Source organism: Gossypium arboreum, chromosome 12 (assembly GCF_025698485.1).
Source record: "Gossypium arboreum isolate Shixiya-1 chromosome 12, ASM2569848v2, whole genome shotgun sequence".
Classification (NCBI taxonomy): domain Eukaryota; kingdom Viridiplantae; phylum Streptophyta; class Magnoliopsida; order Malvales; family Malvaceae; genus Gossypium; species Gossypium arboreum.
The window spans coordinates 23287051-23359139 of NC_069081.1; the positions used below are offsets into that span (position 1 = coordinate 23287051).

Here is a 72089-nt window from a genome sequence, read left to right on the forward strand (position 1 = left end):
TTAAATGATTAATTAACAAGGTTAAAATGGTAATTTATAAAATAAGTTAAGTAAAACAATTAAAAAAACAAAGTTATCATCTTCCTTGTTTGTTTTATCTGCTGAAATTAAGAAGGAAGGAACTCCAAATTTGCATTTGAAGGTTTGGCTAGGTCTTTTTGTGCATGTAAGTTATTTTTGACCCGATTTTTAATGATTTCTATGTTCTTGTGATCGTTGCAACTAGGTCTAGCTAGCCTAGGGACTATTTTGCAAAATTGCTAAAGATTTTGAATGACTCCATTGATGAATACATGTGTGTTTCGATGTTTGATGATAGATTATGAATATTCGTTGTGAATTATACAAACTTTATAAAGTGATTTTTAGTGAAAATGAAAATTAGGGATAAAATTGTAAAATGTGGAAACCTTGTGGTTAAAATGTAAAATAAATGAAAAATATGAGCTGTTAGGGACCTAATTGAAACTTCGCTAGCATGGGTTGTGATTGAATTGCTTGAAATTGTGTTTCTATGAAATAAGGACTAAATTATAAAAGTGGTGAAACAATAGGGGCAAATGTGTAAAAGTTCTTTAAAGTGAATTTTGGACTAAATTGAATAGTGAGATAATTAAATAAGCTAGTTTTGATTACATATAGATCAAGAAAAGTGAAACTCGGATCTAGATCGGGGGAAAAACAAAGTTCTCGACTAATCGATCAGTTTAGTTATTTTTGCATCTGAGGTAAGTTCATATGTAATAAACATTGTTATAATTATACCTTAAATGCTTTGATATTGTATAAATTGTGTATACTAGACTACAGTCGTGTTTGACGATGATCTACTTAATTGGGTACTTAGTGTGCGAAATTGAGATAGCTTATGTTACATATATTTGCACTTAGTATGCGAGACTGAGATAGCTTTGATTATATATATACATTGGCACTTAATGTGCGAAATTAATATAGCTACGGCTATTTATTTGGAACTAAGTGTGCGAGGTTCCCGAGTATCCAAAAATATTCCGAATGGTTTAACGGATATGTCAAAAATGTGAAGGAGTATGAGTTAAATACGGGAAGGTACATGTATGTACATGAACCGAGTAATACACTGAAAGGATGAAAAATTAAGGAAATTATATCTAAATTGATGGATGCAAATGTGGTAGGTTAGTGATATATTATGAGATATGTTATGTTCTTGGCTTAATTTGAGTTTATGTGATGAGTTGATATAAATGCTATACGAACTTACTAAGCTATAAAGCTTACTATTTGTATTTCTTTGTGTTTTATAGTGTTTTCAAAGCTAGCTTAGATTTGGGGACCATGGGAGATCGCTTCACACTATCCATTTATCACTTGGTACCTTTGAAATTAAGATCTATCACTTGGTACCTTTGAAATTAAGTTTTGCGTCATATGGCATGTATAGGGATTTTGGTCATATTGGTTATGTTTTGGTTATGATTTTGGCCATTTGAATTGGCTTGTAAATGTCTAAGGTTTGGTTTGTATATTTGGCCATGTGAGTTGGCTTATTTTGGTTGATTTTGGTTATGTTTATATGTATACAAATGACCTATGTTGTGTGATTGAGGTTGGATTCATGATGCTTGTTGTTAATAGGTAGTTTGAATGTCAATTGGTTGATAATTGAGAAGTTATGTGCTTGTGAATTGGTGAATGATGATGCATGTTTGGAAAGGTTTAATTAGTTGATTTGAATATGTGAAGTTGGTATGATTTGAATGAGTAAAATATGAAATTATAAGCATGTTAGTTGTTAGTATTGAAATGGTATGTTTTAGCCTTCATTGTGGTTGAATTGGATGCTCACATATACTATGAATAAGTACCATTTGAATTGTATAGGTGTGCGAAAATTGGGGTGGCAAGATGGCTTGGTAAATAGCCTATATTTGTCCACAAAGGTAGAGACACGAGCGTGTGTCTCAACCGTGTGTGACACACGGTCAGGTTACATGGTTATGTGTCCCCTGGTGATGACTTAGAAACCAAGTCAGTATGCTCTACACGGCCTCACACACGGGCGTGTGACATGGTTGTGTGGCATAAGTTAGTATACCCTACAGGATTGGTACAGCTTAGCACACGGCCTAGCACACAGGCATGTATGGCCATATTTAGGGCACATGGGCTAGCCACACAGGCGTGTGTGTTGGCCGTGTGACCCAAGTCAGAGAGCTACACTGGGTCGGACACGGGCTGGGACACAATCATGTGCTCCCATTTTGAATGTTCACAAAGCCTGTGATACGGGCGTGTCTATTGGCCGTGTGAGACACATGGCCAGGCCATACAGAAGTGTGTCCCCTATTTTGATAAAATTTATTAAGTGTTCAAAAAGTTTCTAAAGTTATCGGTTTAGTCCCGAACCTCTCCTAAAGCATGTTTAGATCCTCATAAGCTCATATTAAGGACATTATAATTGAGATTGAATGATGTTTGTATGAATTGTGAAAATGTAGGCGAAGTGACTGTATAATTGTTTTATAAGTCTGATAATGCTCTGTAGCCCTATTCTGGCGTTGAATACTAGTGAAGGGTGTTACAGGTGGAACTTCCCAGTTCGAGACATCGGGGATTACTGGAAATTCATTTCCCCAAATACACAATGTGCGTTGCAATGTGTAGATCTCATCTATGAATTGTTCAACATTTAAGTTTGCTCCCGCACATACTGCATGAACATACGCACACGGATATCGAAAAGTCTGAAATATCCTGCACTCAGAACGTTTGTTTCGCAAATCAACTGTGTACAACCTAGGCGGAAGACCTAAGTGACAGCCGATGTACTCTTGAACTCGAAAAGTCTCCAAGCCGCGTGAATACAATTCTGCGTTCATCGTTTGTGCCCTTTGACTATTTACCGTCATGGCCTTTTGGATGGCCTCAATGTATACGTACACGGCCTCGATCTGCTTCGCTTGTCTCAGCCTCATCCTTGGCATCAATGTGGCCAACCTATAGAATGTTGCTGAGAAAACAACATAAATTGGCAGATGACATGTGTGCCTCAAGACGGAGTTAACCGCTTCTACGAGGTTGGTCGTCATCTGGCCATACCGAAACCCCTTATTTTAACTTTGAGTCCATTGTCAGTTCTCCATGCTACCCAACCATGTCTGGAGATCTATTGGTAAAGATGACATCTGAGATTCAAGCCTTGCGAACCTTAGCCTGAATCTCCGTGGTTCTAACTTATGAGCTGCGTATGCAATTTGGAATAAGCATTTTAAAAAATTACAAACTGATAAAATTTGAAAAGGAATTTTTGAAATAAATACTAACAATATTTTTTACCCATATTCACGAGTTCTTTTTTCCATTCTTTATTCTTATAATCTCTGTGGAAGTTTTCCGCGATGTGCCGGATGCAATAAATAGACCTTCACAGAACCTTTGATTGCCTTATCACAGCAAGTAGTCCCTTCGATCTGTCGATATAAGACAAATGTTGTCTTGTTTGAAAACGTACCTCTGCAAATTTTTGAGAAAAAAATTCCAAGACTCGAAGCACTCATGCTCGATGATGGCGAAAGCGATCAGAAGTACATTTCGATTGTCGTATTGTGCAACAACAATTAAGAGTATTTGCGTGTATTTTTCGTACAACCAAGTTCCGTCCACCTGTACCATCGACTTGCAGTGAGGGAAGACCCTAACATATGGCTCAAATGTCCAAAACAATATATGAAAAACTCATTTCCTTGGTTGTATCTCGTCATCTGGGCCTTTATACGGTAATGTTTGCAAATCAGTCACTGTCCTCGACACATACTCCCGCATCGCAACTACCCACCCTTGAAGCTAGTTGTTTGACGCATCCCAGTCACCATACAACTCCCGCATCGCCATTTGCTTCGTCTATTATGTCTTCTAGTATGACACTTTATACTTGAATCGAGCTTGAATGTTCGCAATAAGGAATGACACCTAAATGGTGGGTGACTCTTTCACCAAAGGGATGATGTAGTTGTATATGGTTTTTGCATCTAACTTTCTATGATCTTTCGACATACGAGCAGACGTGCATGTGTGTGGACCTTTTATTTTCCTTATTGTCCACATCTGAGTTTGTTGCATTAACGCGATTCAAACACACTAGTTACACCCACTTAAGGCTTTTTAACATTCTCTAACGTACAAAGACTACATCGACTTCGTTACATTATAGTCCACACCTAATTTCAAGCTGTATTGTTTTATTGCATGTAAACAGTCTTTCTTATTATCGAATTTTTGTCCTATGAACAACTCTTCACCATCGAATTCTTTATCAAGTAGGCAAATCGGGACTATGTTTGTATATTCCACGAACTCAAGTGCAAAAGCTGCATCAAGATCTACGTTGGCCATAAAGGACTTTAGATTATTCCTTATAACTATATCAGGGCCCGTGTTCTCGGCCGAATGCGGGTTTACATTTTCACCCTCCACTGGGCCCTTATCGTCTATCTCTTCAAGGATGTCATCCAAACTGAAATCATTGTTAGGATAGCGGTGGGGTTGATCTTCATTATCAAACCCTTTATCACCATCTTCTATGATGGACAACACCTATTGATGAATCTCTAGACAAGTAAACGAGTTTGAGATGTTATACGAACATCCACTGGTGTTTGGATTTTTAGGAGTTGGCAGTGACCCTCCACAACCCAATTGATCTTCCCAGTAAATGTTAAGATCAAAATCAATTCCAGAATGCTGACTTGATAGAATTACAACTTGACTGGGATCCAGTTCAACTATCTCCTCGAACAACTCAACCGGGCTGGGATTATCCATCTTAGGGGGCAATAAATTGCTATGCTTGTCCCTAGAACATCATCATCTTCAAGCTCCATTTCTGAGAACTTGAGCGGATCTGTTGAAATTGAAAATTTGTAAAATAGTCTCAACATTTGCTTCCTGCAACGGGTAGCTATCTTTGTACTGATCTTTCATTTTAAATCCACCAGTGAAACACGCTTGTTGAATCTCATTCCAATTTTTTCCGACTTTGAAAGACACAACCTTCTTCAGTTGTATTTATCATTTCTACACGAAATGAACATAAACAAACAAAATCTGGGAACTCATCTTCAAAAATTTTTGCTAAAAAACTAATATTTTTAATCTTGATTTTCAACTAGTAAACCAAAGAAAAAGGAAACAAAAACTCAAATGGAAGACAAAACACCTATAAATATATATGATAAAGTTGGTGCCAGCCATCAATGTCCCAAAATAAAAAAATATTTTTAATCTAATAAAGTTGATGCCAGCCATAAGTGTCTAAAAAAAAATTCAGGACTCGAAAAATGTGGTGCCGACCATTAGTGTTCGAAAACAAAAAAAAAATCTCAAAATTCGAAAAAAGTGTTGGTGCAGACCATATATTGGCCAGAACCCAAAACATTTTTTTTATTATACTTTGGCGCAGACCATTAGATGGCCAGAACCCAATTTTTTTTTCAAATACTGGTATTTGAGTATACAAGTATGATACGGTTTAAAAAAATACCCTGATACTTGCCATCGATGTCCCAAAATTATTTTTTTAAAGCCTGACACAATGATCAGGCAATCATAAGGTCAAAATACAAGGGGATGCCGGTCATTGAGTTCCTATAACCTAAATTTATTACTCATTTCAGGTTATTTGGGTGAATATATGTTTTTGGACCAGGGTCATTTTTATAAATATTAATTTTTTTGGGTTAGATGGGTAAAATACCCGAATTTAAATGATGATTGTGTACTCGCTTAGGAACAAGGACAGGACTACTCACTTTGCCTATAATCTCCCAACTGGACGCGACATCAAACCCTAACTTTATGTCCCAAACTGACCCTCACTATTGCCTTTGGATATGCCCTAAAATTCTTGTGAACACATTCTTTCATCAATTCTAATTTTATAACATTTGAGTCAAACATGATTATTTTGCAACAACAATTTCTTGTGTATATTTATTTTTAGTTTATAATCTAACAAATTAGTTTCAATCTTGTTTGTTTGTTAACTTTATGTATGGTAAAAGCATCAAGCAGGTTCTTACATTAATAATTAGATTATACTTTATTTCACTACAATAAAATAGACCAATCGTGACACTTTTGAGCCGACACTTTCCTAAGTGTCGAGATAGACTTGTCTATATACGCTTTGGCCAACTCTTGTGTAAGGGTGGGGATATGCATGCCTAAGACAACGTTTAAAAAAGAGTTGATTTTACCCAACACTATGCCGACATTTGTTATACCTTTCCCAACTATATGAAAAGTGTTGCCCAACACTATGTTGACTTTTTAAAAAGAGTTGGGAAAATATAACCTATCCTAACATTTTTTATGTGTTAACAAATATTTTATCTAATCCAAGCAGTAATAGGCCCATTTCGCCCGAGCCCATTAGAATAAAAAATAGAAATTAAAAACCAAAAAAAAACACACAAACAAAAAAATCCAAATATCAATGTCCTTTTACAAATTTTACCAGCCCAAATATAATTTCAACCCAAATTCTAAAATCCCTAACCCATGACCCAATAATCCTAAACCCAAACCCGAGGCCCAAAACACCAAGAGAGAGTGCACCAGAGGAGGGCACCAGAAGCTTCTGGAATCGGTCAGAAAGTTGAGGCTCCCACGACTGAATCCTTGTACGGCCTCCTTCGCACGTTTCCTTTGTACGGTCGGGTCTGCATAGGAATACACCAGAAGAATTGCTAACAGAATACAACAAATAAATGTATTTTTTATTTATTTTTCACTTCAAAAAATCAGGCTATAAGAAGCCATTGATTTCATCCCTGTATTTTTACGCACACAGAATAGATACCTACGCATAGTATACACTTACGCACGCATACTAAATACGAGAGAAAGTATTTCAAAAGCAGATTTATAAAGGTGATTTTCATTTCGTTGAATCGTTTCATTTTCCTATTCAATATTTCGATATTGTATTTCAAAATAAAAAGTAAAGCGAAAGAAGAGATCTTACTTTGCAAATTCGCCATGGATCTTCTTTGTTTCGTTGAAATCGAAAACAGGGGAGAGATCTTAAGGCTGCAAATTGATTTAATGACTCAAATGCTCCTCTTGTTGGCGGCACCTGCTAGATGAAACCCTAAAGGATTGGGCTGATAGCATATATTTTAATTGGAAAGATTAGCTGCGTTTTGGGGAAGGAATGGGAAAAGGAAGGTTAAATGGCCTGTTATTGAAATGGCGCCATTTCAAGGGGGGGATAGGGTCTGCGTGTCAGCCTGTTTAGAGACCCGGATCCACCCTCTTGCGCATGAAATGGTTTATTTGTGTAGCAGGCCCCTCCCCTTTGCGCCGCATTGTGATTAAATCCTTCTTGTAACTGTTTTGTTTCGGTTTTCTCTTAAATTTTCCCCATAATTTGTATAATCTTGCATTTTAATCCATGCCTTCACGCAGTGTTTCAGGATCAGGGACAATTTCGAACATGGTCCCTGTGAGTTCAAGCGTGTTATATATGAGTCCTTATTTTATTATTAATAGTTTATTTATTTATGCAAATTATCCTTTTATTTTACTTTGATTTTCATTGAGTAAATTGTTAGACTTATGCTATAGTTTTAAATTTGGTTTTACTTACTCGTGCATTTTGAATTACTTTATTGATGTATATAGATTTATTCTTTATTTTTTTTATCATTTATATTATTTGTAATGTTCATATTAATTGTATCATTTGTATTATTGGTTATTTATTTGTTGTAATTTGGGTAATTGTGTTTCTACTTGTTGCATACAATTTTATGTAATGTTGTAATTTGCATCATATATACAGTTAATTTTTTTTTCTTCACCTATTTATGTTATATATGTAATTGTTGGTTAAAATAAAATCATATGTTTTCTACATTATTTAAATTCTAACTATCGTATACAAAAACATTGGTATGTATTAAATTTAACTACATTTACTAAATATTAGTATTTTATACATATAATTTTTAGCAAATTTATATATAATTGCAGTTTTTTTTAAGTTATTTGTCGTATATATATAATTTATGCTAATTTTAAGTTAATTTTATAATTCATATTTTTTATTCCATATTATTTTAATATTCAATTATTTCAACAATGTCTTCATGTGTACATTACTCATATTAAATTATTTTTACTATAGTACATGTTATTTTCATATAACTTTATGTAAATATTTTTCTATGTATATATTTTCTTTTAAAGTTATTTATGTGTATAATATATTTCTTTTAAGAACCATATTTTAAATCATATAACTTATTTATTGTATATACTCTCATATTATCCTTATGTATGCATTATTTATGTGTTCCATCAATTCAAATCGTTTTGCTACATGTAAAATTATGTTATATATTATTTGTTTTAAAATTTCCTTTCTATATATAGTTTTATAAATATACATCACTAAATTTATGTATTTTGTAAATATTAGTTTTACCTTTTGTCTATGAACTTGTTTTTTTTCTTAAAACTTTTATATATATATAATTTATATACATATTTTTTTCATACATTATTAACTTTATTTTGGTACAAATAATTATTCCCAAATTTACTAGTATAGACATATTTTATGAATTTATTATGTATATTATGTTATATCATGTATTGTTAATACATTATTTAAGTTATCATGTGAATTATCAATTTTGAATGAATTTGTGTTTTAAATATTTCATATATAATTTGATTTGAACTTTTTATTTTATAACAACTATTTCAATAAACATGTATCCCAAGTTTTTCAACTTATATATATATATATATATATATATATATATATATATATATTATGTGATCATCAATTCATCATTATGTTGAAAATGTCTTATATTGATTTCAATTCCATTTTGTTTCATACATATTTTTGTGCATCATTTTATTTTGTGTCATGTTAATTATCGTGTATATTATTTTTGTATTAATTATTCACTATCCATGCTTAAAGAATTTTGATTATATTATACTTAGAATGATTGTATATAATTGTTAGATGTATTAGGTGAGGTTTATTGTACTTTGTGTATATTATTTCAAATTCATTAACCCCTTTTTATATATATATGTCTTGATGCATTAAGTATTTCATCTATTTTAAAACTAATAAACGTGTTTTTAAGCAAATTTGTAATTTTCTTTATCATTGAAAAATTCTGAAATAAGGCAATATCTAATATTTGGGGAATTCAGAAAATCATGCTCAATCGTACTGGGTATGACTTTTCCGGTGAACCAAATATTTGGATAACCTTTTATAATTTTAATGTATGAGTTTTCAAAAGTCAAAAATTAATCACGTTTTTAAAGGTATAAAGGATAGTATCCAATCGTGCTGAGTATGATACTGCATGTCTTTAAAACAAGAGATTTTTGACTACTAATTTGAACTATTCAAGCATTTTAAAAAAAAAATCATACTTTGAATTTTTTTTTTCTTTTAAGACCTTTTGGTATAAGGACAGCATCAAATCAATTTAATACCAATTTTTGGGCATCATGAGGGTGCTAACCCTTCCTCATGCGTAACCGACTCCCGGACCCATTTCATTTGATTTTACATGAATTAAAATTATTTTTCATTGAATAAAGTATTTTAGTAGGTGGCCCAATCACACCTAAATTAAAAAATTGGTGGCGACTCCACATTTTTATTTTCAAAATCGATCCCCATTGTTTTTAAAATAAAAAGGGTTTCGACAAAAGCTTTTTTGTGTTACATTTGTAATTTATCCCAACCTTTTTAAACTATGTTGTTTTAGATTTTCCTAGATTTCTATTTTTTTTTTCCTTTCTTCATCAGCCTATATCTTTTAGAATACGTCATCACATTATTATGATTAAAATATACTTTAGGTCCTTGCACTCTTCAACCATTGTCTACTTTTATTTTAAGGAATTGATTCATATACTTTTCAAATTTAAAAATAAAATTTAATTATTAACACTGTTAAAATTATTATATTAAATTCAGTATCATTACAACATTATTTTTCTTATTGCATGATTATCAAAGTGAGTATTTGCATATTTCAAACTGTCAAACTAATGAATTTAGCGGAAGAAATTTAACCAGATACACCATTGAAACATTATTTTAAAATATGAAATGTGAAAAAAATTAAATTCCAAATCTATAAAAAGTAAAACAACTTATAACAAAATTTAATCTAAATGTTGAAATAAAGGGTTACAATAGCAGTCTCATCCCGTATGGCAAAAATAAATCCACTTTTTCCATTACCTTTAAAATTTGATGCGATGTTGAACAGTAATACTTTTGGTTTTTTTATTAATATTTTACAATAATTTTATATAACAATTATAATTATTAAGTTAAAAAACTTCTCTAATAATGTATTAAATATTTTTCCCATAAAATAAATGTATTAGCATAAAATATTTAGGCATTTTGTGAATAATATCTAGGCATTTTAGTTAAACTAAAAGATAAAAACAATCAAAAGTTCAACTTCTATTAGTAATTTCTTTCACGCTTTAATTATGGTTTAAAATTTTACTATTATAGTTCTAATTAAAATAATTTATATTAATTTAATTTTATTAAAAGATTAAATAATATTGCTTCATATTAATTACGTAAAATAAAAATTATTATTTAATTGAAAACAATTAAAATCTTTTTAATGATAATAAATATTATTACAGTATTTTTATATAAAATCTTTAAATAAAGAATTAAAAATAACTGAGCAACCAACAATCAAATTCAGGATTTATAACCATTTCATCTATATTACATTCAATAAACAATTTTTATAAATAATTTCTTCTCTCATCTACACATAATCTAGCTTAATTTAGGTTTAAATAAATAGTCATCCTTAAACTATAGAGTTTTTCCTTTTTCTTTCTTTTCTCTTCCTTCCTTTTTTTTTCATTCGTCTCCTTCCTCTTCTCTTTTCTCCACTTCCTAAGCACTTACCCCTTCAAACCCTAACTCTATCCCCTTTCTTACAATTCCGACGCAAAAATCGATCAAAAATCTCGTGGGGGAAACCGATCTAGCCATGAACGTTGCAGATTCTAGGGGCCAAGCCCTTTCTCTGCTCACTGTTGTGCTCAACCATTCTCAACCATTATGAATTGTTTATGTCTAGCAAACTGATTTGTTTTTACCTTTTTTCCCTGGATGTCTATGAAGATTCCTCAAGTGCTTCCACAAGTCAAGCTGAAAAGGAGGAAGTGGATTCCCGCTCGATTTATGTTGGTAACGTGAGGTTTATCAAGCTGAAAAACAATTTTTATTTTCTATAATTTCAAGTCTAAAATTTTTAAGGCTTATAAAATTTTGAGAATGGTAGTACAAAATTCAGTACATTGGGTTACTTGCAAGAATTTTCAAACTCATTTGTTTACTTCTGTACATTGGGTTAATATATTAACTTGCTTCCTATATATGTTATTAAATATGTTTAATTGCCTTTTAACTAAGATTCAAAAGATTGTAGTCTTCAAATGTGCATTTGAAAAATATATTCAACCTTTATTTTAATTTTAATTTTTTATTTTTAGTTGTATTTAAAGCACCATTTCTATCATTATTTACTATAAATGTTTATGAAAATATATTAATATTGAAATAATAAAAATAGAAAAAATTACCTTAGACGTGTCTATCCTAACCTTTTTAAGGATGCCTTAGACAAGGCTTATCTCAACTTTTTTAAGGTTACCTTAGACGAGTCTATTCTAATCTTTTTTAAAGGTTACTTTAGACAAGGTTTATCCCAACCTTTTTAAGGTTATTGTGAAAAATAAAATAGAATAAAATAAATAAAAATAAAGAACACATAAATTTTACGTGGAAACCCTTTCGGGAAAAAAAACCACAGCAGAGGAGAAGAAAATTCACTATGTCGAAAAATTTTTACTCAAATACAAGAGGAATAGACTATGTCTATTTATAGGCTTGCAAAGCCATATTCTAGTAGGATTGAAACACCTTATCCTAATCAATATAAAATAGATGGAGTTTAATAAGGTTTAAAACCTTATTCTAAAATAAAATAAAAGAAGTCTAGTTCTATATGGATTTTACTTTTATTTTATTTTCCATCGTATTTTATTTAAATAAGAATTTGGGTCACTTAATTCTAACAATCTCCACCTTGACACAAATTCTCAATGAACAAGTTCTTCATCGCGAACTTTCAATAAACAAGTTCTTCACCTCTTCCAAAAACCCTTAAGGGTTTAACTTCAACAATGCACACCAACCAAGTCTAAGCAATGCTCAAACTTGGTTATAGGAAGTGACTTAGTCATCATATCTGCAGGATTTTCATGAGTGCTAATTTTGCTCACAACAATATCACCACGAGCAATAATATCACGAACAAAATGATACCGAATATCAATGTGTTTTGTTCTCTCATGAAACATTTGATCTTTTGTAAGAAAGATGGCACTGATTGTCACAAAATATTGTCTTGATTTGAAGGTCTTCATTGAGTTCACTAAATAGTCCCTTCAACCAAATAGCTTCTTTATAAGCCTCAAGAATCGCCATGTACTCGACTTCGTTGGTAGACAAAGCAATCGTAGTTTGCAAAGTGGCTTTCAACTAATTGCACAACCTCCGATTGTAAAGACGTAACTTGTGAGAGATCTTCTTCTATCAAGGTCTCCAGCAAAATCAGCATCAACATACCCTATAACTCCATCTTTAGTTCTTCCAAAGCGTAAGCAAACATTAGTAGTGCCTCGTAAGTATCTTAAAATCCATCGAATCGCTTTCGGTGTTCTTTACGAGATTCGCCATGTATCGCTAACTGACCGATCGCATATGATAAACGGACGTGAACAAACCATAGCATACATGAGAGATCCTCATCGCACTAGAGTATGGAACATGTGACATGTACTCAATCTCATTATCGATTGAGGAGATAAGGCCGATGAAAGTCCGAAATGGTCGCTAAAGGAGTACTAACAGCTTAGCACTCTGCATATTGAACTGCAAAGAACTTTCTCAATGTACCCTTCCGACTTAGGTACAATTTACTTGCTTTTCTATCTCGAGAATCTCCATACCAAGTATCTTCTTTCTTGGTCCTAAATCTTTCATCTCAAATTCTTCACTTAGTTGGGCTTTAACCTTTCTTATCTCTCTTTTATCTTTTGTCGCTATCAACATGTCATCAACATAAAGAAGTAGATACACAAAAGAACCATCACATTTTTCTTAAAGTAGACACAACTGTCAAAACTACTTCTTTTGAAATCATGAGAAGTCATAAAGGAATCAAACCTCTTGTACCCCTGTCTTGGTGACTGTTTCAAACCGTAAAGGGACTTTTTCAACAAGCAAACATAGTCCTCTTTTTCGAGACTATAAAACCCTCGGTTGTTGCATGTAAATATCTTCCTCAAGTTCTCCATGCAAAATGCGGTTTTACATCTAAGCGCTCAAGCTCCAAATCATGCATGGCCACAATACCAAGCAAAGCTCGAATCGAACTATGCTTAACAACCTGGAGAGAACACATGTGAAGTCCACTCGGAATTTGATGTAACCCTTTGCAACAAGCCTTGCTTTATATCCGGTTCTTCAACTCCTGAGTCCCTTCTTTCTTTTAAACACCCATTTACAACGAATGACCTTTTTACCTTTAGGAAGTTTTACAAGATCCCATGTTCTGCTTTTTGTGGAGTGATTCCATCTCCTCTTGCATAGCAAACATCCACTTTTCTCGAGTCTTCACTGACTAATCGCCTCGAATAATTAAATGGCTCTTGATTCGCATCTATATCTTCACCACATTTAAAGCATAAGCAACTAGATCAACCTCGGCATACTTCTTTGGAGGTTTAATTTCTCTTCTTGTCCTGTTTTTGGCGATAGAGTATTGCGGTGAAGAAGCAACTCTATTCTCAATTTTGTCTTGGCTTGAGGAGTTGATTCGTATTAACTGATGCTCCACCGCTTTTGGTTTTCTTTATTGGAAGAGTCTTTAAGAGATAAGTTAGGTAGCATAGCAGTTTCATCAAAAACAACATCTCTGCTAATCACAACTTTTCTATTTTCAGGACACCATAACTTATAGCCTTTTACACCACTTTATAACCAAGAAAAACGCATTTAATGGATCTCGGTTCCAATTTTCCATTATCAACATGAGCATACGCAGGACACCCAAAAATCTTTAAATCGTAATAATTAGCGGGATTACGGACCATACCTCTTGTGAGTCTTTTCTCAATGGCAACGGATGGAGATCGGTTGATCAAAAACATGCGAGAGGTCGTCGCCAAAATGACTTGGTAAGTTGGCATTTGACAACATACATCGAACCTTCTCCATGATCGTTCTGTTCATTCGCTCGCAACGCCGCTTTTTGTGGAGTATGACGAATCGTCAAGTGTCTCATGATCCTTCCGACTTGCACAATCTATTAAACTCATCGAATGTAACTCTAAGCCATTCTGCATGCGGAGGTATTTTATCTGCTTTTCCGTCTGCTTTTCAATCATAATTTTCCAAGACTTAAATGTGGAAAACACATCGCTTTTCGCTTCGGAAGAACGCCCAAACTTTTCGGAAAAATCATCAATAAAGGTTAGCATATAATTAGCTCCACCTCTCGAAGGCACTCGGACGGCCCCCAGATCGAATGGATATACTCCAACGCTTCCTTCGTGTTATGGATTCCTCTAGTGAATCGAACTCTCTTTTGCTTCCCAAAACACAGTGCTCACGAAATTCAGTTTGCAAATTCCTTGCCCATTAAGAAGTCCTCTTTGCTTAATTTCGCCATGCCATTCTCACTCATATGCCCTAGGCGATATGCCAAAGTTTAGTAATATCATCATCGACAAGGAAGAGGAAGCGGCAATTGCATCACCAATATGAGAGAACCTCATAAAACATATAACTTGGCAATCTTTCTTTGCCCTTTCATCACAACAAAGGACCCTTTGAAATCTTTAAAACCCCACTTTCATTTGTGTATCATGCCCTTTTGAATCAAGAGTACTCAACGAAATTAAATTTCTTTTCAATTCGGAACATGCTGCACGTCACTAAGTGTTCGACAACTCCATCAAACATCTTAACTTTAATTGTTCCAACACCGCGATTTTACATGAAGCATTATTTCCCATCAAAACAACACCTTGAGATCATTGTTTCATAAGTTGTAAACCAATCCCGATTGGGACTCATGTGGAAGGTGCAACTGAATCAAGTATCCACTCTCGCCACTTTAGAATCATTGATGAAGCAACTAGAAGTTCACCATCACGTAGTCTTCTACAACATCACTTCACGGAATTTTCCGTTGTTTTCCTTTTGATTCGCAGCCTCCCTTTTAATCTTATTTTGTAGCTTATAGCACTCAGATTTAATGTGCCCTTTCTTCTTGCAGAAGTTGCAAGTTTTACCTCTATTTGAAGATTTCGATCTACCCTTAGATTTACCACGAGGATTCCGTTCCTGTGTTCTACCACGATCATCATCAACATTCCGGTCTTGTCTCCCACGAACAATGAGACCCTCTCCCTGAGAGTTGGGTTTAACCACAAGATGCTTCATCTTATCATACGAGGTTAAAGAATCATAAACCTCATCAACTGTGAGAGACTCGCGGCTATATAAAATCGTGTCTCTAAAGGTTGAATAAGACGGGGGCAACGAACAAAGTAGAATCAACCCTAGATCTTCCTTATCATACTGAACCTCCATGGCCTCCAAGTTTGAGAGAATTTCTTTAAACACCTGTTAAGTGTTCGTGTATCTGACGCACCTTCCTCCAAACGATGAGCATAAAGACGCCGCTTCATCGCAACTTGCTTGTTAGAGTTTTCGACATACATATTTGTTCTAGCCTCTTCCATAATGCAATGGCAGTTTTCTCTTTCATCACATCCCGCAAAATTTCGTTGGACAAATGCGATGTAATTGTGTTAATGCCTTTCGATCCTTACGCTTCTTCTTCATCATCGTTAATGTCAAAGGCATCTTATCTATCCCTAGCAGGCATCCTCTAGATCCATCTGTGCAAGAAGCGCTTGCATCTTAATTTGCCACAACGCAAATCGGTGTTGCGATCCAACAATGAATTTCATACTTCAAAGACGCCATTACCGTGATCGAGATGAATAACCCTAAGCTCGATACCAATTTGTGAAAAATAAAATAGAATAAAATAAATAAAAATAAAGAACACATAAATTTTACGTGGAAACCCTTTCGGAAAAAAAAATCACAGGCAGAGGAGAAGAAAATTCACTATGTCGAAAAATTTTTACTCAAATACAAGAGGAATAGACTATGTCTATTTATAGGCTTGCAAAGCCATATTCTAGTAGGATTGAAACACCTTATCTAATCAATATAAAATAGATGGAGTTTAATAAGGTTTAAAACCTTATTCTAAAATAAAATAAAAGAAGTCTAGTTCTATATGGATTTTACTTTTATTTTATTTTCCATCGTATTTTATTTAAATAAGAATTTGGGTCACTTAATTCTAACAGTTATCTTAGACGGGTCTATCCCAACCTTTTTAAAGTTTCCTTAGACGAGTCTATCCCAACCTTTTGTAAATGTCAGCATTGATTAGGTTTTTGCCACTCCTTCAATAAAGGTCGGCTTATGTTGAATTATGCTGACGTTTTTTCAAAAGCGTCGCGGAATCTATGCCAATTGCGCTATAGACGACGTTTTCAGAAACGTCGGGAGAAGCATTGTGATGACCGATGCCAACCTTTTTTCGCCGTCTAAAGTAAAAAAAAAAAAAAGTTGTCACGATAGGCTTGTTTTGTTGTAGTTTTTCTTGTATTAAGAAATTGGTAAATTAATCTATGTACATTAGTTTAAAGAGTTAATTGACCATTTATGTTAAAAATTTCTTCTATTTGTATTGTTAAAAACTAGCGTGACTAACGAAATAACCAAACAATGATATGTGGTGTGTCAAGTATACTTGATACATGCACAGATGAGATGGAATTTATTAAATTATATTCATTGAAGCTGCAATTTTTAAGTTTGGAAACTTAGTCAACTTGCAACGACTTTTTTGATAGGATTCAGACATTTCAAATGTCTACATAGTGTTTGTAAATCTATTTCTTATCTTCGAAATGCAATGTAAATCACTTAATTCTGAGTTCGGGAGCTGAAGTTATGATTGTTTTAATGAAGACTGTGCAAGCTAAATTTTTGGACGGAATTATTGCAGAAGTTACGAGTTTCGGCTTTTAATTTGAGTTTAAATCATATTGGGTTTAATTTTTAGGCTTAATTTTTTATTATATATTAACCAATATTGTACCCATTAAGTTTTGTTATTTTATTATTTATTTATTCTGAAATTTGGATTTTTTTAGGAGTTTTATGTCAACAAGAAAATTTAGTAAAATTGATTTTTATTTAGATTAATTAGAGTTTCAGTAGACTTGAGAATTTTATTTGGATGTACTTAGCTAGCTTATATAAAGACCTATTCATTGTACAAAATCAATTCATTCAACAACTTTTCTCCTTGAGTTAATAAAACTCTATTTGAGTTTGTGTTTCAAGAATTTTTCTTGAGTTTTCTTTTAGAAGAGTTTTAACAATGTTTTCATATTGTGGGGGTCATTTTCAAGTTTTTTCACTGCAGCAAATGCCTTATCACAAACGCCGCTAAAGAACATGACCTTTAACGGTGTTTTTAGCACAAACGCCGCTAGCTTTGGCAGATTTGTAACATTCAATTTTCATCTATATACAACCCTTCCTGTAGCATGAAATCCAACCAAAAACATCAAATCTAAATGATACTTCAAATTCAACGAAATATATATGATATAAATTGATAACTGAAGTATAATTCAAAATATTCTTACAATAATGTTAAAAGTTACAATGTTAAAAATATTCTTACAGCAAGAAAATGTCTAAGATGGCGGATTTTGCGACTGTTGAAACATTTTCATCATATTTTGAAGCTGTAGCTAGAGTACGTCATACTTTTTGCTCTACTTTGCTTCCCTCTATAACACCCCCTAACCCCAAACTGTCACCGGAACAGAGTTACGAGGCATTACCACACATATCAAACAACTTACTAATAATTCATAATTAATATAACATTCATAGTATAATTTAATAATTAAGTCCCTATATTGGATTCTCGAAGCCCAAAACATGTATTAAAAGTAGAAAGAGACTTGTTCAAGTATTCAAAAATTTTTTGTAATTTTTTTTTACAAAAAATTTAACAGTATTTCTGCTTATTTTTACCTAAAACCCCCTGCAAATTCAAACAAAAAACAAACCAATACCAATGTTTCAACCAAAGAATTTTACATCTTAAACACTACTAGATCATGCTTAAATCTTAATCTATCCATCGATTTATTACTTAAATTTTAAAGTGTTAACATAGAAGGAACTAATTCATATCTTTCATTTCATTTCAAAATTTAATACCAAATTTACTATTTTATAACTTTAAACTTACTTATCATCCAAAATTTCATAACTATCTAATTACAACAAGATCATTTAACATATATATATATATATATATATATATATATATATACATGACTTATGTACAACCACCTAGTACATGCCACTTAAACAAAAAGAAGAAATATATCACCAAAATTTTCTTGTTGGAGTCGGGATCTTTCGGATCTTTGAATCGGATCTTGAACTCTAATGACCGCATACGAAACAATCGTACTGTTGAGTATTTCATACTCAAGTGGTATTACTATAAACCAAACTATTTAACATTAATAAATTACAACATCAACCATAAGCTTTATAAATCATTTAAACTAATTATACATAATTATATATCACTTTATAAATCTTAAATTCATATTTCATTTTTTTCATACTAATTCAATTCATAATTTAATTCATACATTCTTTCTCGTACTTTTAGTAGTGCCGAATCAATCAATCTCATTTTCAAATTTTCATTTCAATTATTTACCCTATTAACAAGGTTCGGGCTCTGATAGATACGCAGATTCCACCCAACACACCAGAATATCCAACCCAAACACACCCAGAATAATATAAATCCTCCATAACACACTAGTATAATATAGCCTCCTAAACACACCAGTATATTATATCCTCCCTAACACACCAATAAGGCATTAAATGCCTCTTCGGTTAAACCGAAGCATATAATAACAGTATAATCTTCTCGGCCGAGCTACAAATCTCCTCATCACACCACAATCCTATGGCATGCCATTTGTATTCAATCTAGTCCTACAAGTTAATAGGGTATTATTTTACTTTTCCAATTTCGAATTCATTTCCACAACAATTTCAAATATTCAATCAATTCAAAACATCTATTATCTCAATTCACATATAATTCAATATTCACACATATTCTTACTCAATTTCAAATATTATTACTTACCTTATCTTAGATGTCCCATGACTACAAATTCAATATAACATTTAATAAATAGTTTGAGTTATAGTAATACAAACCCGGAATACGCGTTTACTCCTCAACGATCTTCCTCAACGATCTTTTCTTTTCCTTTGGATGTTGATGCCTTGTTTTCCTTGTTAGCTACGAAAATAATAATAACAATTTACATTATTAATTACAACATTAATTTAATAATTAATTGAATTTTTATTCAATTTATTCCTAATTCCAATTTAATCCTAATTAACTCTTTTATTTGTTTAACTTAATTTATACTTCATTTCTACCCAATTTCCTTCCATATTCACCCTAACAGTCTAATGTTCATTATAAAACCCTAATTTAAAATTTCTTTCAATTTAATTTCCTAAAACACAAAACTTATAACTTCTTTTACAATATAATCCCTTTTTCAATTCTAACTTAAAATTCATTCAATTAAATTCCTAATTCTTCTTTTTGTTCAACATAACCCATGCTTAAAACCCTAAGAACTTCCAAAACCTTAATTTAATTTCAATAAAACTTTGTTTTAAAGCTTCTAAAACATCAAAATTAAGAGAAAATGACTAAATTTAACTTACCAATTAAACTTGAAGCTTTAAAATCCCAATTTTCCCTTTTTCTTCCCCTGTTTTTGTTTTGTTCTCTGATCTTTTCTGTTCTTCTTTCTTTTATTTTCTTTTATTCTATTTACTTATTTCTTTTAGTTATTTTATATTACTTTAATATTAAGTAAACAAATTATTTTATAACAAATGTACCAATATTTTTATTACAATTGCCATTATTCAATTTGTTTATTATAAAAATATCTTATAATTTAATTATTATCATTTACTTATTATATAAGAAATTATATATATATTTTACACATGTACCAATAATAATTATGCACTTGTCTTATTTCATAATATAATATCAATTTAATAATTATTAATATATAAATATCTTTTACTTATTATTTAAGAAAATATACAAATATATATATTTTTTACATGTGTATAAATACACATATCACACATGTGGCACAAATTTTAATTTATTTATAATCAAATAGAAATAATAATAATAATAATAATAACAATAATAATAATTAATAAAATCTAAGAAAAATCTTAGATTTTTCTATCCATTTTGTCGCCTCAATTATTACAAATGGTTTAATTTCCATTTTAATCCCTTTTCCTTTCTATTGTTTTAGAATTAAACTTTTAACCTTTACTCAATCTAGTCCTTTTTACTAATTACTCTAAATAAAACTAGTTTCACCTAAATAAAACCTAATTAGACATATAACTAGACTTATAATTATTCCTAATAATTATTTACGAACCTGTTTCACTAAGACGAAGGCTCGATAATGTACTTTTCTGGTGCCCACGGATTTTGGGTCATTACACTCTCGCTGCTGTCTTTGCTTCCCTCGCTGCTACTTCCGCTTTAAGTTGTAGCTGGAGTTCTTCATATTTTCTTTGAACCTCAGCTTCTCTCGATGTTGCCACTGCTTTAAGTTGAGCAATTTGCTCAACTGTGCTTGCTTGCATCTAAGCCATTTGGTCTCTTAACCTCTGAACTTTAACTTGAGCTTGACTCCCAGATGGCATGTATTGCTGCGAGCTGGATCCAAAATATTGCTTTGGGTTAACAAAAGATCCTTGAAATCGAACCTAACCATACTTTTCAGGACCCAAAACTTCAGTAATAATCCGGTTATCAATGTCGTCAACATTAATAGAACTATCACTCGAAACAATCGTTTCATACTCCGTCTTTTTATCCTTTAGTTTCTCCTAATAAATTAATCAAAAAGTTAGAAATGAAATATATAATAAAAACAAATGCAACATAACTTAACATTATTTTCATTACAAACGAGAATTAAACACTATAAATATTTAAAATAATTCAAATTTTATAAAGTAAACATACCATAATTTCTATAGCTTCAGAAGTCATAGGAGATTCATCTTTCTTCCTATGTGTAATGTCAAAAAGCTGACAGCGTCCAACTTTTTGACTAGACGGCAGTTCCTACAATATAGTAGTAAAAATATTATTTAATAGAAAGTAATAAATATTTGAAACAATTAATAAATTCAAAATACCTCAGCCTCATCTATATAAGCAAAACTTTTCGACCCAGCTGTGTGAGTGAATTTCTGTTTTTGCCTGCTGCTTGTTCTAACTTGCTCACGATCCTAAATTATAAAATTACTATTACGTATATAGTCAATACTATAAACTGAAATAAGTATAAGAGTTTGGAAGTACGTAATACCTCTCATTTCTTTAAATTCCAAAATCTAACCGCATCTTCCCATTGGTACCTCAGCATTCCCTGCGGGACATTTCGTAATTTCTTTTCAAGGCTTATATTTCTCTTAAAATATTCTTTCTTTAAAGTACTTTTATGGTCTCTCCATTTTTTCCCAATACCTTCTTGACATAATTATCCGAGATCTCTAAAGCAAATATCTCTTACAAAAAACACAAGTTTAAAAAGTAAATATAAATGAAACTTAAACTAAAGTATTATAAATTACATTCACGTTTTGTCACCTTAATATTCTCGAGAGTTTGATTTTTGTTACTATCAGACATTTGATGCCATGACTTGTAGTTGATATGCAACATGTTGGCATTTCGTGCTATAATGCCCAAATATCCTGCTAAAAGTCGAGCTTCTGATCTAACAGGCTGACCAAGATTGTTTCTAGATACTTCGACACGCTTGATAGGATTTAACTCGTATAAATCTTTAACGTACGTCCTCGACCTCTGTCCGCCCTACAACTTTTAGTGAAAAATGGTATATTATAATATAAGAATTTGAAAAAGAAATCAATAATAAAAGTCAACACACATGTAAATTAAATTTAACATTACTTTGAATTTCTACAGGTTCGTCAGGTGTATTCGGAACATTCAAAGATCCAATAGCAGTCTGTTGTTCATTATTTGGTTCTTTCGAATTTGGAGTATTTTAAACAATACTTAGATCTCGCAATTGTCTTCTAGGCATTTTATCTACAATACACATAAAATAGTTGAAGTTTTAGTAACTAATTACAACAATAATTGTACATATAAAATAGTTGAAATATTTAACAAGACCAAGATTTAAATTATGATATTACATATAATTAAGAAATCGTAAAATCTTACTACATAATAATTCGCAAATATCTTCAACAACATCCTGGCAAACCCATTGAAATTGTGTACTAGTACTAGGGATATTTTCATTTAAGTTTTGTTCTGGAAAAAGGAAAAGTTTCTGATCATTCGTCGATGTTATCTCTACTTCTATTGCCCATGTCAAAAAGTCTCTGGGGGTGTTACGGAGTACAACGTTCCAACCCTCATCAATTGGATCTTTCGAGTAAAAAACTTATTTTACTTGAGAAGAAAATACATACGGCTCATCCATCAATTATTGTCCAGTGTGAATCAATCGAGAGAAGTTCACTATTGTAAAACCAAATTGATCTTTTTTAATTCCGCGAGCAGTATTAATATCAACTTAATCACATCGAAATAAGACAACTTTCCATTTGCCATAGTAATCCAACTCAATAATGTCAGTAAGAAGTCCGTAATAATCCACATTTCCCTCAACAGGATTACTGTCCCTAGCACTAGCATAACTTGTAATTGAAGAATTAACAACTATTCCATAATTTTGAGTTCTCCTCAATCTCTCGCGATATTTTGTATGAAATCTGAATCCATTGATCAGGAAGAACTATATCTTTTTACTACTCTATTCGGACTTGGGAAAGCCATTTAACTTCGTCATTGACGTACTTCCCACTCCAAACCTATTGAATTGAAAGTAAATTGAGTAATTATAAATGTTATGAGAAAACATTATTATTTGTCAATGAAAGCTTTAATTGCATACTGTTTGGCTTAACCATTCATGAAAAAATTCTGTGAATAACTTATTAATCTCTCGATGTTGTAATCTTCGAGAGCGTGAACGAAATCTCAACATTTGTTTATATTCACTATGTTAAAAAGAAGTCTAATTGGTTAGAAGATAAACAAATTAAAAAGATGAATATTTATCAAATTCTAGAACTTACTTGCATAATGGTTCAATTGAATCATGGTGAAAAAGAACATATTGATATTCTTGTACCCAAGATCTATCATCTAATTCTGCAACTTCAACTTTATCGATTTGTTCTCCATAACTTTGAAATAAATAAGTTTCGGCCAAGTTATAATTAGTGAGCCCAACATTTCTACTTGGTCTATTCAGTCTTGTTTCTACATCTTCTAAATATCTAGAATAGAAAGTCATACACTCCTCTGCCAAGTAACCTTCAGAATTGATCCTTCTAGATAACGCTTATTACGATAATAAGATTTCAATTTGTATAGGAACCTAAACGCGATATACAATATTATCAAAAGTTGTAACTAAAGGTATAGAGGTGAATGAATGAATACTTTACAAATAAATTAACACCTTTCTATAGGGTACATCCATCGATAGAGAACCGTTCCACCAAGTATTGCTTTATGAGGGAGATGGATTAGCAAGTGCACCATAATAGTGAAGAAAGAAGGTGGAAAGATCTTCTCCAAATTGCATAAAGTCAAAGCAGCTCGATCTTGTACTTTCTCAAGTTCTTCAACATTCAAAACTTTCCCACAAATAACTTTCATTATATTGGATAGTTCAATTGTACAAGACGTCACCTTTTTTGACATACAACACCGTAAAGCAACTGGTAGTAAATCTTGCATCAAGATGTGATAATCATGTGATTTTAAGGAATATATTCTTCGATCTTTAAGACTCATACATCGAGATATATTTTATGCATACGCATCTGGGATCTTTATATCTTTTAACACCATGCAGAACATTTCTTTCTCTTTCTTCAACATTGCAAAAATAGAAGGCGACAACTGATATTTCCCATTCGGAAGTACTTGGGGATAAATATCACACTGAATTCCCATGTCAACTAAATCAAGTCGACTCTGAAGATTGTCTTTCGATTTTCCATCGACATTCAAAATTGTCCAATAATGTTCTCGCAAACATTTTTCTCAATATACATGATATCAAGATTGTGTCGTAAAATGTGATGCTCCCAATAAGACAACTCAAAAAAAATACTTCTTTTTTTCCACAAGTCCACCTTAGTAGGATCATCCTCTTCATCAGATTCATTATCAGATTCATCTATCGATCTTTTCTTTGTTTGCGTGTTGGGTGGTTGATTCATCTTCCCATAACTGAAATTCATATACTTCAACATGAACAAGATTTCAGATCCAATGGTCTACTCAGGAGCTTCTCTTAACTCTTCAGTATTGTCAAATAGAGTCCTCTAAAATCTAAATCTATGATTTCCATCTAACCACTGACGATGCCCCATATAAGAGAACTTCTTCCCATTATATAACCATTTTGAACATGTTTGCACCGCACAACAAGGACAAGCATAACGTCCTTTAGTACTCCAACCAGATAGATTGGTATAAGCTGGGAAATCATTAATAGTCCACAACAAAGCTGCACGTAAATAAAAGTTCTCCTTTCTCAAGACATCATATGTTTCAACACCCACCCATAACTATTTCAACTCTTCAATAAGTGGTTGCATATAAATGTCAATATCATTTCTGGGACCTTTCTCTTCGGGGATAATCATAGATAAAATAAAAGAAGATTGCTTCATACAAATCCACGGAGACAAATTGTAAGGAACAAGCACTACAGGCCAAGTATTGTAAGAAGTACTCATGATTTTATAAGGATTAAATCCATCCGATGCTAGCCTAAGCCTTACATTCCGAGGATCAGTTGCAAAGCTTGGAAATTTATTGTCAAATGATTTCCAAGCTAAAGAATCCGCAGAATGCCTTTAATCCATCATCGGTTTGTTGAACATGATGCCACCTCATAGAATCGACTGTCTTTGATGACATAAAAAGCCTTTGAAGCCTTGGTATTAATGGAAAATATCGTAAAATCTTTACTGGCTTCTTTCTTAATTGTGCCTCACCTTCATCCTCATTCATATTTTCTGTATTCATATTCATCCAATGAGATTTACCGCAAATATGACAAGACTGTTGGTTTTTTTGATCACCCCAATACAACATACAGTCATTTGGGCAACTATGAATTTTGTCGTACCCAAGGCCTAAATCTTTTATCAGTTTCTTCATATCTTTGCATGAATGAGAGATTTTTGCAAATGGAAACATCTCTCTCAAAAACTCTAACAGCATCGTAAAAGAGTTTCCGATCCACCCTTCCAAACATTTTAAATGAAATAGACGAATACAGAAGGACATTTTGAATATTTTGATCCCTCGTAAAGTTCTTCATTCATTTTATTAAGTAACTTGTAGAACTTCGCTGCTTCTCTGTTTGGCTCTTCATCAGGTACGTTTCTTCCCGTTTCGGTAAAAGCATTTCCACTAACATTACAATCATCGGATGCAATAAAGTCAAGTGGAAGCGATTGCAAACCATGGCTGTGCATATTAAATGCATCCCGCAACATACCTTCCATGTCATCTTCTCTAACAGGCTAATGGTAAGTACTATGAGGATAAGCCAGATTAATCATTGAAGAGGTTCTACTAGATGTACACTCTCCATAGAAATCCATTTTTTATACCCCCGAATAAAACCATCAACAATTAGATGTTCATAGACAACTTCACGAAAATGCCAATTGATGTTGCCACACTTCTTACACGAGCAAAGAATCATATTCTCTTGGCTTGCATTTTGAAATGCAAAATTTAGAAAAGTTTGTACTCCATTTCGATAGTCGTTGCTTACCCTTGACAAATTCATCCAACTCTTATCCATTTCGTTGTTCTTGAAGTCTAAAGTTGACAATACGATATTTATTTATGTCAGTTATGTAAAAATGTAAGTTATGAAAATTATGTAAGTTATGTAAATTATGTAAAAATGTAAGTTATGACAATTATGTAAGTTATGTAAATTATATAAATTATGTAAGTTATGTAAATTATGTAAGTTATGTAAGTTATGATATGATATATATTTATATAAGTTATGTAAGTTATGTATGTTATGTGAGGTATGTAAGTTATGATATGATATATATTTATGTAAGGTATGTAAGTTATGTAATTTTAAAGAAATGAAAATGAGAATAATGTAAATTGAGTAATATCTGTATGGGCATACATTTGTATTGTCAAAAGAATATTTCACCATTTCACTAATAACACACCTCAACTCAGTTAAACATTTTCATTGTTTTAAAAAAAATTAATCTAAACCAAAACTCAAACTTTAGTATAAACTAGTATGATTGTTATTTTTAAATAAAATAGACTTAATGGAATAAGGTTAAATTGGATTTATGTTCATATTTGGCAGCAATGGAGATGTAATATCAGCAAGCCATTCTTTTGATTCTTTTCCATATTTTTTACATTTACAATCATGCCCGGTAAATATTTAAATTTTTTTTCGCACAAGCATGCTAAAATTCAAGAGAGCACTAACCTTAATAAGCTTCCCAAAACAGTAGGTTCAACACCAAGCTTCAACCCAAACGTTAAATCTTGCTTCACCCTTGCTCTCTTCTCTAGCTTCAAGCATATACCTAACATTTTCCAGGAAAAAAGTTACTGTAAATATTACAATTTAGATTTATTTAATTCTTTTTAATAATATGGGGACTAAATTGATCTGTTTATTCATTTGAAGGAATATTATTTATTTATTTATTTATTTATTTATTACATATGGTGATTTCTTAATACAGCATGTTAAAATTTCCATTACTACTTTGTCAAATATTAATCCATGTATTATTATTTGATTGCAAAATATTAAATTTATTAATATATTATTAGTCATTCATAACTTAATATGTATTTTTAAAAATAATTTTATTTAAAAAATTTAAAATTTAAATGCACGTAAGTTGAAAACAATTATAAATTAACATGTATACTAGTTTAAATCCACTTGCTTGTTTGAACGCTGATGCATTTGATTGCCAACTTTGCCTTTGAGATGAGTTTGAGATAACTGGCTAACCCCTAAGTAGATTAAAAAAAATAATAATAATGGCAGCCGCAGGGAAGAATAAGCTATGATTTCGACCATGATGTTGATGGCAGCCGCATTATTTAACACCAAAACCCATATTTAATCAATACCACATATATTCCATTCAATTCATTACATAATCTTCAAATTACAACTTTGTTTTCATTGAAAATTACTCTTTCACATTCACAAAATTAAATTTTACAATCACACTTATATTTTTATATCTGTTGAATGTAGCAATTAATTACTCTTTCTATGAATTTTAATGCATTAAAAACAATCATTTATCAAAAAGATAAAAACCCATAAATTTATTGTGCCCAAAATCCCCCATATAGTTTGCTTTATGACCCCTTGGTTTTCAAAGTTTCACAATTTACCCCATATTCGTTTTTTTAACCCTATTTATAAAATCTAAAAATTTTACCATATAAAAAGCCCCTCCACAATACAAAAATAATTAGAATCATGTTAATAAACCGATATCAACTTAATTAAAAAAAATTCAGAATTTAATTACAATTAACTGATAAAAAATGAAGTTAATAAATAGATTTGTTTATGAATGTGTTTAAACTTTCTTCTTTTTCATCCAAATATAGATAATGATTGAAAATACAATTGGCTTGAAAAGTGAAAAAAAAAAGAGAAAAGATTTAGGGGAGAAATAATATAGAGCAACACAATGAATTTCAGTTCAGGAGGAGTCTAATGGAAAGCAGAGTTGAATCAACACAGACCAGAGACAGAAGCTTCAAAAATATTTTAAAATATTTTAAAAATAATGTGATTGAAATTCATTTTTTTACAGGCTTAAAATAAGCTACGGAGAGCGAAATTTACCGACTGGTTGCGGTAGCGGAGAGCGACGGCAACGGCGACACAGTAGAGAGGACAGTGGAAGGTGATGAGCACGTGGTCGGGTCAGCATCTTCAGCGGCAGATGGCTAGGGATTTTGATATGGGGAAAATTTAGGGATTAGGGGAAATTTAGAGAATTGGGGAAAATGTGTTGGGGGGAAAGAACTAAGTATCGGGTATGATAGTTGGTATAAAATGGAAGAAAGGAAAACGATGCCGTTTTGGTATAAAAAATTTGACCATTTGTGGTGTTTCTAAAAAGCACCGCTAAAGGCGATCAATTGTGGCGATTATAAGTAGCGCCGCTAATCCTTCCGCTCCACTTAAAACGACGACGTATTGGTTAAAGTAAATTTTTTTTGCAGCACTTTTTCCATAGCGCCACTAATACGCTACCTAAAACGGTGATGTTTTAATTAAACTAACATGTTTTTGTGGCGTTTTTTAAAAAGCGCCACTAAAGGTCTATCTATTGCGGCGTTTTTTATAAAGCACCGCTAAAGCCACTAAAGATGTAAATTTGAACGGCGTCGTTTTACTTAAAGTAAATTATTTTTTGCGGTGTTTTTCTACCTAGAACCGCTAATTCTCGATCTATTATGGTGTTTTTCATGTAGCGCCGCTAATTCCCTACCTAAACTACTGTCGTTTTAATTAAAGTAAAATGTTTTTTTGTGGCGTTTTCTCAAAAGTGCCACTGAAGGTCGATCTTTTGCGGCTTTTTTTAAAAGGCGCCGTTAAAGCCACTAAAGATGCAACTTAAAACGGTGCAGTTTTTTTTAAAGTAAATTGTTTTGGGGGCTTTTTTTAACCAAGCGCCGCTAATACTCGATCTATTGTGGTGTTTTTCGCCTAGTGCCGCTAATGCCTCTACAGAAATGACGCTGTATTTTAAAGTAATTTTTTTTTGTGGTAGTAATAAATTTTTATAGTTTAATTTTTTATTAAATTCCTTTAAATTAATTTTTTTTTGTTTCAAACAATATATTTAATTTGTAAAATTTTATAATTGTGTACGAAAATAATTTTAAAAAATGAAACCAAACTTCCTTACGAAGAGTTTGTATCCACGAGTTTAATTTTTTGTGCGGCTGATAGAAATTATCCAAATTGATTTTGATACAATTAAACTTCTCAAATTTTGTCCCTAAACCTTGAAGCTTAAACGCTAGACCTTAAACCCAAAATAATATACCCTAAACCTTAAACCCTAAACTATACACTTCAACATTAAATGCTAAACCTTAAACTATAAACCCTATATATATATATATATATATATTACAAGGCACAGAAGTAATTAAAAAAAATAATCTTATTGTGTAACGCCCCCTTTACCCGAGACCGTCGCCGGAGTCGAGCACGAGGCATTACTAAACTTATTTGAGCACTTAAACAAATTCAAACAATTTATATCACACTTTCCAGACAAGCTGTCCAACTGCGTTACAGATGCAAAAAAAATCATATCTCGAGTTACAAAACTCGAAATCTAAATCCGTAAATTTTCCCCAAATCTAGGCTCATATATCTACTTACTAATTTTTTTCTAGAATTTTTGGTTGGGCCAATTAGTACAGTTTATTAGTTGAAGTCTCCCCTGTTTCAGGGTTCGGCTGCTCTGACCCCTGTTCACTACAAACCAAATTTCTCCATGTACAGAATTCAAATAACCAAGACGTTTATTTCTATTAAAAATAGACTCAATAAGGAATCCATACATATATAGTATGACTCCTAATTAATTTTTTAATGATTTTTACAAATCAGAACAGGGGAGTTCAAAATCACTCTGACCTTGTCTCACAAAAATTCAAATATCTCCTGATATGAAAGCCTTTTGCTTACACCGTTTCTTCTATGTGAAACTAGATTCAATAAGATTTAATTTCATATTTTATTCAACCTATAATTATATTTTTATGATTTATGGTGAATTTTCAAACTCAGACTACTGCTACTAACCAAAAACTATTTTAGTACAAAATGTTGTTAACTAGTTTATAACATCTTTACTTCATTTCATTTAAACTCTATACATGCCATATAAATCTTCAAACTTAAAACAAAAGCTACGGAATTGATCTGGATAGTGTGCTTTGTTGTGTTGATCCGATCTACCCACTTCACTTCAAGTCAATCTACATAAAAATATTAAACACACACAAGTAAGCTTATTGAAGCTTAGTAAGTTCATAGGTTAAAAGTAATGCTTACCAAACATAATATTTCCAAACAATACCAAAACACTTACTAAAGTTTCCTGCGATTCACAACCATTGTTATAATAATTCACATAGTTGAGCTCAACAAGAATAACTACTCAATCTCTTCCATTTGGATCACTTCTCTTTTATTTCTTATAATCAAATTAGGAAACGACTTACGAAATTGAGTACGTCGTTGCTCAATGCCACGATTCACAACTCAGTATGGTTTTCCTCATTGAAATACCATACCTACATTTTTCAACTCGGTATGGGAAATGCCATACCTACATTTTTAACTCAAGTATGGATTTGATAATACCATACCTACATTTCACATTTCAAGTATGGATAATACCATACCTACATTTCACAACTCAGTATGGATGATACCATACCTACATTTCACACTTTGCCATGGAACAACCATGGTCTTATCCAATCAATTCATCACACGTCACGATACTAACGTACTCAATCCTGCGTTTTTCCTAATTTGCATTTCCACATTTATTCTTTCATTAACAAAATCTACACAATCCCACAACAAATTCAGTATATAATAACACATTATAAACTTCAATCATTCACAAATAAACATCTAAATTCAACCATATGAACTTACCCGCTAATTTGTAGAAGATATTGAAATTTAGGGACTATTCGCAACTTTTTCTTTTCCTCGTTCTTCTTTGGATTCTTGATCTATAATATAAAATATTTCTACTCATTAGCATTTATTTGATTTCTATTTCACTTCACAATTTATGCTGTTCAAATTTCGAAATTGCACTTTTACCCCAAAATTTACAGTTTTCACAATTTAGTCCCTACTCAATTCACCCATCAATTGAACTAATTTTTCTCAATTAACACTTTATTTTATCATTATAAACTATTTCAAAACCTTTTATATTCTGAATTTCAACAGCAACCTTCAATTCACAACTTTTTCACAATTAGGTCCTAAATATCATTTCCTATCAAAATCACTTAATAAAACCACCTTAATATGAAATTAGAACTTAAATTTCATAATAATTCATCATAAAATTCCTTATCCATCCAGGGTAACTTCCAATTTCACCCATAAAATCAAAAACTAATGAATTCTACAAGTGGACCTAATTGTAAAAGTCATAAAAACATAAAATTATCAAGAAAAAGCAAGAATTAGACTCACATGATGTAAAAATATGAAAACCAGCTTTCTCCAGACCTTCTATGGCTTTTTGGCTGAGAAAATATGAAGAAATGTCTAGATTTTTCAATTACATCATTATTTAACTATTAACTTTTATCTATTTCCAATTTTGCCCTTGTTCACATTGTTTTCTTGCTTATTTCATACCCAAACCGTCCAGCCATTAACCTTTGGGTCTAATTGCTCTTTAAATCCATCTTTTAAATACTTAAGCTATTTACTCACAATTTAACAAATTTTGTGCTATTTTCAATTTAATCCTTTTAATTAATTAGCCATCCAAACGTTAAAATTTTCTAACTGAAACTTTAATACTAACTCAATGACACTCCATAAATATTTATAAAAATATTTATAGCTCGATTTTCAACTTTGAGGTCTCGATACCTCATTTTTGACCCGTTTGACCTAATAAATTCTTTTAATTCACTAATTTCACCATTTCACAAATTCTTCTAAATTCTTACTTGACTCATAAATATTAAATTACTATCTTGTTCAATCTTATTTGTCGAATTTAGTGATCTCAAATCACCATTTCCGACACCACTGAAAATTAGGCCGTTACATATTGCTTACCTAAACCCTAAAATAACTTGATTTTTTGTCACTTTTATCAAAATCCCTAACCCTTAAACCCTAATATCCTGACTCCTAAAACCCCAAACACTAAGACCCTAACCATAAATCTTAAAACACTAAACCATAAATCTAAAATACTAAACATTAAACCATAAACCATAAACCCTAAAACCATAAACCATAGACCTTAAACCTTAAACATTAAATCTTAAAACCTAAACCCTAAAATAAAATTATTTTTTTTTGCGGCCACTACTGCTTGGCCTTTTGTGGTGTTTTTACCATAAACGCCCCTAATGCTTGACCTTTTGTGGAGTTTTATCATAAACGCCGCTAATGCTTGACATTTTGCGGCATTTTTATCATAAACGCAGTTAATGCTTGACCTTTTGTGGCGTTTCCGCTATAGCTCTAACCTTTTGCGGTGTTTTCCTATTAGCACCACTAATGTATAACTTTTGCGGCATTTTTTTGGCCAAACGCCGTTAAAAACCTGTTTTGCTGTAGTGTTTCTTGCCAAGTTTTTTTCTTGGATTGGAAATTATAGTTGTTTGAAGGGGGTTGTGGATTTATCTGGTTTCCAAGGCTTCTTAGGACTTCTACACATCACTTTCCATCTTTTTCATCTATCTTGTTTTGTTTCTTTGTTATTATATTTTGTTCTTGTTTAGTTGTTTCTAATCTTTAATTTGGATTCCTTGTTCTTTTTCTATCTTAATTATTTGTTTTAAATATGACCTTTTTTTTAATTCTTATATTTAACTTGGATTTGTTTGTGTTTCAGGTTGTGTCAAACTTTAAGTTTTCCTTCATTTGTCTCGAGCCCTAGGCCAAATCTACGACTAGGACAAACTTACGATCCTGTTCTACACGCGTCCATATCAATACCTTATGTTGATGTAAAGGGCGTTCATGATACTTTTACCAAGAGCATACTGGTCTTTTTATTAAAAATTTCATTTATTAAAAATTGGTCTGTTCTTAGTAAAAATAATATAGAGGCCCTTATACTATGAGTTAGATTGCATTTTGCCCATTTTACTCAAAAAAAAGAGCAAATTAGTCCATGTACGTTAGATCAAAAGAGCAAAGTGATCCTTTCTATAAAAAAGTAATTTATTTTTATTGTTAAAAACTGGCTTAGCTGACAGAATAACCAGACAGTTACACATGACTTCGTGTGCCTCATTTTGACGTACAAGACCAATTTTTAAAAGTAGAAATGAATGAAATTTCTAACAGAAGGACCAATTTACTCTTTTATCTAATATATAAAAACTAATTTATCTATTTTTTGAATAAATGAGAAAGATATAATATAACTTTTAATATAGTAACCTATGTAATACTTTTACCTCTCTGTAACCATCTTTTCACCTTCAGCCGTCATTTTCTCTGTACTTTGGTTTCATAAATGAGTCCTGGGCTAGTTGACCTGCAAGGCAACACTGTGGTTTGACTTGGTTCGAGAATGTCGGTTGTTTGTTAGCATCTCCATCATGGATTTAAATTATGATTATGGATTTCTCAGCTAACCATTATTGGTTCACATTGAAGCACAGTGGATTGCCTCCGACATGGTCACATGACGTTGTCTACTCCCATTTCATATTCATCTACTGTTACAACATTTGAGTGACTTCACTCTCCAACTACACTGTAAACAATCGGTACTTGTGTAGACTAGAAAAGGAGAGTCTCAAGAATGAGGTCCGAATGGAGGATGGAACACAATTAAATCTCGATAAATACAATGTTTGAGTTTCCATCATTACAGGTATACCCTCACAAGTTAACATCTAAAGTGTGTTAAGATCTTAGTGATTGAAAATATTCCATAGTACAAATTTAGTTTGTTGGGTTTGAACAAACAAAAGCATATGTGACTGAAACTCGTAACCGCGATATTAATGGTACAGCTAAAAAGAGAATACAAGGTAGGTGCCGTACTCAGTTTGATGTTCAACAAATTGTCTTTTATTCTGTCATGCATTTAAGCAAATTATAAACATAAAACCCTTTTTACTCCACTTTCACCAAAGCTAATGATTAATTTGTCTGCCCATGAATGAAAGTTAAGCTCAATTTCGTCAAGATGAAGGTTCTCCATTAAAGAAACAAAAGAAAAAGAAAAGCTGCTAGTACAGGGCTACAACAGAACAGAAACTAAATAACTTAACAAAAGTAAAAATTGGGTTTCTTTCATTTTTAAATTTCTAACCAAACATCATAATGATTGTTGTTTTTTTTATGTTCGGTTACATTGAAGACACAACTCTCGTTCTCAGTAGTTAAACATGAAACGAGCATCCATGACATACTCATGAACTTTGCCTCACGGAACAAGCAACCACCTGCGCCCATTGCCTCAGCTTTGTCTTCACTATCTGTGGTTTATCACCTTTACCAACAAAAATAAATAAAATCAGAAGAGAAAAAAATTCCAACGAAACCAGGCTCATATCTGAGTTAAATTTCAAGTTATTTCTTACCAGGGCCAAAGATGGCGTGGGGGCTACCTATAGCTGATGAAATGCTATCACAATCCGATGCAGCCGAAGGAGACGAGGCATACTTTGAGATGGTGTGGTTGTAGTTCTTGTTAACTGCTTGGTAAAGACCAAGAGCTGGCAAAGTATTCGACAAGCGTTGATCTATCTCTAGGGAATCAAACCCAAATCCTAACTCAATACAAGCCCTGAGTTCATCAAGGTCTTCGTCTGTTACACTCTTGCTTCGCCGGTTCTTGCTCTTTCCTTTTCTTCTAAGCCATGCTTCGTTACGGATGATGTCGGGTGACCAGGATCGCTGCTTATAAAGCGGAAGCGGTGGTTTCAGTGCTGCTGGAAAGGGAGGAGGAGGTGGCGGCGCATGATCAGGATAGGACATGGATTCAGCTGGCCCGAGGAGGTCCACGGGGACCTCGCCCGCCCGGTCGAGGAGCTCTATGGCTGGGGTGGGTTTGGGGTATAGATTTAGAAGTGAAGAAGGGAGGTTAATGGTTGATGAGATATAAATAAGGTGATGAGATGGGTGGCCAAGTGGAGTTGTGGGACAGGTGGTGAAGCTGATGGCCTCCGGATTGGTAGTTAACTGAGTTTCCTCGTAATTTATAAGATACCAACATAATAATATATATAAATTATGCCATACGTTATAGGTGAAAAAATAATTATATAAAATATATAATTAACTCAAAAGATTGAATTTGGACACAATTGAATTTAAATGTCTTAATGTAATTATATTCATCTAATTTGATTTATATATATATAAAATTGAAAAACATAAACACTGTTATAATAAAATTTATTGTTTTAAACTTTTGGTTTTTTAGTAGTTAATTCATGATATCAATTTTATAAAGGGTGTTATAAGTAACAAGATTATGGATACACTTACGATGTGGGTGAAAATTTTGTTATGTAAAAATATTTATTAAAATTTTATGTAAGAATAAAAATGAAGCTTTTGTTGAATTAGTAAAATTGAGTTTCAAAGCTATAATGTTCTAAGTTCAAATATCACATATGTGTGTTTTTTATTGATTTTTATTAAAAAATAAATAAAAACATTCTTAAATAATATAATTTATTTTTAAAAAATTGACTTTTTAGTTATTTCTAACTAAATTTGTGTCTGGTTGACTTGTGATACCAAATTAGTGAATGAGTTTTTTTATACATACAATATTAAGGGTGGGGATGGGGTAACACAATTTGATCCCTTGCCAAACGAGTGTTTGACAAGAACTTTAATCAGTGCTCCATATTAGTCAAGACTCGGTGAAGGGTTTTAAATATAACTTAACTAAATTATGTCACACCTACAATGTAGGTGAAATAGATAATAAAAATATTTTTAATAGTTAAATCATGTATAGAGTAGTAATGTAACCTCTCCAACCCGGCTTAGACGTTAAGCCCAAATTCGAAAAATTACATTGGCCACCGAAATGGCCTAGCAAAACTATCGGATTTTAAAATAAGTTGTTTAAAACGTTTGCTTTAATTTTTGAAGAAAACTTAGCATGTTTCAAAAAGATTACAATTTAGTTTTCAAAATCGGTTGATCTTAATGACTATTTCGCAAAAGTTGAATTCTAGTTTTTTATAAATATATGTATTGTTCAAACCTCATTTACATAGTCAAACTTCGGAAAAGTGATATCTAATATTAGTTTTAATAAAACCAAATTTCATGTATAATTAATTAAAATCCATATTTTAATGTCACATAATCAAATTAAATGTCATGAATGCAATATAAATCTAAAAACCTAAGTCCTATGTCACAGTTCAAAAATAAAAAATACAATATCTAAATAATAGAAATTTCAAATAGTAATCTAAAATACTTTTATAAATAACAATTCGAGTTGAGACTTTCTGAATGCCGAGTCCTTGCTCTAACCTTGCGAGTTATCTGAAAAGATGGAAAATTAAGTGGGTGAGCTATAAAGCTCGATGTGAGTCCAATCACAAGAAAATTAGTGCAAACAGTAGATGTCACATACAAAATAACAATTCTTAGAACAATCACACTCATATAGTGATTTAGAGTATCAGTTCTTTAAATCAATACATCCATGTAATAATATCTCAACATTCACAGCTTATGTATGAACATGCCCATGGATGACAATGCAATTTCAATATATCAAAATAGATCCTACCCAACTCCGCTACACACCACAATAGGAGTTCCCCAAAACTCCTCCATCCTTACACCATGTTGTGGATAAACCACTCATCGTTGTGGATGAAACACTCGTCGTTGTAGATAAACTGCTCATCAGCGTGAACGAACTACTTGTAGTAAAAATAGTAGATGAACCACCAGAGGTTTTAGATAAAAAGTTTGTAGACAAGTTACTAGTACATTGTGGATAAACCACTCATCGGTGTGGATAAACCACTTATCATTGCAGATAAACTGCTCACACTTCCTTCGTTCATACCGTCCTACCCCATGCAATGCAATATGGCATGTTTATAACAGATCAATACAGTAGCAATATACATGCTTATAATAGATCAATACGATAGTAAAATTCATTCTTATCATGTATTTGGCTTAACCATATCAAAAGGCATGCTAAACTTGCAATCGGTAATACAAAGGAAACATGCATGTATTGTTCACATATTATGCATATAACAATAATAATTTAGTCACTCGAATCATAGGTTCCAATATGCATATTATCAAGGATTCATTTGAGTGAAATAAAACTCTAAAAATAGTACGAGGACTATACAGGGACTAAACAAAACAATTCACAATTTTTTGGGCAAATTTGTAAAACAAAGGTCACATGGCTGCGTGGAAGGGTTACATGACCATGTAACAAACTGTGGTCGTGTGGTAAACATTCAAATTACCCTACAAGAGAGACAAAGTCATGTGGAAGGTTCTTGGCCGTGTGTAAAGTGAAGTACCCTAAAGTAACAGTAGCATATGGTCGTGTGGCCTACATGCCTGTGTGGGAGATTGTGTGGCCCAAAACTTTTACACGGTTTGCCCCGATTCACTTGGTAAAGAACACACACATTTCATTGAAGATTCGATCAATGTTTCTCATGCTCGATTCTGATCCGATTCATTTAAATTCGATCCTTCAAACGACATTTACACATGAATTAATAGTTAATTTCAAGATTTGTCAAGGTTAACAAAAGATTTGGTATGAACCGTAAATGATTGATGAATCGAATGAAAAATTAGTGTCAGATAGAAATATTAAGGAAATTCGAGAGCTAAACATCGAAAACGAGATGTACTTACCAATTCTTGTCAAAAGTAAGAATGCTATTGATGACAATTACAAAACCATTAATAAGAACGATTGAATGGATAATGGCTAGATTCGAAAAAGTAAAATATTTATCAATAATTAGAATGAAAATATGATGCAAATATGATAGAAAAGAAGATGACAAGAAAAGATAAAAACAAGAAAAGAAAAGAAAAGAAATATAGGATGAAGATAAATTTTACTAAAATTGTGAAAAGAGGTAATCCTAATCAAAATAGGAAAAGGAAAGACTGAATAGATAAGGTTTGTAAACTGTAGGAGTGGCAAGGGTAATTATCCCCAGTACTTGGCCGAAATTAAAAAAGGATGCATTTGGGGAAGGAGTGGCTTGAACTTAAGATCATAAGGAAGCTAACACTTAACTATTAGGCCTAAATCCTATTTCTTATTTAGTCTTTATTCCTAACTATATATATTTTAGGTGAAGCTTTTTCCCTAAGTAATTGAAAATTAAAGGAAAAGAAATGGGGGGAAGGTAGCTTGGACCTAGGACTTCTAAGATAGGAGAGTAACACTTAACCATGGAGCCTTTAGCTCGTTTCTTATCTATTCATTACAATTAACCCCCTATATTTCGGGGCATGACAGGTGAAGTACTTATGATTAAAACTAGCTTCATCAATTCTAAGTTCATATAAAATAATAAAAGGTAGGAACATCATTTATTTAAACATTTCATATAAAATAATAAAAGGTAACATGACATTATATTAAAGATAGTTATTTGATATATTGATAGTGAAAACTTTTTATTCCATAAATGAAATTGATGTCGAATTGATTTATGATATTAATTTAATCATTCATATTATATATAATATAGATAGGTAATATATTATATAAAATATTAATATATCTGAATTTATATAAATATAATACACATTATAATTGATACAATAAATATGTTGTGAATCTAATCAGGATTAGATGTCTTTAATTTGTTTTTAAAGAAGGGTTAAGAGTTTCTTGGAATATATAGTAGTAATTTACCCTAAAATAATTAAATTTTTTCTACATGTTTGAAAAGTAGGCAATATATATATACATGTATAGAGAGATTATTAGCATACTATTTTGCTTGAGTTAATGTTATGAGTAAATTAAAGACTAATTAAATATAAATTATTTTTAAAATAATAAATATTATTATAATATTATTTTTGTCTCTTTAAATAAAACAATTCAAAAACACAAAAAAAGAGACAAAGATCAAACTTGATTCAGGGTTGGCACTAGGAGGATCGTGAGGGTCTCGACCTCTAAAATGAAAATTTTCATTTTTGGTCCTTTAAAATTTATAGTACATGGTAAAATTGTACTCCCCAAATGATAAAATTTTGATTTAGTTGTAAGCTCCTCAATCTAGCCTAAACGTTAGACTCAAATTCGGAAGATTACATTAGCCATCGAAGTGACTCAGTGAGTAACTGCGATTTTGAAAACAGTCATTTTAAAACAATTTGTTTAATTTAGTAGAAAACTTAGTTAAATATCATTTTATTAATATTCAAAACCTTAATTCAGATATAGCAGCAGAAAAATGATAAATTTAGATAAAAATCGGGGTTCATGTATAATTTATTATCTGGGGAGCTTACAAAACTAAGTTTAATGTTTAGAAATAGTAGAAATTGAGTGCCATGCAAAATAAAATCAAAACCCTAAGTCTCATGCCATTGTATAAAATAAAATATTACAATCCTCGAATAATATAATAAATTATATAATAAACCTAAAATAATTTTGTAATTAGAAATTAAGTAGAGACCTTCCGGATGCCGCGTCTGAGCCCTAACCTATTGGGTTATTTGTAAGGATGAATATTAAAGAGGAGTGAGCTATAACGCTTAGTGTAAGTTCAATTACAAGTAAATCGGTGCCAAACAGTAATTCAAGCATATGTAATAACAATTCTCAATACTTTAGTAATCATATAGAATAACAGAAATTAACAGCTCATTCAAGCATGTTAATGTGCGATTATGCAATATAATTAGTGATATTAGTTTAACAGTATAAATAGGTCCTACCTCACCGCTAAACTCCATAGTAAGAATTCCCCAAATTTCTTATATCCTAGACACTCCAGTTTGTGGTTGAACTAAAGTGTTGTAGATTAATACCCTGCTAGTAGTTGTGAATACACAATGGTTTGCAGATAATAGCTACCAGTAAAAGTCGTGGATAAACCATTAGTGTTTACAGGTTAATACACTTGTAACATCCCAGTTTAGACCCTAGTTGGAATAGTATTTTCGGGACCACAAATCCGAGTCAGAAAATATTTTAATATTATTTTCTATGTTTACAGTATGTGTTTAAGCATGTGTGAAAGTTTTGTGTGGAAATTTTATTGATTGTGCGCTTAATTTGATAAAAGGACCTAATCGCGTAAAATGTAAAAGTGGTCTTCTATTTGTTAAAGTGCTTAATTATTATGTCTTATTAAAGGAGAGGTCCTTATCATACAATTAGACCATTGATATGGTTAATGGATATTAATGACCTTAATATATGTGATTTTATAATGAAAATAAAAAGGTTAAAAATGTAAATGGCTTAATAATGTAAATTAAAATAAAACAAAAGCATAAAAATTGACCATTATCATCCATGTTTGCCGAAAATCAAAGAAAAAGAAGAAGAAAAAACACAACTAGGGTTCAGCACTTGTAATTGTTGATTAAGGTATGTATTTTGCTCGGTTTTTGATAATTTCTATGTTTTTGTGATCGTTTCTTTGTGTTCTATAAAGCCCGTGTTTCAATTTATGATTTTGACGATGATTTGGAATTATGCCATTGTTGATTTTGTGAGTTTTGAAATGTTAGTTGATGGAAAATGAAAGATATGTGTTTGGTTAGTATATTTTGTCTTTGAATTTTTGATGAATTTGAGTAATTTGGGCTAAATTGTAAAAATGACATTTTTAGGAACTAAAATGTGAAATAAATGAAACATATGGGCTTATATGAACACCATGTATATTCGGCTAGGCATGTGTACAAAGAAATTTTGTGTATTTTGTGATTTTGTGATTTTGTGAATTAGGGACTAAATTGTCAAAATGTGAAAATGTGAGGGTTAATTTGTAAAATACCATAAATATGTGTATATGGATTGAATTGAATAATATTTTGAATAAAAGAGTTAATTTTGAATACATATAGATCAAGAAAGGAGGAATTCAGACCTAGATCGAGGCAAAAACAAAGTGCTCGATTGATCGACTAATATCATCATTTTTACGTTTGAGATAAGTTCGTGTATAATACATATCGTTTGTACAATGTTTGTATATGATGAAATAAATAGAAATTAGATTGAGAAGTTGGAGTATGTGAAATGTGAATTGAATTTGAGGCACTAAGTGTGCGAAAAATGAAGTAGCTAGGTTATTAAAAATGGCACTGAGTGTGCGAGAATATAATAGTGATGGCTGAATAAATGGCACTATGTGTGCGATATCGATATAAGTTTGGTTTAATGAAATGGCACTAAGTGTGCGATAATATTATAGCTTCGTCTAATTAAATTGGCATTACGTGTGTGAGTTCATTAAATGTTCAAGTATGATCGAATGAAGTAGTGCATTGAGCATCGAAATGATAAATGTGATAGGTAAGAACGTGATGATACAGGTATGTACGGAACCTATGTGGTTGATGATATTGAGTATGAAGTGGATGAAAGGTTACGTAAATGAAGGATGAGATGAGTTGCATTAAGTGTTAGCTAATTAATATAATTATTTTAATTGATGAGTTAAATATGTTATATCATGAACTTAGTAAGCTTTAAAAGCTTACTGTGTGAAATGTTCTCTGTTTTATAGTGTCATAAAGCTAGCTCAGATCTGGGGATCGTCAGCGACTCATTTACACTATCGGACATCTATTTTGGTACCATTTTGAGAGTTGTATATATGGTATATGGCATGTATAGGCTAGAGGTATTTTGGTATACTTTGTGATGTGAATATCTAGCCATAAGATTTGGCTTATAAATATTAGTATTTATGGCCTTTTAAGCTGGCCTAAATGGTGTGTTTGATAGGTAAGTCATAGGATGTATATAATGTTCATATGATAGTTTGAGTATGGAATGATGAATTGGTAATTTTGTGATATGAAGTATGTGATAAAGTGATGAGTCTATGTATTTGGAGCTTATGTAAGTTGTGATGATTTTGGTACATTGACTAGGTATGTTTTGGTTGAGAAATTGAGTAATGAATTGGATGGTAATTGAATGGTATGAACATATACAAATTGGTTGATTTGGTTGCCTATGAATGTATGCAAATGATGATAAAATGTTGTGGTTTTGGAGTGCTTGAGTTAGGTGGAAATTATGGCTTAAACCAAGCTTAATTTCACCTCACACGGTTGAGCACATGGGCATGTGTCTCGACCGTGTGTCTATTGTAATTTAGCTATTCAAGTCAGTCTGGCGCACTGCTTAGACACATGGGTGTGTCAGGTGACTGTGCGAGGCACACAACCTTGGTACATGGGTGTGGGTGGCCATTTTGAAGGGTACATGGGCTAGACACACAGGCGTGTGGTCGGCCGTGTGACCAAGGTCAGTGTCGACCATAGTCAAGGCACATGGGCGTGTCTTGTGGCCGTGTGGTTAAGTCAGTATGTATGTCCTATTTTACCACGATTTAGACACACGGGCGTGTGACTTGTGAAACTTTGAAAATTTTATTAAGTTTATGAGAAAATTTGTATGTGCTCGGTTTAATCCCTTCCCTTTTCTAATACATGTTTAAGGTCTCGTTGACCTATGTAAGGGACTTTTTAATGATGTATGACGATGATGCCATGATGATTGAGAAATGAATGTGAAATGTTTAGATTTGTCTGGTAACACCTTTTACCCTTGTCCGATGATGGATACGGGGTAGGGGTGTTACATTTTATTGGTATTAGAACTACGGTTTAGTCGATTCTAGGACTAATGTAGCATGTGAGAGTCTAGCTATACATGTCATATATATGAATTGAGATAGTGTGATGATTCCTGACAATTAAAATGTGTTTTTCATATAGCTAATGGATTCCAAACGAGTGATAGCTGATGATGTTGAGAGCAATGCACTTGCTCCCGCTCAAGGGCCAGCGCCGGTCGAATCTAGGCCGATATCTAGTAGTCAGGGAGGAGAGGCTAAGCAACCTTCTTCCAAATGATGACTGAGTGGTTTGCGGAATTTGTATGAATGAATTCGGCTGCTCAACAACCTCCACCCCCTTTGTTCCTCAGCAAGTCCCAGTTCTGCCACAAGTAATAGATCCGATTCGATTGAGTAAGCCACCTGTTGATAAGATTCGTAAACCCTGGGCAGAAGAATTTCGGGCTACGGTTGATTATGATGCCGAGAGGTTGAGTTTTGGCTTGAGAACACTATTCAAGTATTCGATGAGTTATCCTATACTCCAGACGAATGTATTAAATGCGTAGTATCCTTGCTTAGAGATAATGCATATCATTGATGGAAAACGTTGACATCGGTGGTTTCTAGGGAACGAGTTACCTGGAAATTCTTTCAGACCGAGTTCTGGAAAAAGTACATAAGCCATAGATTCCTCGATCAGAAAAATAAAGAGTTTCTGGAATTGAAACAGGGCCGGATGACTGTCATAGAATATGAAAGAGAATTTGTAAGTTTGAGCAAGTATAATCGAGAATACGTGTCTACTGAAGAGATCATGTGTAAAAGATTTGTCGATGGTTTAAATAAAGATATAAAGCTATTAGTCGGGATACTTGAGCTAAAAGAATTTGTAGTACTGGTTGAAAGGGCTTGTAAAGTCGAGGACCTCAGCAAAGAAAAGAGAAAAGTTGATGCAGAGGCGAGAGATTCATGGAAGAGATCGATGAATAAATCTTATCATTCCTCGTCGAACAAATTAAGAGATTACTTTAATCGATCGACAGCTTCAACGAGATATCATAATAGAGATAGCAGGAAGTAATACACTAATCCTACAACTCAAGCCACATCGATATCGAGCATTGGTAACATAAAAGGTGTTAAGCCTGAGTGTCAACAATGTGGAAGACGACATTTTGGAGATTGCTGGGAAAAAGTAATAACCGAGCTTGTTACAGTTGTGGTTCACGAGATCACTTTATAAAAGATTGCCCAGAGCTAGCTGAAAAAGATAGTGTTCAAAACATGAGGCCGAGTAACACTGCAGTTAGAGGTAGACCACCGAGAAACCCTGGAAATGTGAGTGGTGGTAGAGGTGTAATGCGAGACACTACAGCAAGATTTGATCCTAGAACACCTACACGAGCCTACGCTATTCGAGCACATGAAGAAGGTTCATCTCCAGATGTTATTATCGATACTTTTACTCTCTATGATACTAAAGTTATTGCATTGATAGATCCAGGGTCTGCTCATTCGTATTTATGTGTAAATTTGGTATCCAATAAGACTTTGCCTGTAGAGTCTACTGAATTTGTAATTAGAGTATCGAACCCCTTAGGCAAGTGTATTTTGGTTGATAAAGTGTGCAAGAATTGTCCATTGATGATTCGGGGTAATTGCTTTCCGGTCGATTTGATGTTGTTACCATTTGACAAGTTTGACATAATCCTGGGTATGGACTGGTTAACATTGCATGATGTTGTTGTAAATTGCAAACAAAAGATGATTGATTTGAGATGTCAGAGTAATGAGATTATTCGAATTGAATCAGATGTTTTGAATGGATTGCCAGCTGTGATTTCAATGATGTTAGCTCAGAAATATGTGAGAAAAGGTTGCGAAGCTTATTTAGCTTATGTACTCGACCCGAAAGTGACTGAAAAGAAAATTGAATCAGTGCCAGTTGTTTATGAATATTCAGATGTGTTTCTTGATGAGTTACCTGGTTTACCATCAATCTGGGAAGTTGAGTTTGGTATCAAATTAATACAGAGAACTACTTCGATATTGATAACTCCATATAAAATGGCATCGACTGAATTAAAAAAGTTGAAAGCTCAGTTGCAAGACTTGATAGATAGAGGCTTCGCACGACCAAGTTATTCTCCCTGGGGTGCACCGGTTTTATTTGTGAAAAAGAAAGACTGAACTATGAGAATGCGTATTGATTATCGATAGCTCAATAAAGTGACGATCAAGATAAAATATCCTTTACCGTGGATAGATGATTTGTTTGATTAGTTGAAAGGAGCTACTGTGTTTTCAAAAATAGACATGAGATCAGCTTACTATCAGTTACGAGTAAAAGATTCAGACATTCAGAAAACTGCATGCAGAACGAGGTATGGACACTATGTGTTTCTAGTTATGCCTTTTGGATTAACGAATGCACCTACTATTTTTATGGATTTGATGAACATAATTTTCAGACCGTATTTAGATTCACGTGATAAAATTGAGCATGCTGAACATCTGAGAATAGTGCTACAGACTTTGCGAGATAAGCAGTTATATGTGAAGTTTAGCAAATGTGAATTTTGGTTACGAGAAGTCAGTTTTCTGGGACATGTTGTGTCTGCATCTGGTATCCGAGTTGATCTGAGTAAGATTTCAGCTATTTTGGATTGGAATCCTCCGAGAAACGTTTCTGAAGTCCATAGTTTTCTGGGACTTGCTGGTTATTATTGACGGTTCGTAAAAGACTTATCAATGATCGCGAACTTCGTTGACGAAACTTGTAATATCCTGATTTTGGGCCTAGTTGGAATAGTGGTTTCGTGACCACAAAATCCGAGATATAAATAATTATTTTATGATTATTTTAAGGTCTATGATATGATTGCATGATTGTGTGAAAATTTCGTGAAGAAATTTTATGCATAAAGTGCTTAATTTGAAATTTGGGACTAAATTGAATAAATTGCAAAACTTGTGTTCTAGAAGTATTTTGCATAAAATTGAATTAGATTATTAATTAGAGGTCCTTAAAGAGTAATTTTACCAATTTCTAAGTCTATGGACAAAAATTGGACATGGATGGAATTTTTGGAAAGTTTAGTAGTAAGGGCATTTTGGTCATTTAGGGTAAAATGAATTAAAATACAAAATTAAAAGCCAATTTTGCTCATCTTCAACCCCATGGCCGAATATAGCAAGGAGAAACCATGGCTAGGGTTTTCAAGCTTCCAAGCTCGATTGTAAGTCCGTTCTAGCCTCGTTTTAATGATTTTTACGTTTTTGGAGTCCCGTAGCTCGATTTAGCTTATGCTAGCAATAATTTAACCTAGGGTTTATATTTGGAAAAATACCCATAGGTGAAATTTGTGTATTTTGGAGTTTTATGATAGAATATGAGGTTTTAAATTATGTTAGACAACTTGTGCTACTCGGTTTTAAGTGAAAACGAGCAAAAGGGCTTAATCGGTAAAAATACCTAATAGTCATAAGTACATGTTAGAGTGAGAATTTGATGTTGCCATAGAAGGGAAAAATGATCAGCATGTTATAAAACATAAGAAAATAGGCTGAATTTTAATTTACGAGCTTTGGGGCAAAAGTGTAAATATGCAAAAGTTTAGGGGCAAAATTGTAATTTTTCCAAAATATGATTTTGGGTCAATTTGAATAATGTGAGTCCTAATTAGACTATATTTTAAATGATAGAGAAAGGAAAACTGAAATTGGGCTAAAATGGGGAAAATACCAAGTGGTGGACGAAATGGTAAAAATAGCCATTTTAGCATACGAGGTAAGTTCATATGTAAATGTTGGTAACATAGTTATTATTTTAAATGTTTTAATGTTTTTAAATGATATGATAATTATTATGAAATATTATACTTGTGATAATTGTTTGATAATATGTCAAATTATGTGATATACTTGGAAAATATGAAATACTACCGAGTATCGGTATCGGCATTCGCAGAAGATGGTTGAGACACATGATTGGGAAAAAGGTCCGTTGAACCTTAGGAATGGATTAGGATACAAGTGACATGTCACTGGGATATTTGGGCATCCGAACTCGTTGAGTTGAGTCCGAGTTCGTGAGATGTAACTAGGCATCCGAACTCGTTGAGTTGAGTCCGAGTTCACTTATGGATCGAACGCCCAAGCTCGTTGAGTTGAGTCCGAGTTCACTTATGGGCGGGTTACATGGTAGCTTGGCTACATATGTGGCACTTATGTGCAAACTTTCCATGTATCCGAATTATATTCGATGTGTTCAACGGGTAAAGTTCTACTCAAATGGAGGAATACTCAAGATGAAAGGGACGTATTGGTAAGTGTTGTGAAATGGATAATTTGAACAGGTATGTACTTAACCCTCGGGTTGAAAACTCGATATAACAACAATATGGTAAGATGATAAATGAAAAGGTGATATGAATGTCTTGGTGATGATTATGCAAATGATGTTTTATGTTTGTTTATATGGTTATGTTACTTGCTATTTGCATGTGAGCTTACTAAGCATTTATGCTTACTCCTCCTTTTCATTCCTTGTAGTGTTGACAAGCCAGCTCGAAATCGAAAACGGTCGGAGGCACGCCACACTATCCGTATACCATCTTGGCATAATGGCTTGTATATTTTGAGTATGGCATGTATAGCATTATAATCATTTTGTATATATGGTCTTATGATATGGTTATTGAGTGGTATGGAAATAGAAATGCTTGGTAATGATTAGCCATTGGAATGGCTAATCATGATCATATTTGGTGTTATGTATGTCAAATTGCTAGCTAATCCATGGAAACCATGAAATAGGTAAAATTTACCATAAAATAGATTCAGACAGCAGCAGTGATGTGAGTTTAAAAAATCACTAAAAATAGTAGAAATGGAATTAAATAATGAATAAGTTATGGAATCGAAGTTTGATGAGTCTATTTTCATATGGAATAAGCGAAACAGGTATATGAGCTATATTTTATGAGATGTTTAAATTTTTGTGAAACAGGGCCAGAGCGATTTCTGGATCCCATGTTCTGAATTTGGAAATTCACCATAAATTTTACAAAGATAATTAGAAGTCATGCTTTATATGTACAGATTCCTTATTGAGTCTAGTTTTATTAGAGATAAACGGCATAGTCATTGAATCTCTGTACAGGGAGATATCTGATTCGTAATACACAGAGGTCAGAGTAGTTGAACCCTGAAACAGGGGAGACTTTAACTAATAAACTGTACTAATTGGCCCAACCAAAAATTCTAGAAAAAAATTAGTAGATATATATATGAGTCTAGTTTCAGGAAAAATTTACGGAATTGGATTTCGAGTTTCGTAACTCAAGATATGATTTTTAAAGCGACTGTGATGCAGTTAGCCAACTTGTCTGGAAATTTTAAAATGAATTGTATGAGCTGTTTAATTAATGAATTAAGTCCGTTAACACCTCGTGTTCGACTCCGGCAACGGTCTCGGGTACGGGGTGTTACAAAACTGCTTTAGAAAGATGTGAAGTTTGAATGGTTCGAAAGGTGTCAGAAAAGCTTTGATCAATTGAAAGCCCTATTGACTGAAGCTCCAGTGTTAGTACAACTAGAATCGGGTAAAAAATTTGTGATCTACAGTGATGCTTCATTGAACGGTCTAGGTTGTGTTTTGATGCAGGATGGAAAAGTCATAGCTTATGCCTCGAGACAATTGAAGTCTCACGAAAAGAACTATCCGACGCACGACCTTGAGTTAGCTGCGATTGTATTTGCTTTGAAGATTTCGTGCCACTATCTGTTTGGTGAGAAATGTTACGTTTATTTTGATCATAAAAGTTTAAAATATCTGATGACTCAGAATGATTTGAATCTATGACAACGAAGATAGTTAGAGTCGTTAAAAGACTACGAGCTTGTAATTGACTACCATCCGGGAAAGGCCAATATTGTTGTTGATGCTCTAAGTTGAAAATCATTGTTTGCATTATGTGCGATGAATACTCAGTTAAATTTGTCTGATGATGTTTCAGTTTTAGCTGAGTTGAAAGCAAAACCATTATTTATTCAACAGATTTACGAAGCTCAGAAGGTTGATAATGAATTGTTAGCAAAACGGGCTTAGTGTGATTTGATTACTGATTCAGAGTTTCGAGTTGATGCTGAAGGTTGTTTGAGATTTAGAGATTGAATATGTGTTTCTAGAAATTCATAGTTGATTCAGATGATTTTAAATGAAGCTCATAGCAGTCAGTTATCTGTTCATCCGGGTAGTTCTAAAATGTATAACGATCTGAAACAACTTTATTGGTGGCATGGTATGAAACGATATATCTTAGAATTTGTTTCAAAATGCTTAATTTGTCAGCAAGTTAAAGCTGAACATCAGGTTCTGTCTGAGTTACTTCAACCAATTATGATTTCTGAGAGGAAATGGGACAAAATCACGATGGATTTTGTATCGGGTTTACCTCTGTCATCGAGTAAGAAAGATGCAAACTGGGTTGTTTAAGAAAGATGCAATCTGGGTTGTTGTCGATAGATTGACTAAATTAGCTCATTTCATTATGGTTCGTACAGATTATTCACTTGATAAGCTTGCTGATTTGTATATTTATCAGATTGTGAAATTACACGGAGTACCTATTTTTATTGCTTCGTATAGAGATCCGAGGTTTACATCATGATTTTGGAGGAAACTGCAAGATGCATTAAGTATGAAACTACATTTTAGTACTGCTTTTCACCCGCAGACAGATGGTCAATCTGAGCGAATTATTAAGACACTCGAGGATATGTTGAGATGTTGCATTCTTGAGTTTGAAGTTACGTGGGAACAATATTTTCCATTGATTGAATTTGCATATAATAGTAGTTTTCAATCGAGTATCAAAATGGCTCCTTACGAGGCTTTATATGGTCAGAAATGTCGAACACCGTTGTACTAGACAGAGCTTAATGAGAATAAGATTCACAAGATTGATTTGATAAAAGAAATAGAGGAAAAAGTGAAAGTAATATGAGATAGTTTGAAAGCAGTTGCGGATTATCAGAAATCATATGTAAATTTAAAAAGAAAAGATATTGAGTTTGAAATCCGTGATAAAGTGTTTTTGAAAGTATCCTCGTGGAAGAAAGTACTTCGATTTGGCAGAAAAGGCAAATTGAGTTAGAGGTTCATCAAACCGTATAAGAGTATCGAGCGTATCGGGCCAGTTGCTTAAAGATTGTTGTTGCCACCAGAATTGGAAAAGATTCACAATGTATTCCATGTATTGATGCTACGAAGATACAGATCAGATCCTTCGCATGTTATTTCCCAAATTGAGGTTGAAATTCAGCCTGATATCTCTTATGAAGAAAAATCAATACAGCTTTTAGCTCATGAGATCAAAGAGCTGAGAAATAAAAGAATAGCATTAGTGAAATTATTGTGGCATCGATATGGGGTTGAAGAAACCACGTGGGAACCCGAGGATGCTATGAGAAAGCAATATCCAAACCTATTAACTGGTAAGATTTTCGGGGACGAAAATCCCTAAGGGGGGAGAGTTGTAACAGCCTAGTTTAGACCCTAGTAGAAATTATGGTTTCGGGACCACAAATCCAATTCAAAAAAATATTTTAATATTATTTTATGTGTTTACAGTATGTGTTTAAGCATGTGTGAAAGTTATGTGTGGAAATTTTTTTGATTGTGTGCTTAATTTGATAAAAGGACCTAATAGCATAAAATGTAAAAGTGATCTTCTATTTGTTAAAGTGCTTAATTGTTACGTCTTATTAGAGGAGAGGTCTTTATGATACAATTAGACCATTAATATGGTTAATGGACATTAATGGCCTTAATATATGTGATTTTATAATGACAATAAAAAGGTTAAAAATGTAAATGGCTTAATAATGTAAATTAAAATAAAAAAAGCATGAAAATTGGCCATTATCATCCATGTTTTCCAAAAATCAAAGAAAAAGAAGAAGAAAAACACAACTAGGGTTCGACACTTGTAATTGTTGATTAAGGTATGTATTTTGCTCGGTTTTTGATAATTTCTATGATTTTGCGATCGTTGTTTTGTGTTCTATAAAGCCCATGTTTCAATTTTTGATTTTGACGATGATTGGGAATTATGCCATTGTTGATTTTAGGAGTTTTGAAATGTTAGTTGATGGAAAATGAAAGATATGTGTTGGGTTAGTATATTTTGTCTTTGAATTTTTGATGAATTTGAGTAATTTGGGCCAAATTGTAAAAATGAGATTTTAAGGGACTAAAATGTGAAATAAATGAAACATATGGACTTATATGAACACCATGTATATTCAGCTAGGCATGTGCGCAAAGAAATTTTTTGTATTTTGTGATTTTGTGAATTAGGGACTAAATTGTCAAAATGTGAAAATGTGAGGGTTAATTTGTAAAATGCCCTAAATATGTGAATATGGATTGAATTGAATAATTTTTTGAATAAAAGAGTTAATTTTGAATATATATAGATCAAGAAAGGAGGAATTCGAACCTAGATCGAGGCAAAAACAAAGTGCTCGATTGATCGACTAATATCGTCATTTTTACGTTTGAGGTAAATTCTTGTATAAGTCATTTGTACAATGTTTGTATGTGATGAAATAAATAGAAATTAGATTGAGAAGTTGAAGTATGTGAAATGTGAATTGAATTTGAGGCACTAAGTGTGCGAAAAATGAAGTAACTACGGTTATTAAAAATGAAACTGAATGTGCGATAATATAATAGTGATGGCTAAATAAATAGCACTGTGTGCGATATCGATATAAGTTCAGTTTAATAAAATGGCCCTAAGTGTGCGATAATATTATAGCTTCGGCTAATTAAATTGGCACTAAGTGTGCGAGTTCATTGAATGTTTGAGTATGATCGAATGGAGTAGTGCATCGAGCATCGAAGTGATAAATGTGATAGGTAAGAACGTGATGATACAGGTATGTATGGAACCTATGTGGTTGATCATATTGAGTATGAAGTAGATGAAAGGTTATGTAAATGAAGGATGAGATGAGTTGCATTAAGTGTTAGCTAATTGATATAATTATTTTAATTGATGAGTTAAATGTGTTATATCATGAACTTACTAAGCTTTAAAAGCTTACTGTGTGAAATGTTCTTTATTTTACAATGTCATAAAGCTAACTCAGATCCAGGGATTTTCAGTTTCTCATTCACACTGTCGGACATCTATTTTGGTACCAATTTGAGAGTTGTATATATAGTATATAGCATGTATAGGCTAGAGGTATTTTGGTATACTTTGTAATGTGAATATCTAGCCATGAGATTTGGCTTATAAATATTGATATGTATGGCCTTTTAAGTGGGCCTAAATGGTGTGTTTGATAGGTAAGTCATAGGATGTATATAATGTTAATATGATAGTGTAAGTATGGAATGATGTATTGGTAATTTTGTGATATGAAGTATGTGATAAAGTGATGAGTCTATGTATTTGGAACTTATGTAAGTTGTGATGATTTTGGTACATTGACTAGGTATGTTTTGGTTAAGAAATTGAGTAATGAATTGGATGGCAATTGAATGGTATGAACATATACAAATTGGTTGATTTGATTGCTTATGAATGTATGCAAATGATGCTAAAATGTTGTGTTTTGGAGTGCTTGAGTTAGGTGGAAATTGTGGCTTAAACCAAGCTTAACATCACCTCACACGGTTGAGTACACAGGCATGTGTCTCGATCGTGTGTCTGTTGTAATTTAGCTATTCAAGTCAGTCTTGAGCATGGCCTAGACACACGGGCGTGTCTGGTGGCCATGCGAGGCACACAGCCTTGGTACATGGGCGTGGGTGGCCATTTCGAAGGGTACGCGGGCTAGACACACGGGCTTGTGGTCGGTCATGTGACCCAAGTCAGTTTTGACCACGGTCAAGGCACACAAGCGTGTCTTGTGGCCGTGTGGTTAAGTCAGTATGTATGCTCTATTTTTCCACGGTTTAGACACACAAGCGTGTCTAAAGCCGTGTGAGGCACACGGCCTGTTCACACGGGCGTGTGACCCGTGAAACTTTGAAAATTTTGTTAAAGTTTTTGAGAAAATTTGTATGTGCTCGGTTTAGTCCTGACCCCTTTCTAATGCATGTTTAAGGTTTTGTTGACCTATGTAAGGGACTTTGTAATGATGTGTAACGATGATGCCATGATGATTGAGAAATGAATGCGAAATGCTTAGATTTGTCCAGTAACGCCTTTATCCTTAGTTCGGCGACGGATACGGGTTAGGGGTGCTACAATGCTGTCAGCGGTTATGAATGCACAATGTGTTTGTAGATAATAGTTGTTAGTACTTTGTGGATAAACCACCAGTGTTGGCAGTTAAAACTGCTAGTACTTCCTCCTTTCAAAGCTCCTGCCCCATGTAATGCAGTATGAAATGTGAGCATCAAGGCAATACAATTACAGTAAACATGTTTAAGATGTGTTTATATCAAAAGTAACAATAGACATGGTTGTCATGCATTTAGTTCAACAATACAATAAGCATGTGATTCATGCAATCGATAATTTGATAATACGAGTAACAGTAATAATTTATCGGTAATTCAATCATAGAAGGCATGTATAAATCACATGGCATGCTTGTATAGTAGTAATCTAATCAATAAATCATGGACTCTAGCATCAATTCTAAAATCAGAGACTCAATTGTATAAAATAAATCACTAAAATTGTATAGTAGTAATCTAATCAATAAATTGTTCAACAACCATTTAGGGACTAATTGCATAAATCATCAAATTTTGAGAAAAACTATAATTTTTTAGAAGTAAGGGACACACGACTATGTGGGAATCCCTGGACTGTGCATAGGGAGTATACGGTTGTGTGATTAGGTTGTTTGAGAGATTGTGGTCATGTGGTGTTCGATATATTGACCCATAGGGGAGACACGGCTGTGTGGCAGGCTATATGGAGAGGTTCAAGCTGTGTGAGATGCAAAATTTTTAGATTTTTAGGGGAACACGGCTGTGTTTCGGGGCTGTTTGGTCTACACATCAGTGTGGCTGACCGTGTAGTCTTCTTGGCTCGATTTTGCCTTGAGTTTCTCCTAAAAGGATAGGCACCTATTATTGGAAGATTGAGCGGCGTCCCTCTCATTTAAATTTGGTCCGAGATACCTAAATCAGGTCCTTCAAATGACATTTACATAAGAATCAATTATAGTTTTCAAGATTGTCAAGATTTTAGGCAAAGACTGCAAAAAATTCGTGATCGAGTTTGAAAGATTAACAAGACACGATGTAATCTTAGAATTTATAGGTTCTACTAATTGGAACGAAAATACTTACCTATCTTTCAATAAGATTTCGAAGATGATTGGTGATGAATCAACAATTAGTGGAAAAATAGGTTAAATTGAGAATTGATTTAATTTGAGGTAATCAAGAACAAATTTTCAATAATGAATGTAAGATTATTATGGAAAGAAAACTGAGGTAAAGAAAAAAAAAGAGAGTTTTAAAGAGAAAAGAAGAAATTTTCTATTTAGGGTTGAAGAGGAAATAAAAATCCATGTGAAATTAGGAAAATATATTACATACCTAGGGTTCAAAAATTTAAGAGGGTTGAATGGTAAAATACCTTTTTTTGTCAAAAAATGAAAAAAAATGGAAATAAGGGATGAGTTTGGCATGACTTAAGCCTTGGAAGAAAAGGAAGGAATGCAAAGGCCTTACCATTTAAGCTGTTTCCGACACTTGGCATATTTTACACTATTTAATATATATCCTAGTTTAGTTTTGATTGTAGGTTGCTGAAAAAAAAAAAGAAAAGAAAATGTGAAGATTGTGGCTTGAACCTTGGTTCCCTAGGTAGTATACTAAGCTTTTAACCATCAAGACTAAGAATTATTTTTTGGTTGATTAATACTTCTAACTCTATATATTTTGGAGTGTTATAGTTCTCCCCTCCTTAAAAAAATTTCATCCTCTAAATTTACCTGGTTCAAATAGATAAAGATATTGTTGGTGAAATGTATCTTCTGTTTCTCATGTGGCCTCCTCGACTCTATGGTTCTGCCATAAGACCTTGACAAGAGGGATTTGTTTCCTTCCAATAACCTTTATATCATGGTCTAGAATTTGTATAGGTTCCTCAAAGAATAAATTATGTAACACCCCTAACCCTGTCCGTTGCCGGAACAGGATCACAAAGTATTACCAGTCATTTCAGTACATTTACACTAAAACATGATTAAATGCAACACTAAATAGCTAATCATATCTTTAATGGACTCACGATACTTATTACGTATAACTAAAACAAATCAAGGCTCGATTGGAAGCTCGAAAAATTTTTCGTGCAATTATAAAATTTCTTCTTTTGGATGGTACCACACGCCCGTGTGGCTAACTTAACACGCCCGTGTAGCTTAGCTCGTGTGCAACACTGACTTTTAAACACGGCCATGACCCACTCCCATGTAGTCTGCCCGTGTACTAAACTGACTTTAAGACACGACCGTGGCAACTTAGGCACATGCCCGTGGGCTAACTTGGTGGTAACTATTTAGGTGCAGGGGACACACGGTCTAACAACACGCCCATGTACAAGCCATGTGTCTCACACGGCCTGGTCACACGCCCGTGTGACAAACCATGTGGACTCGAAATGAACCTTATATTTTAATACCAACATATTATTTACCTACCATCATATATAAGAAACAAGCCTAACTACTCCATCACATAAAAAACATAGAACATGACAAGAAAAAAATTGAACTTATAAACCATAATGAATAAAGGCCACATCTCATGGCCATAAACAATAGCTTGATGTAGGCCAATACGTTTGGCCAAATCATAATAATAATACATGACATGAAACGAACTTCCTATACATGCCACTCACTCAGTATTTCAAATATTTGAATTAATTCTCCCAAAAGTGATAGCTTGATAGTGTGATTCTGCCTCCGACGATCTCCAACCCCGAGCCGACCTACCAATACTAAAGAAATGGAGAGGAGGGGTAAGATTTACGCTGAGTAAGTCCATATGGAATTAATAAGCAATTACAAACATGCCTTTCAAGATAAAACACTATAATTGTACAATTACACATGTTCAGGTTAAGCTATTTTATCGAGTTATAGTTACTAAATCATTTATATCTAGAGCTAAGAAACTCCAAATTTAGTTTCTTTAATTTTCCTTGAAACTAAACTTATATACCTTTCTTCCATAAAATTTTCAGAATTTTTGGTTCAGCCAATTAGTACATTTTATTCATTAAAGTTTCCCCTGTTTCGCTATCCAATAGTTCTGATCTCTCTTCACTAAAAATTATTTATCTCATAGTTCGGGACTCGGATGATATTCTCGTTTATTCCTCCTAAAAGTATACTTATTTAGGATTCTATTCATATAAATTATAACTCATAATTATTTTTTTTACAATTTCTAATGATTTTCCTAACTCAGAATAGGGGATTTCTATAATCATTCTGTCTCTGTCTCACAAACATTTAAATATCTCATAATAGAGAAATCTTTTGCTTATATCGTTTCTTTTATGAGAAACTAAACTCGATAAGATTTAATTCCATATTTTATTCAGTCTTTAATTCAATTTCCACAATTTTTGATGTATTTTTAAAGTTGGACTACTGCGACTATCCAAACTGTTTTAGTGCAATATAATCATAATCACCATAGGATTGTCATAAAAATTATTCTCATAAGCATCAATCATTCATTTGCATTCTCATCACAAGTCCATTTGATTTCACATGTTAAATACATGTTCATGGGTTTCGAGTACTTACCTGTGTTATCTCTTAGCACAACTGCTCATTCAAACATGACAATCATATGCATCATATTAGTATCATATATACATAATCAAGTCTATCATGGCAAGAGCTTTTAGTTCATTTCTCGTAAATATCATTCAACTATCACATTTCATTCATTAATCCATTATATTCCAAGCCCAATATCAGTCAATATTTTTCAATATCCATCGATTATTCAATAACGGTTAATTGTTCAGTAACAGTCAGTCTTGCAGTAACATTCAATTATTCAATACCTTTATTTACTCCTATTAACATGACTCGGACCTAGACGGATACACGATCCAACCCATACACTGGGATAGCATACAGTGTTTCATTGACCGAAGCCGGAATACACCGTATCGGTAACAGTAACGGTAACAGTAATAGTAGCGGTACACAGAGTACCTCATCATATTAGTGTTTCATTGACACGAAGTCGGAATATCCCTGAACACTTCCAATCCTATGGCATGCCAATTATATCCGACTAGCCCGACATTGTTAATAGGGTATTCAATTACGTTTCACTTTTCAAATAACAGTCAATGTACATTTCAAATCAACATTCATACAATAATAATAACACTTGTCTTCATTTTCATTTATCATGTACTTTAGATAATTATCAAGACAAATACATATTAAATTTAGTTTATAGAAATACAAACTTACTCATTTCATTTAAAATATTATATTCAATGCAATATTTGCAAGATATATTTCATGTACAACAATAATAATATGAATAATAGGCTTATTAAATCACACGAACTTACCTCGGATCCAGAAACGGCAATTTACCATTTTAGTCCACAACTTGGTATTTTCCCGATTTTAGCCCGAATTTCAATTTTCCTTGTTCTATCATTACAAATATAACCTAATTAGGACTCACATTATTCAAATTGACTCAAAATCATATCTTGGAAAAATTATAATTTTGCCCCTAAACTTTGTCAAAATTACAATTTTGCCCCTAGGCTCGTAAATTAAACTTCATCCTATTTTCTTATGTTATATGACATGATGATCATTTTTCCCTTCTATAGCAACATCAAATTTGCACTCTAACATATACTTATGAACATTAGGTATTTTTACCGATTATGTCATTTTACTCGTTTTCACGTAAAATCGCTTAGCAAAAGTTATTTAACACAATTTAAAGCTTCATATTCTACCATAAAACATCAAAATAAACACATTTCACCTATGGGTATTTTTCCAAATATAAACCCTAGGTTAAATTATTGCTAGAATAAGCTTAATCAAGTTACCGATATTTCAAAAATGTAAAGAACTTTTAAAACGGGGCTAGGGATCACTTACAATCGAGCTTGGGAGTTTGAAAAAACCCTAACCATGGCTTCTTCTGGTAGAAACGGTTGAATGAAGAAGATGATAATTTGGCTTATTTCCCTTTTTAATTCTTTTAATTACTAGTTTACCAAAATGCCCCTAACTTAAAAATATTTTATTACACCCATTTCATGTCTATTTTTGTCCAACAATTAACTAATGGTCTAATTTCCATTTAATGACCTCCCATTTAAAATTTCATAACAATTAGACACCTCTAACATGTAGAACTCAACTTTTGCACTTTTTACAATTTAATCATTTTGGCCAAATTGAGTGCCCAAACGTTGAAATTTTCGAACGAAATTTTTCACGAATTATTCCGTGAAATCATAGACCATAAGAATATAATAAAAGTAAAATTTTCTTCGTCAAATTTGTGGTCCCGAAATCACTTTTTCGACTAGGCCCAAAATCGGGATGTTACAAATTCGGTCATACCTCAATCTCTTCTATTGGAACAATATGGAAAAGGTCGGAACAGAATCACCTCAACATAAAGACATGGAAAACATCGTGGGTTTGATCCAGTTCATGTGGTAATTCGAGTTTACAAGCAACTGGACCGACTCTCTTACAAATTCAATAGGGTCCTATAATTCTCGAACTTAACTTACCCTTTCGACCGAACCTTAACACCTTTCACCAGGAGGACATGTTCAAGAAGACTTAATCGTCGACATTGTTTTCAATGTTTTTTCTTTTTAAATCCGCATATGACTTTTGTCTATCGAAAGCTACCTTTAGTCTATCCTGTATTAGCCTTATCTTCCCTTCAGATTCTTACACTAACTTAGGAGCTAGAACTTTCATTTCACCTAGTTTGGTCCAACAAAAAGGTTTACAACCATACAGGGCCTCGTAAGGTGTCATTTGGATGCTTGATTGAAAGTTGTTGTTGTAGGCAAATGCGGCTAAGGGCAAATGTTGTTCTCAACTGCCTCAAAATTTGATAATACAACATCTTAACATATCTTCCAATATTTGTATCACCCGTTCGGATTGTACGTTAGATGGTAGATGGAAGCCAGTGCTAAAATCCAAATGAGTTGCTAATGACTCTTGCGACTTCTTCCAGAATCGAGATGTAAAATGAGGGTCTAGATCTAAAATAATTGATATAGGCACCCCGTTCAACCTCCCAATCTCTGAAATGTATAACTTAGCCAACTTTTGTAGTAAATAATCATTGCGGAAAGGTAAGAAGTGTGCTGACTTCGTTAATCGGTCTACTATAACCCAAATTGAATTTTTCTTAGTGGATGTTAAGGGAAACCCACTAACAAAGTCTATCATCATTTTCTCCCACTTCCACTACAATATCTTAATATGTTGCAGCAATTTAGAAAGGAACTAGTGTTTAGGTTTCACTTGCTGACAAGTTAAGCACTTAACAACAAATTCAGTTACATTACGATTCAGTCTCGGCCACCAGTACAGTTCTTTCACGTCTCGATACATATTATTTCCTCTGGGATGCATGGCATAAGGGCTAGCATGCGCTTGCCGGGTTATGGTTTATCTTAATTTGTTGTCATTCAACATTCAAAACCTCCCTTGAAAGCACAAGATGCCATTATCACTAAACCCGAAATCTTTGCTTTTTCCCTCCTCCACCTACTTAATTCGAGGTAACAAGGATACATCTAAATGTTGTTTAGCTTTGATTTCATTGGCTAGGGTGAGTTTCACTTGTAGTTTTTCTAGTAAGCTTCTATCATCAGCTAAACTTAACCTAGCAAACATCGCCTTTAAATTGGTCATTTGCTTTCTGCTTAGGGCGTCTACTACAACATTGGCTTTCTCAGGGTAACATTTAATTACACAATCATAATCTTTTAATAGAACTAACCACATCTGTTGCCTAAGTTTCAATTATTTTTGGGTAAGAAGAGATTTAAGACTCTTATGATTAATATATGTTGCACTTCTCTCGATACAAGTAGTGCCTCCAAATTTTTAGTGCAAAAACTACCGATACAACCAACTCTAAATTACAAGTTCGGTAGTTGCACTCATGCTGTTTCAACTTCCTTGATGCATAAGCTACTATTTTACCACCTTGCATCAACACACAACTAAGGTCGATATAGGATGCAACACTGTACACCATATATTCTTTCCCCGATTTGAGTTGAATTGATACAGGAGCTTGTATTAACACTGTTTTAAGTTTTGCAGAGCTAGGTTATTGTTCATCCGTCCACTTAAAAGGAACATCCTTTCTTAACAACTTGGTTAAGGGTACATCTATTAAGGAAAAACATTTAACAAATTTTCAATAATACCTAGCCAAACCCAAAAAAACTACAAATTTTGGAAACATTTTTGGGTTGTTTCCATTCAAAAATCGCTTTAATCTTGTTTGGATCTACTTGGATACCCTCTGTGGATACCACATGTCTTAGGAACATTACCTCTTTAAGATAGAATTCACATTTACTCAGTTTAGCATATAACTTCAAAGGATTTGTAGAACCTTCCTATGGTGTTCATCATGTTCGTGTTCAATTTTGGAGTAAACTAGAATATAATCGATAAATACAACAATGAACTGGTCAAGGAAGGGTTGTAACACTCGGTTCATTAGATCCATGAAAGTGGTAAGAGCGTTGGTTAAGCCAAATGACATTACAAGGAGCTTATAGTGGCCGTAACGAGTTCTAAAAGTAGTTTTAGGCACATCCATATCCTTTACCTTTAGTTGGTAATACCTCAACCTTAGATCTATTTTGGAGAACATAGTTGCACTTCTAAATTGGTTGAACATATTATCGATCCTAGGCAGAGGATATTTATTTTTGACAGTCAACTTTTTCAATTGTCAATAATCAATGCAGAGCCTTAGAGAACCATATTTCTTTTTTACGAACAAGACTAGAGCTCCCTTTGAAGAAACGCTAGGTCTAATAAGCCTGCGATCCAAAAGCTCCTAAAGTTGGATGTTCAACTCTTGTAACTTCTTAGACGTCATGCATTAGGGAGCAATGAACACTTGAGCGGTTCCTAGCAACAATTCAATCCCTAATTCTACTTCACAGTTTTGAGGCAATCCTAGTAACTCCTCAGGAAACACATTGGGGAACTCTTTAATAGTTTGGATGTTATCTAAGGTGGTACTATCAACATTCTCATCCATTTCATAAGCTAGATAAGCTTCACACCCCTTACGAACTAACTTCTCATCAACCATAATAGATAATACATTAGATAGATAATCCCTTTACTCCCCGACCATAACAATTTCTCTACCATCGGTTGTTTTCAAAGTTACCCTCTTAGAAGTACAATTTGGGCTAACTTGATGTTCAACTAGTTAGTTCATACCCATAATTAAATTCAACTCCCAAAAAGGTAATTCCATAATATCTGTGAGAAACACTACCATTTAAACCTTCAACAAACATCTCCTATAGATTTTATTTACAATAATGGATTGTCCTAAGGGGCTTACTGTGATTACATCAATAGTGGTCTCCTCTACCCCAACACTTAATTTATCAAACATTTTACAAGAAACATAAAAGTGGATGGATTTTATATCAATCAAGGCAAAGGATGTGATAGAATTAATGGTGAAGATAACTACTATGACATCTGACGCATCCATCTCTTCTCGACCCCTAATAGCATAAACAAGGGCGAGTTGTTTAGCCTCGATTTAGTTTGCACCAATTACAACAACATCACAAACCTATCTTAATTTCGGCCGGTCAGAGGTAACGAACCCGTTCTCTAGTTTTAAATTAGATTTTGGGTTAGAGTTTGTTCTTGCCCACCTCAACGAGGACAATCTTTCACCATGTGCTCTATTGACCACATCTTAGGCAAGCACCTAACTTTTTCCAACACTCATCCATGTGGCATTTATTCTAATATGAACAGTTGTGAGTCCTATTTCCAAAATTAGCCATAGTAGGCCCTCATTGCAGTCTACCCTCTCTGGCTCGTTTACCAGGACGTGAGTTTGAACTGGTAAAGCCCGAATCTCTTTTTGACTGGATCTTACTTTTCTCCCATTGTTTACGATTTACTTGCTTGATTTCTTCAACGATTTTGGCCTCTTCCACTAGGATCTTCAACACCTGTTCTTGGTGTGGAGCAACCTGATTCTTGAGGTTGAAATGCAATCCATTCTCGAACCTCACACATTTATCCTGTTTCATGGTGACCATTCCTTTTGCATAACTATTGAGCTTAAAACATTCAACCTCATTTTCTGCTACGTCTTGTCTCCCTGTTTCACCTGGATAAACTTAAGCCTATAGATCTACACATACCTAGTGCCCACATATTTATTTTGGAAGGTCTCTTGAAAATACTCTCAATTAATACGATTAGCTTGTGTGCTCCTAATGAAAGATTGCCACCAACGATAAGGATCTTCTCTATGTAAGGACACGATGCCTTTTAGTTTCTACTCTGAGTATAATCTAAGTCCTCAAGAATCCTTTCGATCGACTCCATCCAATACTCAGCCACAATGGGATTCATTCCAACAATGCCCTTGAACATTTCTATCCTATTTGATCGGAGTCTCTCTGCAACAGATCTGCGGCTCTTCGATCCAGTTTGGGCTCTAGTAACCCTTTGCAAGACCCTCAGCACCACCTATATCATGATGTCATTGTCATTCTCGTAACCTCTGTCACCATCAGTGGTAGAATTCTCAACACAGTTCTCCTCATGGGCCAGTTTTTCTCTCTGGACAGTAGGAAGCTCTACAGGTACAGCCTTACTCGGCCTACCCCTACCACGTCTAACTTGGGTGTTCGTAGTTATTTTTTTGAAAGTTTTAAAACTAAATTATATCTATAGTTTCAAACAAAAGTTCAAGAATTGATTATCTTTCTAAATAATCACAATCTGAAGTTCAAATCCATCTAAAGTATTTAAAAGTAGTTAAAGTATGATCGACACCAGAGTCTCAAATTCATTTTCTTGCAGAAAATCATTTTTTTTAAAAAATTGTGGCATGATTTTTCCTAAAATATTCCTTTTGATGCTTGCATGCAAGTCTTACGATCCGAGTTTAGAAAACTTAGGCTCTGATACAACCAAATTTAACCTCCTCAACCCATCCTACCCGAATTCGAAATATTACATTAGCTACCAAAGTGACTCAATGAGCTATCGCGATTTTGAAAATAGTCATTCTAAAACCATTTGTTTAATTTAGTAGAAAATGAGTTAAATACTATTTTATTAATCTTCAAATCCTTAATTAATATATAGCGGTGAAAAAGTGATAAATGGTTATTTTAAATAAAATTAAGGTTTCATGCATAACTTATTAATAATCAACCCTTATTATCCTAAAAAAACTAAATGTCATGTGAAATAAAATCAAAACCCGAAGTTTCGTGCCATAGTATAAAATAAAATATTATAGTCCTTGAATAATATAATAAATTATATAATAATCCTAAAATAATTTTGTAATTAGAAATTGAGTTTAGACTTTTCGGATGTCGAGTCTTAGTACTAACATGGCAGGTTATCTATAAGGGTAAAAATTAAAAGGAGAGTGAGTTATGACGCTCAGTGTGAGTTCTATCACAAGTAAGTTGGTGCCAAACAGAAATCCAAGCATATATAATAACAGTTTTCAATACTTTAGTAATCATATAGCATAACAAAAATTGGTAGTCCATTCAAGCATCTTAATGCATGATGATGCAATAAAATTAGCGATATCAATTTAACAGTATAAATAGGTCTTACCCGACCACTACACTCCATAGTAAGAATTCCTTAGAATTCTCCAGAATTATTATATCCCAAGCACTCTAATTTTTGGTTGAACCAAAAGTGTTGCAAGTTAATACGCTGCCAGTAGTTGTGAATACACAACAGGTTTGCAAATAATAGCTACTAGTAAAAGTCATGGATAAACCATTAGTGTTTGCAGGTTAATAAGTTGCCAGTAGTTGTGAATGCACAATGGGTTTACAAATAATAGCTGCTAGTAATTTATGGATAAACCACCAATGTTTGCAGTTAAAACTGCCAGTACTTCCTCCTTTAAAAGTGTCTTGCCCCATGTAATGCAATATGAAATGCGAGCATCAATACAATACAGTAATTGTAAAATGTTTAACATGTGTTTATATCAATAGTAACAGTAGACATGGTTGTCATGTATTCAATTCAACAATACAAAAAACATGTAATTCATGCAATTAGTAATTCGATAATAAGATAACAATAATAATTTATTGATAATTTAGTCATAGAAGGAGTGTATAAATCACTTGGCACGCTTGTATAGTAGTAATCTAATCAAAAAATCATGGATTCTAGCATTAATCCTAAAATCAGGGACTCAATTTTATAAAATAAATCACTAAAAATAGTTCAAGAGCCATTCAGAGACTAACATGCATAAATCATAAAATTCTAGGCGAAACTATAATTTTTGAGAAGCAGGGAACACATGGCCGTGTGACTAGATTGTTTGGGAAGCCCTAGACTGTGTAGAGGGAGTACATGGCTGTGTGTCTAGGTCGTGTGTTTTTTGATATATCAACCCATAGGGGAGACATGACCGTGCGGAGAGGTTCGGGCTGTGTGAGAAGCAAAATTCTTAGGTTTTCAAGGGAACATAGTCTTGTGGTCCACACAGGTGGCCTACACGCCCTAGTGGTTGGCTGTGTGGTCTATTCTTGGCTCAATTTTACCTTAATTTTCTCGTAAAGGAACACACACTTGTTATTGGAAGATCGAGCGACGTCCTTTTTGTTCAAATTTGATCCGAGATACCTGAATCGAGTCCTTCAAACGATATTTACACAAGAATCCATAATAGTTTTCAAGATTATCCAAGATTGTCAAGATTTTCAGCAAAGATTGCAAAAGATTCGTGATCGAGTTTGGAAGGTTAACAAGAAACGATGTAACCTCATAATTTATGGGTTCTACTAATTGGAACAAGAGTACTTACCGATCTTTCGATAAGATTCCAAATATGATTGACAATAAATCAACAATTAGTGGAAAAACGGGCTAATAGAGAATTGATTTAGTTTGAGGTAATGAAGAACAATTTTTTAGTAATGAATGTAAGATTATTATGGAAAGAAAAAGGGTGAAAGAAAATAAAAGAAAAGAGTTTTAAAGAAAATAGAAGAAATTTTCTATTTAGGGTTGAAGAGGAAATAAAAATCCATGTGAAATTAGGAAAATATATTAAATATCTAGGGTTCAAAAATTTGAGAGAGTTGAATGGTAAAATATTCTGTTTTTCGAAAAATAAATAAAAAATAAAATGAAAATGGGGGATAATTTTAGTGTGACTTGAACCTTGGAGAAACAAGGGAAGAATTGTAAAGGCCTTACCATTTGGATTTCCACCTACACTTATTATAATTTTGTACTATTTAATATATATCCTAGTTTAGTTTTGATCATAGGTTGTTGAAAAAAAAAGAAAAAGAAAAATAGGAAAAGTGTTGTTTGAATCTTGGTTCTCTAAATAATATACTAAGCTTTTAACCATCAAGACCATAACTAATTTTTAGTTAATTAATGCTTTTGACCTTATATATTTTGGGGTGTTATATCAGTCCTTTAAAAATATATATAAACCATTAAAATGATAAAATTTTATTTTAACTCTTATAAAAAATATAATTTAATTTTACTCAAAAATACAATTTTATTTTATTTTGACTTCATCTCTACTAATATTAAAAAAAACAATATATAAATTTTTATCACGCCACTTATAATTTATTCGATATATAAATTTATTATAAACATAGTGTTACATACAAATTTTAATTTCAAAGTGACATAATATAATATTTATGAAATTTATTAGATAAGAAGTGTCAAGATTCATAATGGTCAGCCCTGGGAAATTTGTAGCTGAATTTCCGAAACTCGATTGAAAACCCAAATTGCAGCGCTGGCGGCACTTAAAAGGAGTGTCGTATAGTAAAAGGGTGTTGAAAACTTCTTAAATATAGAAATTGGAAGTTTATTGGCTGTTGTTTAAAGGTGATTTGAACCGGAACTTCTTAAGATGCAAAGTTCCAAAACACTTCCACGAAATCCATCCCTGCTTCCGGACTAAATTTTAAATGCAATTTTATCGTCATAATCATTATTGTTTTTAATTGGGTAAATATATATTTTGGTCCCTAAATTTGCCCATTTATATCTAGTTGGTTCCTAATTTTTTTTTGACCTAGTTGGTCCATAAACTTGTATTTCTTCAACCAGGTAGATACCTCCGCAACACTGTTAGTTTGTGATGACGTAAAATTGCTAGCTAATTCGATGGTGTCATATAGCAACCTCTCAGTACACCACATAACAAGCATATATTAAAAATATTAAAAATATATAAATTAATTTAATAATATGAATTTTTTAACATCTAGAATAAACATGGACAACATATTCTCCAGAGACATCTATATCTAGACAATAGTTTGTCCAGATTCATTCTAGAAATATTTTTATTAATTATTTTTTATTTTTTATTTTTATAAAATATCAAATTTGTAGGTTATTATTTTGAAAAATATATATAAAATATAAAAATATAAATTTTATAAATATATAAAAGCTTATAATATTTATATATATAAATATAAAAAGCATGTAAATTTATAAAAATATAAAAATTTATAAAAAAAGATTCATAAAATATATATTATATATATTATTTTATAATTTCAAAAGAATAAAAATTATAGGCTTTTATATATTTAAATATTTCTATAAATTTATAAAGTTATTTTTATATATTTTTGAAAATAATAACCGATATTTTGTAAAAAATATTAAAAATAAAATAAAATTACTAAAACACATCTAGATATATTTGGACAACTATTTATCCAAGTTTATTCTTGATGTGAAAATTTTTATATATTTTTAATTAGTTTATATATTTATATATATTTAAATTTTTTAATGTATGCTTGCCACGTGGCATATTAAGAGGCAACGACATTGCACTATTAGATTGGCTAGCAGTACCACATCAACACAAACTAACGATGTTAGTGCAAAATACTAACTTAGTCGACGGAATACAAGCTTAGGGACCAACTAGGTCCCAAAAAAAAAAAATAGGAACTAACTATGTACAAGTGGACAAGTTCAAGTACCAAAATATATATTAACCCTTTTCAATTTCATGGTAATCAATTTCACCTAGGGGTGTAATAGAGCAAAACCAAGCCTGAATATTGTCATGCTTAAGCTTGAGCTCAACTCCAAATTCAAAGCTCGATACTCAAACCAAGCTTGATTGAACATATATTTTTAAGCTCGAGCTCGATTAAGCTCGTTCGCCAATTTTTATACTCAAGTTTGAACTCGAGTCAACAATTAAGCTTAGGGTTAATAATATATTGTAACACCCCTAACCCCTCTCCGTTGTTGGATTAGGGTTACGGGCATTACTAACAATTCAAAACAAATAATCAATCTTAATTAGACATGTAAACTAGCCATTTACATTATAATATACAAGGAGCAATACATGCTAATTTAATATTTACGTAATAGTGTCTTTCAATCTAATTATGAATCATGCTATGCAATGCTAAACTTGGTCTTCCACTATCTATATTCTTATAACTATTTATCCCTTCTTGAATGCTAGAAGTTGGAATACATAACAAGACTATTCCAATTATTAGCATCAGAGTATAGGTCCATACTCTGACTATTTAATTTCTTTATCTTCGATGATGTTAGTGGAATGCACTTAATTTAAGTTCGCAAATCTATTCCAATTAAGAGTAAAAGTTACTTTTACAGCCCCTATTTCGAGGCTACGGGACCTTAAAAAGAGTTTAAAAACAGGCAGGGACTAATTTGGAACAATTCTGCAAGTTTAGGGTCATTTTCAAAAATTTCCAAAATAGGGGACACACAGTCATATGGATTGCCCCAGCCCTTGTGACACTCGAAGTTAGGACACACGACAGTGTCCCAGCCCGTTTCTTTACCCGTGTAACTCACTGACTTGGGTCACATGCCCACGTTTGTTACCTGTGTGTGACACACTGCCGTGTGCACCTAAAAGTACCTTAAAACTCAAGTTTACCATTTCCTACTTGCTTGGACACTAAGCAACTCAATTACAAATCAATTAACCTATTCCAAACATGATTAACCATACTCAACATCACCTAATATGTCTAACCAATGTACCCTCATTGGTACCACATTTTATATGCTCAAACATTTCAACAATGTATATACCATTCAAGACTTTCATCCATAACAAATTTTCCAATATTGAACTAACATCTAGTTACTTAGGATATCAAGCTTTAAAACTAAAAACACATACCAAAACCTAACTTCAACCACAACCATATATACATATAAACATCAATTAACTAAGAAACCAAAATATCATCAATATAAACATATCAACAAGGACTCCCTAGGTACATGCCATTACAAAATAAGATATCACCACACTTAAGCTCGGGATTTGTTAATTGATGCTGAGTGGGCGATAAGTCGAACAGTACCTAGCCTATGCAATGAAACGAAACCGCATGTTGAGTAAAACTCAATGGTATTTCTATAATCCAAATAATATAAACTTGATATAAGTAGTTAAATTGCAAAATGCAACAAGTAAGCTATTTACATGTGTTTCAAAATCTATAATATAATTTTGCTCATTCTTTATTCACATCTACTAAGATTTTCACATGTTCAAACACATATTAATGGCATTTCATATAGCATTTGCATATTACAACTCTTGCAATGGCATGGTTCATCTCTTTATTCAATACTTGAATTCATTTCAAGTTCCACATCTTATTCCATCATTTCATATTTCATTTCTCATAATTCAATCTGTATTCACAACATTATACTATTTCATATTTCTTTTCTCATCTTTTCCATTTCAATATTTTCTCATCTCATTTCCATTTCTCAACCATGCCATTTCAATACCGAACACATAAATTTTATCGTTTATTTTCCCTATTAACACAACTCAGACTCAGACTCAGACTCAGACGGATACACGGATCCAACGCTATATAAATTGACACCTAGTGTCTCATTGGTTAAACTGAAGCAAATTGTCAGCCAGTCCTAATTGACTCGAGGTCGAAGCAATCCCTAAACTCTTCCTTTCCTGTGGCATGCCATCTATATCTTACTCAACCTGAATAGTTAATAAGGTTTCATTTCACTTTTCAATACAACCAATGTCTCAATTTCACATATATACACATTATCACATATAGTCAATTCAATATTCATATAATCAACATATTTCATAATATACAAAATCAATCCATTTTCAATCCATTTTGAATTCAATTCAATCTCAAAGTATCGAAGTACTCACCTCCAATGCTTAGCATATGCAAACAATTAAATATGTAATAATCTACTATTTAGCTTGGATTATAGAAACACAAACCATGAATTCCGTGGTATTCGACGTTGATTTTATCTTTCCCATTTTTACTCGGGGATTCTGGTAGACGTTAGCTACAGAATAAAACAATTAAATCACATTAATATTACACATTTTAATTTCACATTAAATTTCAAATTTTACACTATATTTGCTTAAACTTCAATTTAGTCCCTAAATCGAGACCAGTTTTGAACCTTCACATTTAACATTATATTTTCATACTAATTTCACTCTATACTAAAATTAGTTTCCTCTTTTCCAATTCGACCCTTAATTTTAAAATTTTCTCAATTTAGTCCCTATTGCTCAAAATCAACAATTTATTGCACAATTTGGTCATTTTTCATTTCTAGCTTAAAAATCTATTTATTTAATCCCTAATACTTAAACTATTCAACAATGCAACATCTAAAATCTTGAACAATACTAAAAATTACAACATGAGTAGGGTAGCCCTAGGTACCGGGATTCCAAAAATGTAAAAATTACAAGATAATGACTAAATTGCACTAACCAATTTGAGCTTGAACCCTAAAATTTCCTAGTCGTACGTGTTCTTCTTTTCTTTTCTTTCTTTCTTTTTCTAATTTACATGTATTCATCTCTTTTTTCCCACTTTCATTTCTTTTTTCTTTTATTATGTTTCTATTATTATTATTATTTAACTTATAAATATAATATATAATATACACATGCATATATATCATTAAACCATGGCCGGCCACCTCCTAACCAATTTAATTAATGGTATAATTGCTACGTTAGTCTCTGTAGTTTATTTCAATCTATAATTTAACTTTTAACACTTAAGCGATTTAACTCCTGATTCACTTCTAAACTAACCTCATACATATTATAAATTTACGGAACTGGAGTCTTGAGCTTTACTTTTCGACACCCTGATTATCAAGTCGTTATAGTTCTCCCCCTAAATAAATTTCGTCCCCAAAATTTACTTGAAAAGAGTTAGGAATATTAAGATCTCATTGTCTCTTTTAGCTCCCAAGTCGCTTGTTCGACATTATGACTATGGCATAAAACGTTTACTAACAGGACACAATTATTATACTATTCTTTCACCTCGTGAGCTAAAATTTTAACCAGTTCTTCTTCATAAGATAAGTCAGATTGAATTTCAATTTCTTCCATTGAAATAACATGTGACAGATTCGATCGATACTTTCTAAGCATTGAAACATGGAAAACGTCGTACATTTTTTGTAATTCCTTTGGTAATGCCAACCGATACGCAACTGGTCCTACTCTTTTAGTAATCTCATATGGTCCAATAAAATGAGGACTTAACTTCCTTTTTCTGGCCAAAACGCAGGACTTTCTTACATGGTGAAACCTTTAGAAATACTTTATGTCTAACTGAAAATTTAATATTTCGACATTTCAAATTTGCGTATGATTTCTATCTAACAAAGGCAGTTTTCAGTCTATCTCGAATTATCTTAACAATGTCTTCTATTTCTTGAATCAATTCTAGCCCAACAACTCTTCTTTTACATAATTCCATCCAGCAAACAGGTGTTCGACACTTATGACCATATAAGGCTTCGTATGAAGCCATTTGAGTACTCAATTGGAAACTATTGTCGTATACGAATTTGGTCAACGATAAATAACGTTCCCAACTTGATTAAAAATCAATTACACAAGTGTGAAACATATCTTCCAAAATCTGAATAACAGGTTCAGATAGTACGTCTGACTGCGGGTGAAAAGTTGTGCTGAAATTGGGTCTCGTACCAAGAGATTCATGCAATTGTTTCCAAAATCATGAAGTGAAACGTGGATATTGATCAGAGATAATCGACATAGGGACATTGTGCAATCTCAAAATTTCCTGAATATAAACTTCAGCAAGTTTTTGAAGTGACCAATTAGTCCTAATTGTAATGAAATGAGTCAATTTTGTAAGTCGATCAACTATCACCCATACAATATTTTTCTTACTAGGAGATAATGGTAATCCCATTACGAAATCCATCGTGATGTGTTCTCATTTCCACTCAAGAATGGAAATAGGCTGAAGTAATCTTATGGGAACTTGATGTTCTGCCTTAACTCATTGACAAATTAAGCATTTATTTACGAACTCAACTATTTGTCTTTTCATTTTGGCCTACCAATACATTTCTCGTAGGTCGCGATACATTTTCGTTCCTCTAGGATGCAAAGAAAAAGGACTATCATGAGCTTCGCGAAGTATCAGCTCTTTTAATTCTGCAACATCTAGAATACAGATTCGATTTTGAAATCTCAAACAATCACAATCATCAATACTGAAACTTTCTATTGCTTCATTTTGAACCAATTCTCTTTTCTTCGCTAACTTGACATCATCTAACTGTGCTAATTTAATTTGATCA

At 32.7% G+C, this 72089-nt stretch overlaps 1 protein-coding gene and 1 long non-coding RNA gene across 2 annotated transcripts; both read right to left on the reverse strand.

Annotated features, from left to right (window-relative positions):
• Nucleotides 1-6369: 6369 nt before the first annotated feature.
• Nucleotides 6370-7381, reverse strand: LOC108478399 (uncharacterized). Its single transcript, XR_001870298.2, has 2 exons — nt 7010-7381; nt 6370-6704 (listed from the first exon to the last, which is right to left on the reverse strand). It is a non-coding gene; the product is annotated as an uncharacterized LOC108478399 (long non-coding RNA).
• Nucleotides 7382-34473: 27092 nt separating this feature from the next.
• Nucleotides 34474-35487, reverse strand: LOC108478320 (uncharacterized). Its single transcript, XM_017780770.2, has 2 exons — nt 34881-35487; nt 34474-34789 (listed from the first exon to the last, which is right to left on the reverse strand). The coding sequence occupies exons 1-2, from the start codon at nt 35275-35277 to the stop codon at nt 34710-34712; spliced, it is 477 nt and encodes a 158-aa protein (XP_017636259.1). The 5' UTR covers nt 35278-35487; the 3' UTR covers nt 34474-34709.
• Nucleotides 35488-72089: the final 36602 nt, after the last annotated feature.

Bases quoted from the DNA above. Each gene is read 5' to 3' on its own strand.
- LOC108478320 (XM_017780770.2), bottom strand. From the start codon at position 35,277: ATGTCCTATCCTGATCATGCGCCGCCACCTCCTCCTCCCTTTCCAGCA. The intron at 34,790-34,880 runs GTAAGAAATAAC...TTGTTGGTAAAG, and splicing joins CCACGCCATCTTTGGCCCTG to GTGATAAACCACAGATAGTG.